At 49.9% G+C, this 62,654-nt stretch overlaps 4 protein-coding genes across 11 annotated transcripts; 1 reads left to right on the plus strand and 3 right to left on the minus strand.

Annotated features, from left to right (window-relative positions):
• The first annotated feature begins 12,088 nt into the window (after positions 1–12,088).
• Positions 12,089–39,286, plus strand: LOC134017169 (target of Nesh-SH3). 5 transcript variants are annotated; one of them, XM_062456524.1, is made up of 22 exons: positions 12,089–12,628; positions 20,278–20,457; positions 21,200–21,268; positions 21,440–21,572; positions 22,172–22,353; positions 22,550–22,590; positions 23,415–23,460; positions 24,020–24,091; positions 24,362–24,439; positions 27,229–27,906; positions 27,999–28,082; positions 28,582–28,776; positions 29,811–29,879; positions 32,187–32,261; positions 33,419–33,538; positions 33,990–34,079; positions 34,432–34,638; positions 35,294–35,399; positions 36,189–36,268; positions 37,317–37,505; positions 37,773–37,895; positions 38,124–39,286. In XM_062456524.1, the coding sequence occupies exons 1-22, from the start codon at positions 12,541–12,543 to the stop codon at positions 38,237–38,239; spliced, it is 3,021 nt and encodes a 1,006-aa protein (XP_062312508.1). In that variant the 5' UTR covers positions 12,089–12,540; the 3' UTR covers positions 38,240–39,286. The 5 variants fall into 5 exon arrangements, with proteins under 5 accessions (XP_062312508.1, XP_062312509.1, XP_062312510.1 ...); XM_062456525.1 differs by lacking the exon at positions 29,811–29,879; XM_062456526.1 differs by lacking the exon at positions 24,362–24,439.
• A 3,297-nt stretch (positions 39,287–42,583) lies between these two features.
• Positions 42,584–52,706, minus strand: tfg (trafficking from ER to golgi regulator). Of its 4 annotated transcripts, none has more exons than XM_062456535.1 (8): positions 52,547–52,706; positions 50,656–50,867; positions 50,429–50,512; positions 47,878–48,024; positions 47,617–47,784; positions 46,821–46,973; positions 43,155–43,247; positions 42,584–43,027 (listed from the first exon to the last, which is right to left on the minus strand). In XM_062456535.1, the coding sequence occupies exons 2-8, from the start codon at positions 50,837–50,839 to the stop codon at positions 42,636–42,638; spliced, it is 1,221 nt and encodes a 406-aa protein (XP_062312519.1). In that variant the 5' UTR covers positions 50,840–50,867; positions 52,547–52,706; the 3' UTR covers positions 42,584–42,635. The 4 variants fall into 4 exon arrangements, with proteins under 4 accessions (XP_062312519.1, XP_062312518.1, XP_062312521.1 ...); XM_062456534.1 differs by having other exon boundaries at positions 42,584–43,030; XM_062456537.1 differs by lacking the exon at positions 46,821–46,973.
• Positions 52,707–52,968: 262 nt separating this feature from the next.
• jagn1a (jagunal homolog 1a) lies at positions 52,969–54,763 on the minus strand. The gene is made up of 3 exons (XM_062456547.1): positions 54,662–54,763; positions 54,090–54,214; positions 52,969–53,870 (listed from the first exon to the last, which is right to left on the minus strand). Exons 2-3 carry the CDS (start codon positions 54,176–54,178, stop codon positions 53,408–53,410), a joined length of 552 nt encoding a protein of 183 aa, XP_062312531.1. The 5' UTR covers positions 54,179–54,214; positions 54,662–54,763; the 3' UTR covers positions 52,969–53,407.
• A 467-nt stretch (positions 54,764–55,230) lies between these two features.
• Positions 55,231–59,635, minus strand: col8a1a (collagen, type VIII, alpha 1a). Its single transcript, XM_062456568.1, has 2 exons — positions 58,938–59,635; positions 55,231–58,628 (listed from the first exon to the last, which is right to left on the minus strand). The coding sequence occupies exons 1-2, from the start codon at positions 59,245–59,247 to the stop codon at positions 56,689–56,691; spliced, it is 2,250 nt and encodes a 749-aa protein (XP_062312552.1). The 5' UTR covers positions 59,248–59,635; the 3' UTR covers positions 55,231–56,688.
• Positions 59,636–62,654: the final 3,019 nt, after the last annotated feature.

Raw genomic sequence — 62,654 nt, forward strand, 5'->3', positions numbered from 1 at the left:
CTGCCATTCATCTTTGAAAACAAAAAAGAGAGCTGGATGTCGCTATGGACATGGAATGGGCCTACATCAGCTGACAAACTGACACGCAAAAACAGTTTTCTCTTGCCATCTGGATTAAATACAAATAGGCCTATTGACTTTGTATTTGGATGCGTCTTTTTCCATCCTTCAAATTATCAAATATAGTGTAAATATCTCTCAATGTTGCGATAAATTAAGCACAGACATGCTCAAAGCCTTGGTTTACAGCCTGTCCTCTTCAGTTTGCAATGACTATGAGTGAATAGTAGTCAGATATGACTGACTGACTGACTGCTAGATTCTGGGTCAGTTGCTTTTGCATTTGGCTACAATATGCAACGGTGTTGGCCAAAAATTGTGCAAAAACGTTTTTGTTTACATCTGGGATCCCCCCCAAAAACTTGAGTTTCAGAATTTCAAATAGAACAAAATTCACGCTGCTCAAATTTGACTTTTGAAATTCCGATCAAAACTGATTTGCTTCCACGGGGCTTCTCATGAAAATAGTTTCTCTCCAAAGTGTGAAGAGACCTCTGGAGAGTCTCCAGAGCTTGGCTGAGCCTGAGGCCTAGCTAGCTACCAATCATCACACGCAGGAACAACTTGCTGGTTTGGCTCGGCTTCAGTCTCCTGGGCACATTAGATCATTCTTATACATCTGATACCCTGCTTTAGAAGAGGCTAAACTCTCGTTTCTTCCTCTCTTTCACCAAGATTCTTTTACTTTGTCCCATCTTGACCTTGGGATCTTTCTTCCTGTCTCTCTCTCTCTCTCTCTCTCTCTCTCTCTCTCTCTCTCTCTCTCTCTCTCTCTCTCCCCTGTCTCTCTCTCTCTCCCCCCTGTCTCTCTCTCCCCCCCCCCTCTCTCTCTCTCCCTCTCTCTCTCTCTCTCTCTCTCTCTCTCTCTCTCTCTCTCTGTTATCTCCCCCCTACTAAGGCAGTCTCCACCAGCCTGGCCTCTGGTCTCAGTGGGTCTCATGTTGCTGAAGAGGGAGCAGATTCATCAGTGACATCTGCCCGCGGCAGAAAGTTCTCTGATGAGACCTGACCTCGTCTCCTTATCTCCTCTGACCTTGTGTCCTCATCTCCTCTGACCTTGTCTCCTCATCTCCTCTGACCTCATCTCCTCATCTCCTCTGACCTTGTTTCCTCATCTCCTCTGACCTCGTCTCCTCATCTCCTCTGAGCTCGTCTCCTCATCTCCTGACCTTGTCTCCTCATCTCCTCTGACCTTGTCTCCTCATCTCCTCTGACCTTGTCTCCTCATCTCCTCTGACCTCGTCTCCTCATCTCCTCTGACCTTGTTTCCTCATCTCCTCTGACCTTGTCTCCTCATCTCCTCTGACCTCGTCTCCTCATCTCCTGACCTTGTCTCCTCATCTCCTCTGACCTTGTCTCCTCATCTCCTCTGACCTTGTCTCCTCATCTCCTCTGACCTTGTCTCCTCATCTCCTGACCTCGTCTCCTCATCTCCTCTGACCTTGTCTCCTCAACTCCTGACCTCGTCTCCTCATCTCCTCTGACCTCGTCTCCTCAACTCCTGACCTCGTCTCCTCATCTCCTCTGACCTCGTCTCCTCATCTCCTCTGACCTTGTCTCCTCATCTCCTCTGACCTTGTCTCCTCAGACCTATGGGCAGTCGTTGGCTCTCACAGTGCTGCATCTGCTGTAGCATCCATCTTAGTCACGGGGCTCGCACACATCACAGTCTTCTCGTTTCAGGAAGCAAGGAGCCCCTCGGCCAATCACTGATGTTCATTGGGCTGATATAGGTTGGTGTCTGTCCAATCTTGAGAGCTGTCTTTGACAAGCATGTGGTGACCAGATGGTCCTCAGTCCAAACAAATCCTCTAAACCCTAAAGCAGTGTGTGCATATGTAAAGGAATGACAAACTCTAACCTAAATCCGAACAAAACACAAACCTAATGTTTGTTCTGCATGGCTATCTGCTCATCTGTGCACTAATGCCCTTATCATATACATTTTGTATGTTTTGTCACAACATTTGTATGTTTACAGTAAGTTTATGTTTGCGTGCGTGTGCATGCTTGAAATACTTTAGCATTTGCATGTCTGAATACGGTACTGTAGGTGGAACGCATGCTCCAGACTCCACCTTGCTCTCCCAGCCTGGGTCCTGGTCTGGCTTTGCTACCCTGGGTCTGGTCCATGACCCTGGAGAGCCGCTTCCTGATTGCTCAGCTGAAAGCTGTGCTTGTTGGTAGGCTGTGTGCTAGCGTGCATCGAGCATCTTGGAGCACGCTGCCCAGACGCACTCTGCAGCACACCATCGGTCACTCACGTTACAAAGGGCTGGGAGGTGTGTGTGTGGTGTGTCAGTGTGTGTGTGTGTGTGTGTTTTCTAAGTAAGAGTATGTGCGTGCGTGTGTGGAGAGATTAAAGAATGTTTTGGAAAATGGAATTGGGCTTGGAGGGATTGTGGTTGTTTTGGTTGCCGTGGCAGCTGGACAGCTGGGCAGTTTCTTTCAGTTCTGTCACTCAGGGACCGTGTGCTCACAATTACAGCCGGACATCTCTTCTCTCCTTTCCTCTCCCCTGGCTGCTCCTCCCCACCTATGCTCCCCTCCCCTCTACTCTCCTCCTCTCTCCTTGCCCTCCTCTTTTTCCCCAAAAGGTGACACTAGAAACCTTGATCACGCAATCAAATCTCTGGCTCTCCTCTTCTTCCTACGGCGATTCTGCAACAACAACTTTAACCCTTGTGTTATCTTCGGGTCATTCTGACCCATCAGTCATTGTGACCCACCTTCGTATTGCGACAGATTTACCGCATACAAAGACAAAGTGAAGCATTTTCTTTTAACCGTTGGGCTGTCTCAGACCCCCCACATTGCAAAGGTTAAAAGAAAATTATTTTAATTTGTTTTTGTATTGGGTAAAATCGGGTAAACACAACGATGGTTCGTTATGAACCTTTGGGTCATGTGACCCGAAGGCAGCACGAGGGTTAACTTTGTTTTTCAACCATGTTCGCTCAGTCACCTAAACCTTTCCCACAGGTACACCTGCAACTCAACCTGGAGTTCTGGTGATGATTATCCTTGATTCCCCAATTCCCCTAAACGCAGGGCAATTACACGAAGGTTGGTTTCATTCAATGGCTTGTGTGTTTTGGACCAAAGTGAGGTTATAAACAGGAGAACAGCTTCAGTATCTGGCAGCTGATAGGAGAATGTCAGACATCTCCTCCCCTCTCTTTCCCCTCCCCTCCCCCTCCCCTCCCCTCCCCTCCCCCTCCCCTCCCCTCCCCTCCCCTCCCCTCCCCTCCCCTCCCCTCCCCTCCCCTCCCCTCCCCTCCCCTCCCCTCCCCTCCAGTGACTGAAAACTACAGCAGGTGCTACCTGAGTGGGTCTGTTTCAAACAGACCATTTTTTCAATAGCTGGAAACTATTTTAATGTAAAACACAGGGATAGGTAATAAAGCAGAAGAAGGGGGGATGGAGGGGGAGGAGGACAGGCCTTTTTCTATTGCCCCAATTAGCCGTCATGTATTTTTGTCAAGAATCATTCAGTGGTCGATCAGGGAGCTGTATTTTATTTCCAAAATACATCCCATCTCACCCACCCTAGCTCCACAGCTACTGCTGGCTGTGGAAAACTGGACAGACAGACAGACAGATAGACTGGTATCGGAATCACACTGCTCAGTTTAACTTGATTCAAAATGTCAGCTGCAAGAGTTGAGTAAGGATGACTTAACCCTTGTGTTATCTTCGGGTCGTTCTGACCCATCAGTCATTGTGACCCACCGTCGTATTGCGACAACTTTACCGCATACAAAAACAAAGTGAAGCATTTTCTTTTAACCGTTGGGCTGTCTCAGACCCCCCACATTGCGAAGGTTAAAAGAAAATTATTTTTATTTGTTTTTGTATTGGGTAAAATTGGGTAAACACAACGATGGTTCGTTATGAACCTTTGGGTCATGTGACCCGAAGGCAGCACGAGGGTTAATGACTTAAGTGTTCTCAGGCCTGGCCTCTGTCTTCTGCGTCTTCTATGAAGAATCGGCCCTGACTTTTGACACGGACCCCCCCTCCCTCCCCCAATACCCATCTTATGGCCACACAACTTCATATCCACCTCATGGATTTCCTGTATACAGTATTCACATGCTGAATTTAATTCAAAAAGTATATCTCCACTCATAATATCTATGTTAGCAAAGCCTAAGAGTGTTTTGATTTCTGTTCATGCTAATGGCTTAGCAGTGCAGTGCCTGGTAACATAGAACAGAGACTCTATAGTGATGTGGAGAAGGGGCAAGCCATTGGCTAGCTGCTAGTTATGTTGTCAGTTACGTGTAAATGACATACAACCTTCTGACACAAGCTGGTGATGATGTCTGGCTAGCGGGCTAATTCAATCTTCTGTTGTAAACACTGTCTTTAGAAGCTTTCTCTACTTCTGGCAGAAGGTTACGTTTTCCTTGGAGTGCAGAGTGTTAAGAAGTCTTTTCATTTGGTTAATCTTAAAACCTGCTTCACATTTCCTGACACAAAACACATTTTGGACACCGCTCATCATCTCTGGGTGGATTTATGGAACAGAATAAAAGAACATAATTTGTAAATTTATTTTTAACATTTGAACAAACATTTCCAATAGACAGCTTGCATGTAAAATCTTAACGAAAACATAAAACCCTTTTAAGCAAATTGCACATGAAGAACTGGTTACTTATCATGGAGTCATCCAGAGTCTTGACAACCAGCCATGATGTACCTCAGTTTAGTCTGAAACCCAAGTTTAAGAAGAACCATCTTAGATGATTAGCCGGTGCCGAGAATGATTAAAACATCCTCTTCACCATCTAAGATGGTCCCAGTTTCAGCTGGGATCCATGGAGGACCTGAAGCACATGTCTGCTTTCAGCTCAGTCACACAACCCTCTGTTGTTTACCCCCTCTGTTGTTTACCCGTTTGTCTCTCGTTCTTTGATTCTGGAGACGATGGTGATGAGTGGTGTGACATGCTGTCCCGCTAACCCTCCCCAGATGGTCCTGAGTGGCACTGCATCTGTGGATCCTGTCACCGGGGACGACACAGCCGCAGTGACACAGCGGAAACCAAGCCGAGCTGGTGGCAGGTTTACGTCAGTTCCCGGCGTGAGTGCGTTGCTGTGTGGAGGGTGCGGGGATGTCCTGGGTTGGTAGAGGTTTCAGCAGGCGGTCACCAGCGCTGCTGTGTGGAGGGTGTGGGAGAATGCAGGCTCAGGGTTTCTAGTGTTGATTAGACCAGTTTAGACTGGTGTCTGCTTTTGGAGATGGAGAGACGTAACCCTAATTAACCACATCGACCTCCCCTCCTCTCCCACTAAACTAACATGTCCCTGACCCCCCTCCTCCCTCTCTCCACCTCACCCCCCACCCCCACCTCACCCCCGCCCCCGCCTGTCTCTCCTGGCTTCTGGGGTCTGTTGTCTCAGGGTCAGGAAACCCTTGTGGAACTGTGATGATGTTCAGACGAGCTGGTTTGCTTGAGCGTTCGTCCACAGCTGTCATGTGGACTCACCTGGGACTGAGGCTTCGGCTTGCAGGGCCGAGAGGGAAGGCTTCCTGTCAGGAGAAACATCTCTGCATTCCAGACGAGAAACAGCAGCAACGACAATGCAGCGTCCAGATATCTCTCCCCCCCTTCCCCTCCCCGTACACGTGTTGATCAAAGGACAGAAGGGAGTTGAGGGAAAAGTGTGTGTCTGTGTGTGTGAGTGTGTTCATTCACATTCTCTCCGAGGCACTTGGAAACACATCACTTCCTGCTAGCACGTTGCCTTGACACATGTCGCTTGGCTGGGGATTCTCTTTAAACCTCTGCCCCCGGCCTCAGTCCCGGCCTCCGCCCCAGTCAGCCCCGGCCCCAGCCTTAGAGTCAGCCTCAACTTCAGCCCCTGCCTCCGTCAACCTCGGCTCCTACCCCAGCCACAGTGCCCCACTCAGCCCTGGCCTTTACCTCGGTCCCAGCCCCAGCCTCAAACCCTTCCAGAGTCCTGTCCCTACCTATACTCCTCCTGGGTCTCTCCCTTGAGGAGCGTCTCCCAGCCTCTCCTGCATTTCCTCCAAGCTCGTATTGGTGCTGGGTCGGAGTCTGGGGCTTTGACAATTAGTTATTATCTGGAACAATCTTTCTCTCTGTCTCTCTGTCTCTCTGTCTCTCTCTCTCTGTCTCTCTCTTGCTCTCTGTCTCTCTGTCTCTCTGTCTCTCTCTCTCTCTCTCTCTCTCTCTCTCTCTCTCTGTCTTTGTCTCCTGGTCCATCCTCAGTGTGTGGTAACAGGTTTCAGAGTGATTCAAGATGGTGGTTCATTCTCCACATCTTTGCTTCAGTTGAGAAAATAATGGCCCACGTCCCTTCACCACATCTTACAAGCACATTCTAAAAAAGAAACGTTTTGGAAAAACATACTTCAGTGCGGCTGCTTTTTGTCACTTGGAATTCCAAAGGGGCAAAACCGCAGATTTACCCCCAGAATCCCATAAAAAATCTTCATATTCTTTATATTGTTTCGATAGTCATAGTTATAACATTGTGTAATGTGTTTTGATTTCATCACGTTGTTTATTATGGAGAAGATGAATAGATATGGATTCCTCAAAAACACTTGCTTGTACATGTTTGTATATTTCACTCAACTTTTTCTCTCATGAAAACTCACTCTCTCTCTCTCTCTCTCTCTCTCTCTCTCTCTCTCTCTCTCTCTCTCTTTCTCTCTCTCTCTCTCTCTCTCTCTCTCTCTCTCTCTCTCTCTCTCTCTCTCTCTCTCTCTCTCTCTCTCTCTCTCCTCTCTCTCTCTCTCTCTCACTGTCTCACTCACTCACTCACTCACACACTCACGCACACCTGAGTGTTTTTGTCTCTGTCTCCTATCCATGCACTGTTGTGTAACAGCTGTAAAGCTCCTCACTGTACTGTTACACCGGTTTGAGCACATCCTTGTCTTGGAAACATCTTTCTCTGTTTTCCAGAAGGCATCATTCCATGTGTTCTGCTGTTTTTTTAAGGTTTTACAATACCTTTATCAGCTGTCTCTGCCACACTCTCTCTCTCTCACACACACATGCACACATGCATGTACGAGAACACACACACACACATGCATGTACGAGAACACACACACACACACATGCATGTACGAGAACACACACACACGTGTGTGCAAGCATATCTACACGGGCCATTTGAGACACACGCAGTTCACAGGACATGAGATGTCCTCTCCCTGAGTGTGTGTGTATTTAATCTACGCTTCTCACTGAAACCAAAGTGTCCGATATGAAATGCAGAGGTGAGTGAGTTGTCTGTCTGTGTGTGTGTGTGCTGCAGCTAGCTAGATGACTTTAAACACAGACAGTGTGTGTCTGCAAAGTGATTTCCCCCGGTCGTCGCGGGTTACGTAAAGGTATTGTTGTAGCTGTTTTAGCTGTTGTTGAGGCCCTGGCTGTTGGTTGGACTCCTCCTCCGCCCTGGCTGCACTCTTTGACTCCTCACAGTTTAATTACCAGATATCAATCACCTTTCATCGTATTCTCATCATATTTGTTATTCTTTATGATTTAGACGGGGTGGTTACTGTAAGACTGTGATGTTTACAACCATACACTTGGAGTTTTATTTCAGTGTGTGTACAATATGGGAGTGTGTGTTTGTCTCTATTTTTACAGTATGGACCTCCTGTGTGTGTGTGTGGGGATGTGTGTGGGGGTGTGTGTGTGATTTATCTACCTGGGATTTGTCTAGAATCTTCCCTCCCGGCAGTTCTCAGTGGTGGATGTGAGCTTCTCATGTAATTAGGTTATTTATCACTGTGAGGCTGTCTACTTTCAGCCGTGTGTGTGTCTGTGTGTGTGTGTGTGTGTGTGTACTGTGTAGCCTCAAGCAACCCACAATCAGAAACACATTGACTGTGGATTCTTAGGCACATCTTGAGAGTATTCTCCTCTCTTCTCCTCTCCTCTCTTCTCCTCTCCTCTCCTCTCCTCTCCTCTCTTCTCCTCTATCCTCCACTCCTCTACCCTCCCCTCCTCTCCTCTCCTCTACCCTCCTCTCCTCCCCTCCTCCTCTCCCTTTCTTCTTGTGAGTGATTTGTGCACAAGAGTCCGTTTCCCAATCAGAGCGTTGTGTGTCAGGAAGGGTGTGAAATGTCTAATTTCTGTCAGTCATCTCTTGCGTCAGAGCGCTTGTGATCAGGTCTCCTGAGGACCTAACGGGTTCCCTGGAAGGGTGTAACCAGGGCGACGCTGCGTGGGCCGGCGTGGGCCTGACTGGAAGTGACGAGCTGCGTTCAGGAACAAGCCTCTGGACGTGAGCGTTTCCAGTCACACAGATTAAGATGCTGATGAAGTATCGGAGTTGTGTGTCAGAATATTTCACCAGATGGGGAAGTTTACGCAGATGCTGGTCACCTGGTTAGTTGAGATTGGTGTGCGTGTGTGCGTGCACTTGCATGCTTGTTTATGTGCGTGCAACGATTCTGATTCAAATTGGAATGCGTCCAAACTCAGGCTTTAGGTCATCACTTAGTGACCTACCAATCAACATCATCATAGAATAGAGAGAAAATAATTCAGTAGCCACTGTTTGGACGGCACACATGATAAAATGACCATTACAGTATGTGTGTGTGTTCATGTGTACGGGTGGGTGGCTCAGAAATTTTTAGGAGCTGTGTAAATATTTGAAGGAACATTCCATACATCATATTTTCCACTGTGATGTGGAGCAATGCCTGGGCCTCATGTCCACTTATTTTTTTCCTTCTTCTCTTACACATGTTTCTGGCGGGAAAAAACTGACAGACAAGACACTGGACCTGCCGGTCACATGACACTATTCAGCCAGTGGAACAGGAGGTGAAATCATTGGCTCTGATTAGGTAGATTAGTTATTTTGCCCTAATGTTGTTGCCAAATGTTGAATATGATTGGATGTAGGTTTTTAGTCTCGGGATTTGCAACATTGGTATTTGGAGGTCTAGAATCCTGGAATTTTATAGAATTGTTGGAGGTCTCATTCTCGAATCCTGCCTTTCAGGTTTTTGTTCCAGAAGCATAGTTTGGCAACCACATTCTAGAATACTTGTTTGAATATACCATAATTGAATCTTTTTCCTCTGAAAGACTGATTCTAGAATCGTGGACTGATGGTTTGATTCTACTGTAGAATCCTAGTCTCATTCGAGAACTCTGATGACCCGGGTTCTAACAGTGGAACCTTCAAAGCCCTTCAGCAGCAGGCCTAATGAAACCGACCAGTGGAAAATCTAAATGGAAAAAATCAAAATTATTTTCCGTTCTCTTCAAATCACAATGCAAGTAGGGGAAGAAGCTCATCTGATCTGTCCACTCCCGCTGCAACTGGATCCAGTTTCCAACAGTTTACACCTATTGGCAAAATAATGACATCAGATAAGGAGACTAAACTATTTGGTACGGTCTCTATATACAGTATATAGTGTCAATCACCCATTACGTTGTAGGTGTGTGAGTGTGCATGCATACGACAGTGTGTGTGTGTGTGTGTGGTGTGTGTGTCTTGCTGCTCTGCCTCTCCTACCAGTCCAGTGCAGGTTTACGGCTGCGTGGCGAACGCTGGCGCTGGGGCCTGATGATGTGCTGAAAACCTGTAAAATGGAGGAAGGGAACAACCAATCGGTGATGACTTCAACAGAACCAGCACAACGTGTCTGACCTATATTGTTCTCCTCTCCCTCCCTCCCTCCCTCCCTCTCTCTCTCTCTCTCTCTCTCTCTCTCTCTCTCTCTCTCTCTCTCTCTCTCTCTCTCTCTCTCTCTCTCTCTCTCTCTCTCTCTCTCTCTCTCTCTCTCTCTCTCTCTCTCTCTCTCTCTCACTCACACTTACACACACACACACCTAGAGCAGAGGTTGAGGGCTGGAGAGACCAGGGGAGGAAAAAACGATAAAAAGAGAGAAATTACACATTAGAAAAGTGTAGGTGGAAGGGAGGACATTCCCTCTCAAGAGGAGCAAAAAACGAGGTTTACCAACAGACAGCTTAACCTACATCTGAGGCAGAGCCTCGAGGCGGGGGCTGAGGCGGGGGGTAAGGCAGCCGTCCTCCACTTCACCACCAGTCCTCAGGGCCGACTCTGCTTAACCCTTGTGCTGCCTTTGGGTCACATGACCCAAAGGCAGCACAAATGTTGTTCACAACGAACCATCGTTGTGTTTACCCAATTTGACCCAATACAAAAACAAATAAATAGCATTTTCTTTTAACCTTCGCAATGTGGGAGGTTTGAGACAGCCCAACGGTTAAAAGAAAAGGCTTCACTTTATTTTTGTATGTGGTAAAGTTGTCGCAATACAACGGTGGGTCACAATGACTGATGGGTCAGAATGACCCGAAGATAACTCAAGGGTGGTGGTGTTTTCTGTCTGGCATTGCAGTCTAATTGTCAGAACTCTGTCGAGAGCTTGAGGTTTCCTGAAACTGCCTGTCATGTCTGGCACCAGTCGTCTGGGGTCAAAGGTCAGGCGTGTCAAAGGTCAGTGGGGGGTCAGGGGTCGCTGTGAGGCTAGTGGGTTATCACAGATAGATGATTATCTTGATGCAAACCAGGGCTCTGTGAAAGCTTGTTCACTGGAGGTGTGGAGGGTTGTGAGATGAGGAATTCTCCCAACGCAGAATTAGGAGAAGGAGAAAGATGAGTAGAGAGGGGATGAGGGGAAGAGGAGGAGATGGATAGATGGATAGATAAAGGAGTGATCAATCAAGAGGAATGAGAAACAGTAAGGTAGACGGAACACAGACCGAGGAACTTGTTCTTTTTATTTCCTCTAAAAATAGATGTTTTGATCCAGGTTGTAAAAGAGATGAGAAAGACATACCATACCACACCTCTCGGTTTATAGTTGTTGGCTTAGCCAGGACGGAGAGCTGGTTGGCTCTGCTTCCTGTCTGACAGGCCACGCCCCCTCTGGCAGCTCGCCACTTCATGTCTCGTGTAGTGACATGTGGGATTGACTTTCCGGATGGGAGCTTGTTTGCAACACACACACATGAGTAGAGATGCACACACACATGCACACACACACACACGCCGACATACGCCCTGTCTCGGAGGCCTGGACTTGGCAGTCCAGAGCAGACTGGATGCTCGGCTGTTCAGACCTAGACTAACACATACACACACACATATACATGCACAGACTTGGGCTCGATAGCTGTAAACATTGATGGATGAGTGTGGAGTTCAAAGGCAGTTTTCTAACGCTGTACGACGCGCACGTGTTCGTGCTGTGGCGCCTTCTGCCAAAACATCCCATTCGGGACACGTGTGCGAGAGATGGTCTGTGAAGGAACCGCGTCACACGTGTTTTTAGTGTGCTCCAGCAGCTGGACCCAGTTCATGCTACGCTGTGTCAGGGTGATGCTGGCCAAGGGTCTCCTGATGTGAAACCTCAACCACTCCCGAGCCCTCTTCTCCAACTCGGACATGGAGGAAAAGAGTAGAGTAGATTAGAGTAGAAGAGTACGGAAGAATAGAGTAGGGTGGGGTCGAGCAGAGTAGAACACAGTAGAGTTAAGTTGAGTAGAACACAGTAGAGTTAAGTTGAGTAGAACACAGTAGAGTTAAGTTGAGTAGAACACAGTAGAGTTAAGTTGAGTAGAACACAGTAGAGTTAAGTTGAATAGAACACAGTAGAGTTAAGTTGAATAGAACACAGTAGAGTTAAGTGGAGTAGAGTGTGGCAGAGCAGAACGCGCCTCGAGGATGGAAATATAAAGAGGTAGGGTCACTGTGAAGAAAAGGAAAAAAGGAAAAGTGAAGAAAAGAGAGAGTCCACCCCGACCCACTTCTTCCCCAGAGAGAGAGAGAGAGAGAGAGAGAGAGAGAGAGAGAGAGAGAGAGAGAGAGAGAGAGAGAGAGAGAGAGAGAGAGAGAGAGAGAGAGAGAGGGAGAGAGGGAGAGAGGGAGAGAGGGAGAGAGGGAGAGGGAGAGTGGGTGTGTCTGTCTCGTCCGCCCCCTCCCCTTCGGAGGTATAGATGCTGCAGCTGCAACTGGCTGCAGCACACCAGCCTGTCCAGAGAGCTGTCCCAGTCCTGAGACCTTGAGCCTCAGAGAAGCAGACCAGACACCAGGTACCACCTCCAGCCTGCAGACCACAGCAGACCAGACCACCGTAAATAACCTGCAACAGCCAGTCAGTCAGCCAGTTAGTAAGTAAGTCAGTCTGGAAGAGCTGACCTTGCACTATCCTAGCCTACAGCTCTGTTCTCAAAGAGATCTAGATCCCCTTAAGTCAGTCCAGTGCTAATGCTCTCGTGTCGAGTAAGTCCTTAAATAGTTTTGTTCACCTCGTTGGAGAGATTCAGCTTCATCCAGGAGCCCAGTTCTGAGTCACCTTCTGCAGCTTCAGCCCTGCTTCAGAGAGGAGGTCCAGTTTACCAGAGAGAAGACTTTCTAGAAGATTTCCTGGTCAGCGTTGTGTTGCGTCATCCCAGCTCACCTGAGCCCCCGGTGGAGCGTTCCAGAGCCATGCAGCGCCTCGACACCTTCCTGGTTTTCTGCCTCCTCACAGGAACAGTCCTGACCAGCGGCCCCCCCACTCTCAGGAGGAGCAGAGGTAGGAGACTGACAGGCGTGTGTGTGTGTGTGTGTGTTCATCATCCTCTCCTGCATGGCACCCCTATGCACAACCTCTCCTGATGAGGTACGCATTAGGATTTCATGTTGTGATTAGCTCACTTCTTAAAACGTTAATATGTGCATTTTAGATAAAAAAAATAATCTATTTGTGTATATATTTAGGATTGTGTCATAAGATGCCATGTCAAGCGTCTTCTAAGAAGGAACAGTTTGTTGTGACTATGTGGCGTGCTCTGAGAACATGCGCGAAACTCTGAAACATGAGATCCAGACTGAGTCCGGAGTGTGAAATGGGTCGTAAGCAAGCAGAACTCCAACATTGTTTGCAACAAAATGTGTTTTGGGAAAGTCTCAAAATGGCAGGAGGCAGAGCGGTTAGGGAGTCGGGCTCGTAATCTGGAGGTTACTGGTTCGATTCCCGGCTGTGCAAAATGACATTGTGTCCTTGGGCAAGGCACTTCACCCTACTTGCCTCGGGGGGAATGTCCCTGTACTTACTGTAAGTCGCTCTGGATAAGAGCATCTGCTAAATGTAAATGTAAGGGCTTAGTGCTGTTTACTGTGCAAGAGACCAAGGTTAGTTTGATAATGTTTCTTTTTCTTTTATTGGCTTTAAAGTAACTTTTGCTTGCGCGGGCAGCTGCAATGTGATTGCAGCTGAGGTTGATATGCTGAGGTTGATATCTGGTAGCTAGTAGTAAACAAATTGCGAAGATGATTGGCAATGACGTTGGCGATGATTGTTACATCTATATGTTTCCCTGACCACCACATGCAGGATGAGCTCTATGTTATCCAGGAGGTTGGTTAACCAGTCGCTCCCCGGAAGTGAACTGCATAGCTGTGGAGAGTGTGTGGGTTCTGTGGACTGGAGTAGACTTGGAGAGATCTGTACTGTACCTTGGGTGTGTGTGAGAGGTGACTGTGGTCCATCCACAGCAGAGTCAGAGATCTTCTCTGTCCTGAACCTGAGAGCTGCTTTGCTTTCAATGCTGCATCCACTGATGTATGTCCACATGTGTGGAGATTTCACTGAAATGATGTGGAGAGGAGAGGGGAGGGGTGAGAGGAGAGGGGTGAGAGGAGAGGGGAGGGGTGAGAGGAGAGGAGAGGAGAGGGGAGGGGTGAGAGGAGAGGGGTGAGGAGAGGAGAGGGGAGGGGTGAGAGGAGAGGAGAGGGGTGAGAGGAGAGGGGTGAGAGGAGAGGAGAGGGGAGAGGAGAGGGGAGAGGGGAGGGGTGAGCGGAGTGTCACACTGGTGTGGAGAGAAGTCTTCCTGCCACAATATGAACCTGTATCCAGGACAAAGGTCAGAGGTTTACTCTAACTGTTATAACTTTCCCAGAAGGCTCTATTGTATAACAAGCAGGATAATGCTGCTATTGACTTTTATATTTGTATAATTGGCCCTTTTAAATGTTGTCAAAAAATTGTTTATTGGAAGGGAAATCCAGTGAAATGTTTCAGAGTTTGCATTATTCTGGCAACTTCTCTGTCTCCTCTCTCTCCATCTCTTTTTCTCTCACTTTCTTTTACAAACATGTCATAAAAGAGTCCATAAACTGCATCCCGTTCAAACCCCAGACCAGCCCTAGTTGTCTCAGGGACGTCCTCTGATTAGGATTCTCATGACAGATGTGGAAAGCAGCATTTTCCACCAGCCTCTGCCATATTCTCACTAGCACACATATCCACCCCCCCCCCCCCCCACACACAAGCAGACCTGGTGGAAACCTAGTAGGGCTGGCCTGAGGACAGCTGCCCGTCAGGCTGGCCTGAGGACAGCTGCTCTCTGTGGACCCAGTCAGGCTGGCCTGAGGACAGCTGCTCTCTGTGGACCCAGTCAGGCTGGCCTGAGGACAGCTGCTCTCTGTGGACCCAGTCAGGCTGGCCTGAGGACAGCTGCTCTCTGTGGAGTTACGACTCAGAGCTTGGCTCACCTGGATGCTGCCCTGGAAGAGCCACTGTTCCCTCGGCGCTTGTGCGTGTGTCGTGTTCCTGTCTCAGGAGGAGGGGTCGGGGTTCTCTGGGGCTGCGTCCCACAAAATGGAGATGTGATGTCACAAGTCACAGCAACTCATCTTAAAAAACAGCATGTATGCCTGTGTGCATCTGTGTGTGTGTGTACGTGTGTCAGAATCCTGCCATGGGTTTCCATCCGAACCAGGCCAACACTTAGACAAACTCACAGGGGGTCTCCCCCCCTCTCACACGGACGTGCTGGTCCAGGAGGAGGGCTGGAGGGCTGGAGCGAGGAGGGCTGGAGCGAGGAGGGATGGAGCGAGGAGGGATGGAGGGCTGGTGCGAGGAGGGTTGGAGGGATGGAGCGAGGAGGGCTGGAGCGAGGAGGGATGGAGGGCTGGTGCGAGGAGGGCTGGAGGGATGGAGCGAAGAGGGCTGGAGGGATGGAGCGAGGAGGGCTGGAGGGATGGAGCGAGGAGGGCTGGAGGGATGGAGCGAGGAGGGCTGGAGGGATGGAGCGAGGAGGGCTGGAGGGCTGGAGCGAGGAGGGATTTAGGGATGGAGCGAGGAGGGCTGGAGGGATGGAGCGAGGAGGGCTGGAGGGATGGAGCGAGGAGGGCTGGAGGGCTGGAGCGAGGAGGGCTGGAGGGCTGGAGCGAGGAGGGATTTAGGGCTGGAGCGAGGAGGGCTGGAGGGCTGGAGCGAGGAGGGCTGGAGGACTGGAGCGAGGAGGGCTGGAGGGATGGAGCAAGGAGGGCTGGAGGGCTGGAGCGAGGAGGGATGGAGGGCTGGAGCGAGGAGGGATGGAGGGCTGGAGCGAGGAGGGATGGAGGGCTGGAGCGAAGAGGGCTGGAGGGCTGGAGCGAGGAGGGCTGGAGGGCTGGAGCGAGGAGGGATGGAGCGAGGAGGGCTGGAGGGATGGACGGCTGGATCGAGGAGGGATGGAGGGATGGAGCGAGAAGGGCTACTGTTCCCTCGGCGCTTGTGCGTGTGTCGTGTTCCTGTCTCAGGAGGAGGGGTCGGGGTTCTCTGGGGCTGCGTCCCACAAAATGGAGATGTGATGTCACAAGTCACAGCAACTCATCTTAAAAAACAGCATGTATGCCTGTGTGCATCTGTGTGTGTGTGTACGTGTGTCAGAATCCTGCCATGGGTTTCCATCCGAACCAGGCCAACACTTAGACAAACTCACAGGGGGTCTCCCCCCCTCTCACACGGACGTGCTGGTCCAGGAGGAGGGCTGGAGGGCTGGAGCGAGGAGGGCTGGAGCGAGGAGGGATGGAGCGAGGAGGGATGGAGGGCTGGTGCGAGGAGGGCTGGAGGGATGGAGCGAGGAGGGCTGGAGCGAGGAGGGATGGAGGGCTGGTGCGAGGAGGGCTGGAGGGATGGAGCGAGGAGGGCTGGAGGGATGGAGCGAGGAGGGCTGGAGGGATGGAGCGAGGAGGGCTGGAGGGCTGGAGCGAGGAGGGATTTAGGGATGGAGCGAGGAGGGCTGGAGGGATGGAGCGAGGAGGGCTGGAGGGATGGAGCGAGGAGGGCTGGAGGGCTGGAGCGAGGAGGGATTTAGGGCTGGAGCGAGGAGGGCTGGAGGGCTGGAGCGAGGAGGGCTGGAGGACTGGAGCGAGGAGGGCTGGAGGGATGGAGCAAGGAGGGCTGGAGGGCTGGAGCGAGGAGGGATGGAGGGCTGGAGCGAGGAGGGATGGAGGGCTGGAGCGAGGAGGGATGGAGGGCTGGAGCGAAGAGGGCTGGAGGGCTGGAGCGAGGAGGGCTGGAGGGCTGGAGCGAGGAGGGATGGAGCGAGGAGGGCTGGAGGGATGGACGGCTGGATCGAGGAGGGATGGAGGGATGGAGCGAGAAGGGCTGGAGGGCTGGAGCGAGGAAGGATGGAGGGCTGGAGTGAGGAGGGCTGGAGGGCTGGAGTGAGGAGGGCTGGAGGGCTGGAGTGAGGAGGGCTGGAGGGATGGAGCAAGGAGGGCTGGAGAGAGGAGGGATGGAGGGATGGAGCGAGGAGGGATGGAGGGCTGGAGCGAGGAGGGCTGGACGGCTGGAACGAGGAGGGCTGGAGGGATGTCTGCAGGATAACAGAGGACAGGCGTGATGGATGGTGTGAAAAGAGATCAAGTGATGGGAAGGGGAAATGGGACGACTGGGGAGGAGGGGATGGAAGGCAGGAGGAAGAGAGGGAAAGATGGAGTTGTGCCACCGGAGAGGGGATGCAGCTGGAGTGTGGTAAGCCCATGGCATTAGCCCCTGACAGGGGAAGATAACATGTGGGAGCAGAGGGACCAGCGTGGAGCTGCTACAGGGGAGAGCGTGGGAGATTTCCCCCCCAGGCACGGCCCACACCAGCTGGGCTGCTCTGCAAGGCTGCTCCCCTGCTGAGAACCTGGTCCATGGCAAAGAGAACGGGCTCACAGAAAGCCAATCCCATTTATCTATTCGACAGTGGCTCTGTTGAATTGGATTCTCCCTCATCGAGCTGAATGTGTGACTGTGGGGGGGATAAGGAAATCCTTCCCTGCTAGACCTCTCCTTTCCTCTCCACCTCTTCGCTTCATCTGTCCATCTTCCCCAGAATGTAGAGGGTAACCCGTTACTGAGCGGCGCAGAATCAACTTAAGCCTCCACCACTCACACCTCAAGTGTGAGTGTGTGTGTGTGTGTGCGTGCTCATGTACTGCAAGTGTGTCATTGGAAGTATGCATGTAGCCTAATCAATTTATGATGCAGTTGTCCAATAAATCACGTCGATATGTCAGCTTTGTGGACAGGAGAGGAAGATAGTGGTCACATCCTCGGACAGCCAAGGAGATTTTCCACACTGCAGTTGAAAGACAAACATGTCTCTCATGGCAGAGCCAAGTCTTTGAGGCTTTCGCTGGGTATTAGGAGTGTGTTGCCTTGCTCCGAGTCAGTGGAAAGCCATGTGATGATTCAGCACTGATACCCTGAGAACTTGAAGGTCTCTCTAGCTGTTCCAGGGTTAGGGTTAGGGTTAGGGTCCTCCTCTCCTCCTCTCCTCTCCCCTCCCCTCCCCTCCTCTCCCCTACTCTTCCTTCCCTTCATCCAGTTTAGTGTTTCCACTCAGGCCATCCAATGGAAGGGAGTTTGTCTTCCACACATCAGCCCCAGAGGCTCCCCAATGCTCCCTCTCTTTCCTGCTCTGAGTCACTGGGACGAGGAGGTGCTGGCTGGCTGTTTCCAGGTGTTCTATATTGTTGTGTTCGGCTTTCTTTTTGCAGCTGGGAAATCGATTTTAGGGAAAGGGAGAAGCGTGAGTTCACACACACCAACAAGCACGCATGTTAACACACACATACACACACCTGTCACACACACACACATACTTTAACATAGACTTAGCCTCCGGCAGTCAAAGTAATAACACTCAGATGGCATTTACGAAACACATGATTTATTGTGTGTGTGTGCATAATTAACCCTTGTGTTATCTTCGGGTCATTCTGACCCATCAGTCGTTGTGACCCACCGTCGTATTGCGACATCTTTACCGCATACAAAAACAAAGTAAAGCATTTTCTTTTAACCGTTGGGCTGTCTCAGACCCCCCACATTGCGAAGGTTAAAAGAAAATTATTTTTATTTGTTTTTGTATTGGGTAAAATTGGGTAAACACAACGATGGTTCGTTATGAACCTTTGGGTCATGTGACCCGAAGGCAGCACAAGGGTTAATACATGAGTGTTGGACTCGGCTGAGAACAGACTGTGTGAAACATAGATCTCCTTATCAGTGTGTGAAGATGACATTTAAATTTGATAATGAAGAAATGTGCCCTTCCAGCCAGGCTTATGCCTCACTGTTGAACTGATCCTATCCAGGCTGAGCCTTCGTTGCCTGTAAAGACGTTCATCATACTGAAGGTGCAGTCCCAGGGATCCACAGCCGCGAGCTGTTCAGCTTCGCTGGTTGTTGTTTACAAACGACTTGGTTGTCAAGATCAGGTCCATAGGAGCCTGACAAAAATGATGAGCATGGTTCCTAGAATGGTCATGGGTAACTCTGTTACCTGTGTGTGTGTGTGTGTGTGTGTGTGTGTGTGTGTATGCAGGAGTCCTTGTGTGCACATGTTTGCGTGTGGCGTTCCAGACGGCCGGAAGTGGGCGCCGGTCTGGTGTTCACCACTGCGCTGCTCTATCTCCAGTCGTCATGGAGACGCACAACATTCGAGTCTCAACTTCTTGGAATTGCTGAGGCTGTTCTTGATTCATTTGAAATCACCACACATTCTTCTCCGAGCGCTCATGACCTCCATCCCTCATCGACATACCACAGTCAGCGACTCCAAATGATAACAGGCCACATCAGTCTTAACTAAGTCTAATCTAGTCGACTGGCACTGACGAGGTGGTCTTCCCTGTTGATGGATGATGGGGCTATTGACTCTCCTAATTTGTAACCTTACTCATTTTCTTCTGGAAAGGCTGATAAGGCTGATGGATCGTGATTTGTGAAGGCCATGTGGTTGGGCTTTGGTCCCGACAGGAATGAAGCCAATGCCTTGCTTGTTTTGGAGTTCATAAAAAGCTCTTGCTAGAAGCCAGAAGTTTCCTAACAGATTGTAGGCAACCCTCCCGTCCTTTTTTGTCATCCTCTTTTGTCATCCTCGAGCCAAGAACCCCTATTGTTGCTATCGGAAATATTGAGGGAGATACAAAACAAGAGCCTTTTTCATCAACAGAAACACACAGCTGGTGATGAATCCTGGGCTAGGACCCAAAAACCTTCCTTGGGTTTCCCCTCGTTCTGATATATCTTTCTCTGGGGACGGTTTCTTCTGGAGTCACTTTGTTATTCCACGTCCAGCGGTTTTACCTCAACGCTGTCGATCGCTGTTTATCAATAATGGATTTTTTGTTTTGTCTTTACAAAGTGGGAAATGTCATGTTTCCTGAATGCATAAATGTTGCCCAAAATAAAGAAACCTTTGAGTCTTGAAGATAATGTTTATCGTTTTTCCACTCCTGGAGGGTTTATCTGCTGCGGCGTGCGAAGCCCACCAGCTTTCTAATCTTTTAAATCCAAAACCTCATGTTTGTGTATGATTGTGTCTGTCTAACTCAGCAGGTGTTTACTGTACAAACCCTGTTATATCCATTTGAACTATTTCAGCCAAGAATTGTGAGCAGAGGTTTGTGTTGTAGTTGAGCGTGTATATTTGCGTTCTTGCATGCTTTCAGTTATAAAATAAATAGAGGCTTGAATTCTCATCCCCTCTGGAAGCTAAATTTCGGCAACGTAATGTGTGCCAATTTTGTTCCCACAAACACTGCATGCAAATGGAACAGTGTGTGTGACGCTTTTACATAATGTGTCATAAACAACAGCATAGTCTATTAAACAAGGTTCGGCACCCAAATAAGTACTCTATAAAGCAATGTTATTGGGTACTTTTTTAAAACGAATTATCCTTCTCTATACAATCACCATTATTCACAACATTGTAGTGTACTTGTGTGCGATAGAAAGATGGAGAGAGTCAAAACGGCCAGATGTTCAACAGTGACACCCTCAGGGACATTAGAGAGAAAGAGAGAGAGAGATGGAGAGAAAGAGAATATGTGAAAAAGAAGTGACTCAGCCATGCTAATGCCCCTCCCCCCTCCCCCCACCCTACCACCCCTCTTTACCCCCCCGCTCTGCAGTGAGGCGTCAGAACATGAAGGTGCGCATCAACGCCACGGGCGACACCATCGTCATGAAGTTTGTGCGTCCCAACGAGGACACCAAGCTGGAGGGCTACATCCTGGGCTACGGCAGCAGCATGTTCTCCAAGCAGTTCATCCAGCTGCCGGAGAACGGCCTGCCCTACGAGACTGAGATCGGTGAGCTTCCTGTGGGTGTGTGTGTGGGTGTGTGGGTGTGGGTGGGTGTGGGTGTGTGGGTGGGTGTGTATGTCTGTGTTACGAAGTGGAGATTTTTATATGAGTCTGTTTGTGTATTCATATGACTTCCAGCCTTGCGGGAAGAGATATTGGCCAGGTTTCCCAGATTCGTTAAGAAGCTCTTAACGCCAAGAGCTTCTTAGGAGCGTTCTAAGAGCGTTCTAGAGCGTTCTTAGAACGCTCTTAAGAAGCTCTTAGCGTTAAGAGCTTAACGAATCTGGGAAAACCGGCCATTGGTGTTGCAGCTGAACAATTTCCAGGGAGCTGTGGTGCACATGTTTTATTTTGTTGTTTTAGTCATGGCCTGAATCGACATTCTGTACACTGACAAAACCACACGTCTGGGGCTGAAAACTGCAGCTTTACTCTTCCACCAACCCTCCACCAACCGATCCCTCCAAATACTCCTTAACGACACCCCAGCCCTCTCAGCCGCCCTCACCAACCCTTCAACACCCGTGGCTCCCATCAACAATGCTCTGGTTGCTCTCTAATCTGACCCAGACACCCTTTCCTGCCACAACCCCCACCCAGCCTCAGCTCAGAAACCCCCCCCCCCCCCCCCTAACCCTAACCCTAACCCTAACCCTAACCCTAACCCCCCCCCCCCCCCCCCCCCATGAGCCGCACTGTTGACGTAAGGAGGGTGCTCACCCCTCTCCCCCCCCCTCCTCCTGCATAGACGCTGAACCCAAGTACCTGATTGCTGTCCAGCCCATCCCAGTCAACGATGTCAAGAAACAATGTTCTGGTAGGGGAGACAGTCCTTAAACTCTGTATATAAATCAATCAATCAATCTATCCAGCTATCCAACTATTCATTTATTTATCTATTTATCTATCCATCTATCCATTCATCCATCCATCCACATACCAGTTAATATGTAGTACAGTAATATAAGTGTGATGCTGGTCTCTCCAGGGAAGGTGAACCTGGAGAAGCCCCTGCACCTGGTGATAGGCTCTGTCACCCCCACCTCGGTGCTGTTGTCCTGGGGAACCATCCTGAAGACCCCCTACGAGGGCAACATCATGAGCGACTGTCTGGAGGATGGGTGAGTCCACTCACCGAAACACACACCGACACACACACATGCAGACACACACCAGTCCAAATGCACACTCGGAGGTATATACACACGCATACTATCACACAAGCACACACACACACACTCTCCTCCATCCAACCTTCAGAAAATCCCATATTCATTCACTGCAGAGAGAGTTGCTTTGGAAAAGCTTGATCGCAGAGTGCTTTCCTCTGACTCTCCAAAGCCCCATTTGGCTTCATAAACTCTTTAATGTCAGCCCCCACGGAACCCTGCTAAACTATGTAACCGGAGAACTGGTCGCCATGCTGTCGCCACGGCGACGGAGGAGTATCGCGCCTGTGCTTCCCATCTGCTGAGGAAACCTGCTGATGCTGCTCCTTTGTTGCCATGGCATCTTACTCAGTTCGTTCGGTTCCAACTGGAATCAAAATAAAAGTTTTGACTTTGAATGACTCATATCTGATGAAAATATGACTTTCAATCAAAGTTCATTTAGTCCCCTTTTAGTAACAAGAAACGACACAAAGTGCTTCACATATGCCCACACATCAGCATGAATGAACCGACCCGACGTCTAAGAGGGCTCTCCTGCTCTGTCACAGTCACTACACGGTGCGCTACCGCGAGAGGAACAGGAAGTGGACCTACCAGACCTGCCCCACCAGCGACACAGTCATCGACAAGCTCAAGCCCAACACAGCCTACGAGTTTGGGGTGAGGCCCAACTCTGAGGAGAGCAGTGGAGGATGGAGCAAGCCTGTCACTCACAGCACCAACATGGGAGGTACGTCACCTAAATGAGTCCCCCACTGGAGGTCACACATCTCACCCCCTTCTCCAGCATTGCTTTCCTCTGGCATAAATCAGCCGTGTAACTTCAGCTTTTTCTTGCTGAACTTTGGTACGGGCATAAGTAAATGTAAGTGATTGATCAAATGAGTTCCTTTGTACTGTTTGGTAAGGTGTTGCTTGTTTTGCAGAGAAAGCCATGCAGAAACCCTACAAGCCTGTGAAGCCAGTGGTATGTCTTTGAAACCATTTCTACATTTTGGTTGTGAAAATGACTTGGAATTTCATTGGAAACTGTCCGTCAATTACTTACATAGTGGCAAAGCAATGGTACAAAACAGGCTGTCAACAAACAGCAGAGAGTGAGTCCTACTGGTGGAGAGGCGAGCAGAGTTTTCTGAGTCTATAACGTGCAGACGAGAGACTGCAGAGGGGCCTTAGCTAGTGTGGTCTGGTTTAAGGACCGCTTGGAGAGCTTTCTTTCCACTCCGGGCCAGTATGGAAACATCTTGACTACAGCCAGACACAGAGCTGGCCAAGCCCAGACACCGGCCAAGATGGCGAGCGAAGCCAGGAAGAGAAAGAAGAGATGAGGAGAGTTGGAGAGAGCCGGGGACAGGAGAGACGAGGAGAGGGGCCGAGAGGAGAGGGGCTGAGAGGAGGATGGAGGGCAGAGAGTTCCTGGCTCGGGGTTCCTGGCTGTGCTCGTTGACTGTTGGGTCCGTTGCCTCACGTGCCTGCAGCCCTGAGCTCTCGTAAGCAGCCACAGCTGCCGAGCTCTGCCACCATGCTGGCACTTCCTGAGACGGGGAGGCTCAGAGCTGCTTCCCACCGGACAGCTTGGAGTCTCAACATGGAGCAGAGGACCCCACAGGGTTATGTAAGCAAGGAAGAAAGGGAGGGAGGGAGGGAGGGAGAGAGGAAGGGAGGGAGGGAGGGAGAGAGGAAAGGAGGGAGAGAGATGGAGAGGGAGGAAGAGACTTTCAAGATTTAAGCTATCAGTGTCAAATCTGTCTATCACGGCTGAAACTAACTCTCTCTCTCTCCTCCTCCCAGAAACCCATCATGGCCGGTCCTCATGTCTTCTTCCCCCCTCGCCACGGTAAGCCACCAGCGCCTCTCAACCTTGTCTGTGGTCAAACTCACTGAACCTCGCTTTTCATACATCGGCAGAGATTTTACACGACAACCGTGATTTATCGCTGGGAGCAGAAGTCTGTTTCAGCTCTTCATTGTGAACCCTTCTTTAGGGCTCGGCGCTGGAGGAATTTTAACTGGCTTTTGGATTTATCGCTCTGCAGACAGGACTGCATCAACTGTCAATCCTGCTTCATCAGCTCCCAAACGACGCTACCCTAACCCCGCTCTTTGCTCTAGGCGGAGAGACGAGATCAATCTTCTGTGTAACCATGGGAACTTGTGAAATACAGTGTATATTTACATTCATTTCTGACTCGCAACTCTTAGGACCGTTAAAGGACCTTCTAGTCTTCCTCCGCGTACACAGGTACACTCCACAGAGGCGTCGAGACACTGAATGGAACGTTACTTCCTGTTTCTTTCTCAGAACGCTCCAGCAAAGGAATGCAATAGCAGCCGCAGTTAGCTACTGCATTTGTTTGACGTTTGTCTCCCTCCCCCCCTCCCTCTGTCCTCCCCAGTTCTTCATAACAGGACCCAGGGCAGACAGCCCCCGCTCCTCCGACGTCCTCTGTCCCCCAGGACAAACATCGGTAAAGATGCCTTAAATGACCCTTGACCCGTCATGATCTTTGACATCTTTACCCAGACACAGGAAGTTTTTCCTGGTCAGTTCTCTCAATCAGGAAAAACATCTAGTTTGACCTCCAACCTCTTCTCTGTCTTCTCTTCTCAACATTTTCGTCTTCTTTTCCTCAGGATATCTTCATACTCTGACCATTTCACCTACCTCGCAGGGTTTAGGTGATATTGTTCTGGAAGACCTCTTTTGACATATCTCAATATCACGTTATGTTCCTCAGCTCCACCAAACGTCACTAGAACCCACTTGCTACCCACTCCCGGACCCACAATGCCTCTGGCCACCCACCAGCCAATCGGTAAACAGTGAGACAGAGTATTCCTAACGCTATAGGCTGTCAGCGTGGCTGTGTCCAATCACAGGCTGGAAGGTTTCTCAATCAGACCGTCCTTGTTTGTAATTGGCTGCATGAGCTCGATTGGCATGACATGAATGAGACCTTTGGAACCCAGAGATGTGATCAGACCATGTGGGCATGGGGCCCATGGAGGTAGGTTGCCATGCCAGCATGATTGGCAGGTTTGCAGATGGCTGAAGGTTCAACGTGTTCACATCCAGACCTGCAGGTTCACGGCATTCGGTTTTTACAATTCAGAGGGATTTCGTTCTATTGAGATTAAGTAGTAAAAAGTTGGTTTGCATCGCTGCCTTTTGAACAGGGCTCCAGTTTGACTGGCATAGTTAAATCGTGTGTAAAATATACTTACGTTATTCATCTAGGTCATGAATACTGCAGCTATTTCAACTGTATGTTTGAGTTACTGTAATAAAATGGGTAGGAGCATGAGAGGTCAGAGGGCAGATGAGAGGTCACAGGGTTTTGGAGGCTGGATGTGAACATGCCGTACCGGCCACATGCCTGCACCGTAGGAGGTTGACCTTTGACCTCCCACAGCGGGAAGCGTAGGTGAATCTTGTTCACGCCAATGCCTTTCACGTTAGTCACAACCTGAACAGTTTGGTGGCCAGCATCTTTCTCTTCCTCACTCTGTCTGTCTCAGCTCTTAGTCAATTGTTTCTTTAACCATTTATACCTGTATCCATCCATACACCCATCCATCCACCCTGTTGAGAATTCCTCACATTTCCAGTTTTCTGATTTCCTCCATCTCAGTGAATCTTCTTCTGTGATCCTCCCTTGTTCCTCAGATTGTGTGAGCTGATCTCTCCCTGCTCCTCCTCTCTCCCTGCTCCTCCTCTCTTCCTGCTCCTCCTCTCTCCCTGCTCCTCCTCTCTCCCTGCTCCTCCTCTCTCCCTGCTCCTCCTCTCTCCCTGCTCCTCCTCTCTCCCTGCTCCTCCTCTCTTCCTGCTCCTCCTCTCTCCCTGCTCCTCCTCTCTCCCTGCTCCTCCTCTCTTCCTGCTCCTCCTCTCTCCCTGCTCCTCCTCTCTCCCTGCTCCTCCTCTCTTCCTGCTCCTCCTCTCTTCCTGCTCCTCCTCTCTCCCTGCTCCTCCTCTCTTCCTGCTCCTCCTCTCTCCCTGCTCCTCCTCTCTCCCTGCTCCTCCTCTCTCCTGTCTACATGTGTCTGTCCTCCCAGGTGCTTGGCCAGCTCTCTGACACAGCAGTCTCAGTCAGCATGCACAGTCTGCACGTCACCCACAGCCATCTCTCTCTGTCTCTCTCTCTCTCTCTCTCTCTCTCTCTCTCTCTCTCTCTCTCTCTCTCTCTCTCTCTCTCTCTCTCTCTCTCTCTCTCTCTCTCTCTCTGTCTCTCTCTCTGTCTCTGTCTCTCTATGTCTATCTCTCTGTCTCTCTCTCTGTCTCTCTCTCTCTCTCTCTCTCTCTCTCTCTCTCTCTCTCTCTCTCTCTCTCTCTCTCTCTCTCTCTGTCTCTCTATGTCTCTTTCTATGTCTCTCTCTCTCTCTCTCTCTCTCTCTCTTTCTGTCTCTCTCTCTCACTCTCTGTCTCTGTCTCTCTCTCTCTCTCTCTCTCTCTCTCTCTCTCTCTCTCTCTCTCTCTGTCTCTCTCTGTCTCTCTCTCTGTCTCTCTCTCTGTCTCTCTCTTTCTGTCTCTCTCTCTCACTCTCTGTCTCTGTCTCTGTCTCTGTCTCTGTCTCTCTCTCTCTCTCTCTCTCTCTCTCTCTGCCTCTCTCTTCCTCTCTCTCTCTCTGTCTCTCTCTCTCTCCTACAGAACCGGAGACACACAGAACCTTCTTTTTACTGTCTCCTTACCCTACGTTCTCACCTGTACGCTATCCGCTATTTTCCTCCTCAGTCCTCAGTGTTTCACTCTAGGCCCCGCCACTTCAGGAGGTAGGCAGAAAACAGTATGTCCCCCGTAAAAAAATTACAATTGCATAATCTCCCTACCTGTACTCCAAATCTGTCTGTTATGTAACTGAACTCCACAGAACCCGGCCATGCTGCCCAGGCTGACAGGAGATGGCAGAAACATTACTCGGACATAAAATGAAGCATTACTGCCCGGTACACCCAGCTGATCTCTCTCTCTCTCTCTCTCTCTCTCTCTCTCTCTCTCTCTCTCTCTCTCTCTCTCTCTCTCTGTTAGCTGGGCAGGCAGTCTGAGGTAAGGTGAGGCACCTGATCAGATTGAACAATCAATCACTGATGGCCTCGTACTCGTTAAATTCCCACGCCAAAGATCAGTCAGGTCCCGTTAAAACCTCATGGCTCACAGCTCCCTCCTGGCCGGCCCCATCGATTTGAACGGCTGTCATTCCTCCACGTCGAGGCCCTGGTACCGCCGTCTGTGTAGTAACACGGTCGTTACAGTGGAAGCAGCTCCATATGGACTCCTGGCCTTTGAAATCAGAGCCTCTTATCTCAGGCTCGTGCCAGTTAGAGGCAATTCTTTGAACTGAGGGTTTTGGCCAAGGTAGGGCGGGTCAGGCCTAACATGAACAGCTGTGGACTTCTGCTGTTCTCACCTTGACGGTTCTTCATCATTCTCCCTGTATATTATCAGTCCCCTAATCTGCTGTCTGTTGGCTTCTGTCTCTGTCTTTCTTCTGTCTCTTATTTTCTACATTTAATTTCTGTTGGGTATTATAATCTACCTGTCTCTCTCGTAGACAATGTGATTCTTCTTCTGTGGTTTGAAGGTCTTCTTCCCTTCTCTTCTTCACTACAGGAAGTGTAGACCGGTCTAGATCTGCTCCCTCTTCCTCTGTGGAGGTCCCCCCAGCCTCCCACCAGCCCACACAAACCCCCATCATCCTGCCCACGCCCATCATCACACACCAGCGCCAGTCCAAGCCCAGAACCAGACCCCAGCCTCAGCCTAATCCCCAGCCCAAATCCCAGCCCAATCCCCAGCCCAAGCCCCAGCCCCAGCCCAATCCCCAGCCCAAGCCCCAGCCTCAACCACAACCCCAGCCTGAGGCCAGGCCCCGTCCCCAGCCTCAACCCCAGCCTGAGACCAGGCCCCAGCCTCAACCCCAGCTCCAGCCTGAGGCCAGGCCCCAGCCCCGGCCTCAACCCCAGCCTGAGACCAGGCCCCAGCCTCAACCCCAGCTCCAGCCTGAGGCCAGGCCCCAGCCCCGGCCTCAACCCCAGCCTGAGACCAGGCCCCAGCCCCAGCCTCAACCCCAGCCTGAGGCCAGACCCCAGCCTCAATCCCAGCCCCAGCCTGAGGCCAGACCCCAGCCTCAATCCCAGCCCCAGCCTGAGGCCAGGCCCCAGCCTCAACCCCAACCCCAACCCCAGTCTCAATCAGAGTCTCAATCTCACCCTCAGACCAAGCCTCACTTACGGTCCCAACCTCAGCCTCAACCAACTAGGGTCCTCCTGAAAGCAGGAGTCCCAACCGGTAAAGATGATATTCTCCCCTGTTATCTTACATCTCAATACTACAACTTCAACTCCATTATCTTTAGTAAAAGGAAATGCTTTTTCACACAGCTCCCAGCACACCTGTGGTGGTGGGCAAGCCTCTCCCAAGACCCGCCCTCGCCTCCGAAAGGGCCAATAGTAACAACCAGCAGGGTAACCATGACAATGTTATTATTGTGCCCAAACATCATCCAATCACCTCATTGGTCATCCATCCACATGAAAACTCCCATTGGTCATCTGAGCTGTCCATCAATCCCTGGATGACCTTCTGTTGTTGCCTCCCCATGCACCCTCATCATCTTATCCTCCGCAGGGCTGTGCATCCTCTCCTCCCACATTTCCCTGGAACACACCCCCTTCCCTTCCAAAACCTCCATCACTCCTCTTCGCCTCCACCACCAGGCTGCCCTCCCCATCTGCAGCTCAGACCTCCATCTGCAGCTTCCTCTCTCACTCCACACTTCTCCTCCTCCTTCCCGTGCCGTCTTCCATCCCTTCATTCCTCTGCTATCTCTCAACGCTCCCCATCCTCTCATCCAAATAGGATCTGGGATTGGACATCCACCTCCCTGTTATCTCTAACGACCTCCCCCACCCCCCCCCCCCCCCTCCCGCTCCACCCCTCCTCCTTCTCTCTCTGCCCATATAGGTACACGTCACCCGAGGCCCTCGACGAACTCCGTGCCTCGCTCCCCCTCGGGATCGTCTGTCCCTGTGGCGAGCAGGAACGCCACCTCGCTGCCTCGCAGGCGGGTGTCTCTCTCCTCCAGCCCTAACGTGGCCCGGCCCCTCTCTCCACCCAGGGGTGCTGCCAACAACCCTCTCTCCTCCAGCTCTCCTGGGGGTAACGGAGCACTACTCCTCCTTCATCCTCACTCTCTCTCCTCAGCAATACTACCTCAGAGCAATGGAGCAATGTCTGAACACACACACACACATACACACACACTAGCAGACAGGTGGCCCAGAGTTTTACTGTAATTTACAGCAGGCTACATAACGTGAAACGCCTTCCAACATTGTCGCAGTTTATCTCAAAGAATACGTGTCCAGAAAGAATCGTAACGCGAGTGTGAGGGTCTGTCACCGTCCAGAACCCTGGATTCTCCCGCACTGTCAAGACTCCTCTGTGCTCTCTCCAAGGAGCAGCCGTTCCCTCCCTCTCCCCCTCGTGCGTCCGTCTGTCTGTCACGCTCTTCCACATGTGTGCTCTGGGAAGCGCTTCTCGTTGGCGTGCGTGTCACGCTTCGGCCTCGAGGAACAGCGCCGGTGCCACCAGGGGTCAGGGTCGTTAAACGTGATTTACGTTCCCGCAGGCGGGGGCCCGAGGGACGGCTGGCTGCCCGGTGCTCTGGACGTACACCGGCCAGGACACACACCGCATCTACACCGGCCGTGCCAAGCCAAACAGCGGGCAGGGCCAGATACACCACCACAGCCTGCCACACACACAGACATACTCTCACACACACATACTCGGTGAAAGACAGAAAGAAAGAAAAATGAAAGGGAAAGACAGAATAACAGAAAAGTTGTAAAAGGGATTAACAACATGAAGAAGATAGACAGCTTTTGAGTCACGCCAGGCTTGTCTGTATATCTTCGGTTTGCATGCCCAAGAGGGTTTAAACTGTTGCAAACAACAGACCTGTGTACTCCTGGAAGTTTTCAAACTGAATTTATGTTCTCGATATCGACACGTTTAGTCTCTCGCTGAAGGTACTCAAGTCTCCTTTTGGAGACGTGAATGAAAGATCCACTCTGAACTTGGTTTACAACCAGCCTCCCTCTCTGTCATCCTGTCATGTTCTTAGCGTGTTCTTGACGTGTTAACGAGGCATGCCGGCGTGTTTAACGAGTCCTCTCCTCCCTCTACAGCTGACGGGGAACGTCATAAGGGCCTGGGTCTGCCTAAGCCAGTGGTGTGGTCCAGACATAGACCTTTGGGTAACAGAGACCTTTCCCTCCCAGTGTCCATCCCACTAACCTGTCTCCACGCCCATTCATGTTCTGTGATTTGGCAGCCCGAACTGTCCATCACTTTAATTGTCCAACCCCGGTCCGTGTCTGTCGTTGTGGGCGGGGTCAACTTGCTTGTGTCCTTGTCATGGTGTTTGGTTGAGAGCACGACTGAGATTGTCTTTCTGCCAAGCAGGATTCACAGCCAATTAGGATCTGCCAATTGCATCTGAGGTTGTGATTGGCCCGAAGGCCAGTGTGTCCCTCCCCCTGGTCTGTAGGAGAGGCCCTGGTTCAGTCTCAGTCACAGCTGGTGTGTGTTAATCCTGGAAACTAGGACAGTTCCAGAGGTCTTCAAGGAGCCGCAAGGCTGACTGGAAGCAACTCTACTGCATAGAGAATGTTCCCTTTGTTTCTGTTTGTCCCTGCACACACACACACACACACAGACACACACACACTTGCACACTGCCCTCACATGTTACGCTAAACACCAAACCTACCTCAAACATAAAGGTAACTACCAATGGAACACTCTAAATCAGATGCACCACGTGATTTGACAGAGTAAGCCTATCGTTGACTAACATCAATCAAGTTCACTATCCCGGCCATCTAGGTGATGTCATGTCATGGTGTGTCTTGTCTTGGATTTGTCTGTGTCCTGTTTGTCCCACGGACCTCCTCAAGCAAAGCCTGCCTTGTCTTCTTCCATGCTGAAGGTTTCTCCTTGTGTTTCCCATCATGCTGCTGATCCTTTCATGCTGTGTGTGTTGACTGCCCCCCCCCCTCTGTTTGTCCTTGTGTTTGTCTTTGAACGTTAGCGCAGATCCCAGAGCTGTCCTTTTAGCAGGGAGAAGATGGAGAGGTTAGAGTCGTTAGCTGATCCGACCCGCCATCGGTTCCCTTCGCTCCTGCCACCAGGAGGACTGTGATGATATTGAGCCGTGCAGTGTGTTTCTTGGCTGGCCCGCTGAGGCTCTGTGTTTTGACTGGAGAGTTTTTCTCTGTGTCTCGCCGGTGCAGCGTGGACAGGGATGTAGATCGGCGTTCAGGCGGCTGCCGGGGGCTTCTACCTCAGAAGGGAACTGAGCTACGGATGGTCCTTCAGAGCAAGAGAGCCGTGCAACGAATTCAAGCGAAAACCGGATCCTGTTTGTGATGGCATTCTGAAGCGGGGTCCTATGAGACCGTAAAGTTGTTGAAGACTATGTTAAATGGACTCGCTAATGAGAAAACATGACACCATATCCTGGCTTTAAAGCATGGTAGAAACCTGAGGAGGATATTTTTGGTCTTATTTGTCCTTGTTACATTATTTTTGAGAATCCCCACCGTTAGCCTCACAGCTTGCGAAAGATTTTACATCCTGTCGCTAACGTAGAAAGGTCAGTTTGACAGTAAAACTGAGTTGATTCTCTTGATTCTACCCAGGTCCTGTTTTTTTAACGGTAGCCTTTCTGGAAGGAGAACAATAGAGTATTTGTTAAGAATTTGGCACAGTTGGTCCACAGCATTAATTGAGACCAGGTTTCTAACTTTTTCCTTGAGAAGATATAAGAACTTGTGTAAAAACATTATACGGTCTTTTACTCTCGTCTTAGAATCCTTGTGTGGTTTTCTTTAGTTTTATCCCTTCAATGTTATTCTTCTGGTTGATTTTTTACAGGATTTGGTTGTGGTCTTATGTTTCGAAGGTTATTAGAAGTTGACGTGGTCTGTGTTAGTCATTGAGCCGGCCTGTTTGCAGCAGGGGGGACCCTCAGGAGACATATCAACATTTTAAGATCCAATCTTCCTGGCTTTTACAGTTTCTTAACTCCTACTCCAGTTGGAACCGCGCCAAATTTTCTCTGCGACGTCGTCAATCCTACCTGTTACTGTCCCTCATTAAGCATCCTCCATGTGTCTGTTTCACATCTTGATAGGAAAAGGTCAGAGTGAAGACTGAGATTATTTTTATTATTATTATTTTTCAAAGGCAGTGCAGGTGGCAGGTGAGTCCTTCGGTGATGATTGGGTGAAAGGGGAGAGTCGGGGAGAGAGAAGGAGGTCAACTTTGTAGTCGTTCCACTCTGACAGTCTTTGTTTACGGTAAAGGGTGGGAGGACGAGAGAGAGGGAGAGACAGAAACGCTGGGCTTTGCAGGGGACCTCTTCTCATCTTCTCCACAGTTACAGCCGCTCATTCACTCCACCTTCATCCTCAGTCAGCAATGTCGGTGCTTTCAGTTTTACCGCGGCGTGCGCCATTACATTTGTAGTCTCTAACCATGCACTGGACTCTCTTTCCCAGGCACCCCTGCAGTTCTACGGCCCTCTCCTCCTGTCAACAAGAGCACCAACCTGGTGGGAACACCAGGGGACAAGGGTGAGGGCTCCAGCCACCAGAGACTACTGACATCCGCACTGTTCAGATCTGCACTGACTTCTCCTTTAGGCTCTGCAGATGTGTCACTGAATGACTCAGTGCTGAACATCACTGCACCACAGCTAAACTGCACTGAGTTTCACGTTCTCCTGGAAAACAGATTGGCTAACTCACAACTACTTTGCCATAGTAGACAACTATTTGGAGAATGTTTGTGCTGTTAGTAGTTAGTAGTAGTTACTTTGTTGAGTTTATAAATGGCAGATTCGGAAGTGTTGACATTTCAGAGTTGTTAACTCTACAGGTTCCAGATGGTCTCATTTGTTATCAACGTGTTACTACGAACACTCTCCTTCATTTCAGCTAGATGTTCTGCCAGATGCTCTTGTTTCCTGCAGTTCAAACAGCTTCATCTGCACTTGCGTGTCTGTGTACGTTTATACGTGTTTCCGGTGGGAATGTCTGTGAGAGACAGAATGAGAATGCAAGCCTACGTTTGTCTGTGCATACCCAGTCTAACACGTTTTTCAGAAATGCCATAGTTACGAAGCAGTCTAACTCTGAATTTTCAGCTGGCAGAAGAAAACCCTCGCAGATATTAATGTCTGCTGCTGTAACTGTTGACTGTCAAAACTTGGAGGTCACCTGACTAATAACCTCCTTCTGATACCCCTTCCCCTCCTCCTCCCCCTGCTCCTCCTCTCCCTGCTCCTCCTGCTCTACCTTCCCCTGCTCCTCCTCTCCCTGCTCCTCCTCCCCCTGCTCCTCCTCTCCCTGCTCCTCCTCTCCTTGCTCCTCCTGCTCCTCCTCTCCCTGCTCCTCCTCTCCCTGCTCCTCCTCTCCCTGCTCCTCCTCTCCTTGCTCCTCCTGCTCCTCCTCTCCCTGCTCCTCCTCTCCCTGCTCCTCCTGCTCCTCCTCCCCCTGCTCCTCCTCTCCCTGCTCCTCCTCTCCCTGCTCCTCCTCTCCCTGCTCTACCTTCCCCTGCTCCTCCTCTCCCTGCTCCTCCTGCTCTACCTTCCCCTGCTCCTCCTCTCCCTGCTCCTCCTCTCCCTGCTCCTCCTCTCCCTGCTCCTCCTCCCCCTGCTCTCCCCGCTCCTCCTTCCCCTGCTCCTCCTCTCCCCTGCTCCTCTTCCTCCTGCTCCTCCTCCTTCATTCAGACAAACCCATGGACCTGAAGCAAGGAGACAAGGCCTCCATCTTGAAGCCGTTCCCTGTGACAGTCAAGACTCCCAAACAGGAACGCAGACAGACGACCACGCTGGCTCCTGTCTTTAACGGTAGGACCGAGGTGGTAAACTGGTGTGACTGTGGTCTCAGCGTGACAGATGAGTCAGCACACCTGAATGTGTGTGTCTGTGTGCGTGTGCACCTGTGCGTGTGTGTGTGTGTGTGTGTATGTGGGTATTTGTACATGCATTAGTGCTATTTTCACATTATGAATAGGTATTTACAAGCCCTGGCAGTAAGTGAGGCTGTGTGTGTGTGTGTGTCTGTGTGTGTGTGTGTTTGGCATTAGTGAGAGAGAGAGAGCAGCAGGTGTTGCCTGGTGACACACACAAATACACCTTGCCATAGTTATTCACTCACACACCCATTCCCCCCCCCCCCCCCACACACACAAACACAATAACTACTTACTGCATTCACCACAAGACATGGACACATGACCCAAATAGAAAATAAACCTGAAGTTTTCATCCCTTTCTCCTTCTGTCCGTCTCTCTGAAGGCAGCCGTTTCGATATGTGGGACAACTCCTCTGTGTTCAGCTCCCACCCTGCCTCCGAGGTGGATGCCATGGGCAAGAAGCGCTTCGTTGGTGGGTCAGCACAGTCTCACTCCAGTACACTCACAATGGAAGTCAGACTCCACACACCTCCACACACACCGACACACCTCCACACACCTCCACACACACCGACACTCCTCCAGGCTCACATACACCCACACCTCCACACTCTCACACACACACACCTCCACACTCACATACACCTCCACACACCCACACCTCCACATACACCTCCACACACCCACACCTCCACACACACCCACTTCCACACACACACACCTCCACACATCCACACCTACACACTCTCTCACACACACACACACACATACGCACACACACACACACACCTCTAAGTGACCTGCGTCTGTGTCCCGGCCCGCAGCTCCCCACGTGATCTACAAGACGGACAAGAAGCCAGACGAGCCGTGCTCCATCACCAACTCCCTCAGCTTCTTCCCCGAGGAGGAGGGTGGGGGGCAGAACGTGACGGGGCCCCCCCGCACGTCCCCCTCCAACCTGACCGTGGTCACCGTGGAGGGGTGCCCCTCCTTCGTCATCCTGGACTGGGAGAAGACCAACGACACCACGGGTGAGAGGCCGTCTCCTCCTGAGAGGACCCATACGAACGTGTCCGATTAAATGTTGCCTGAGCTAAATCGGATGTTGCGCAAGCACAAATGAATGTGTCCGATCTGTTCATCGTGAGTCGAATTTCCATGTAACTAATTGTAAAAAACATTGAAACTAAACGGTTCTAGTGGTTTGCTTTACATTTGGAATCATAGGATTATTGAAATTGTTTGCATGGATTTTTTTTTCAAACATATGTGCTCTTAACTCGTTCCACACTATGCAAGATTAAAGCTTGCGGTCGAGAAAGGGTTAATTTCGTCTGCGCGAGGACCTCATTATACGCTAGGACCATCTGGTCTGCATCACGTTTTATGACCTGACAATATTAACATGTGGCGAGACTGAGGTGGGGACCTCATGTTGCTTGACGCCTGCAGGCCTTCCTAGTGAGCACCATCCTCATCCTCACTGTCCTGACTTCAGGTTGAACACTTGTCTCATTAAGACTCTCCACACAATTATAAAGAGACGTTTGTTCATTTAATATCTCATCTGTATGATATTAGCGAAACTGTAAAAGCTCAAAGTGTTCGTAAAACGAAGACAGAATATGAGAGCTGCTTGTTTAATTAAATTTGACGAGTGTGCGTGTGTTTCCTGTTCCTGTTTAGAGTATGAGGTCATTTCAACAACCAGCGGACCTAATGGAGAGGAGGTATCCATCCTGACCACCAACCAGACACACACCGCAGTGGAGAACCTTAAACCAGAGAGCAGGTATGTCTCTAACCCCCAGCCAATCAGGTCGGGTCCATCTTCTGGGAGCCAGTTACTTACCATCAGACCAAAAATCCATCAAGTCTGTTAGAGAATAGAATTGCCAGGTCTGTGCTGACCATCAAACTGTTGTTTCAATCGGGACTTGCTGCACACGCACATTGTCCCGCTCGGGGGCGGAGTTTGAGCCCGGTCGAGGCCAACATTCTCAGCTGCTATAGTGTAGTTGTGAGTATGGATTCTGAGGTGGAGCAGGGATGGATGGGTTTAACAGCGTTTTAATCTGCCTCTGGCTGACATCTACTCTGAGTGTCCACATCTGGAATGTACCCAGGGCAGAACCAGAACTGAACGGGTCCGCTGGCCCTTGCTTAGACCCACTAGAACATCTGTGTGTGAGTGTGTGTGTGTGTGTGCGCACGTGAGAGAGTGAGAGCACTGGCCTGAACTCAAGGCTGTCTAGAGAATAAAACTATCAAGTGTCACAGGCTCATAGTTCTGGAGAGCGGAGACGGATAAACCTGAGCTCCACAAAAGTTATGATTATGGCGAACAAGAGTGACTCGGGCCCTCCATCACACCCTTCTCGTGTGGACGTGGAATCTTCAGTTAACTACCTGTGGATTAAAATGACATTCCTCTTTCCCTCTGGGAAAGCCATCACCACTGCAATAGGAACTGACAGTATTAAAACAGGGAGAATGTGGATTTTAGAGGGACTGTGGTACGTCTGTTGAAAAGAGTCCATGTCGATTTTTGTTTCTTATTCAACTTTCTCCTTTCTTTCAGTTATGAGTTCACAGTGAAGCCCAAGAATGAGTTGGGAGCTGGGCCAACCAGCGACCCTGTCTCCTTTAGCACGGAATCAGGTCAGTATCAATACACACACACCCTCTCACACACGCCACACACACTCACACCACACACACACAAACAAAATGTCACAAGGTACTGGACTGGAGGGCCAAAATGACACCACTTGAGTGAGTTTAGTTTGGGATACAACAAGATGGTAAAAAAAAAAAGACGATTACCACACACAGCTGCAGTCTTTACCAGGCTGAGCTAATCACATTCAAGTAAGAATTACATATTCCTGCTATCTTTATAAGCTACATCTTCACCACAACTTTTGAACCAACCTAATTAGTTGAGAATAAACTAAGATTCTGTTTAATTATCACTGGCGCATTAGCTAGCGGTAGTAACCCTTTTTTCAAATGGTTTTATGTTTCACAAGTAATGTGTTGCCCATAAGGGATCCCTGATTACACGCTAACACAAATGTGTTGATGATTAGTGCCTTGTTTATAGCAGCACTTACTTTTACAACAAAGTGTGTAGCTAATTAGCCGTCAACTATTAGCATAGCTTAACATATCAGAGGTGTGTAATTAGCTGTAATTAGGCTAATGATTTCATGATGCTCCCCTGAAGTAACTATTGGCTATCACTTGAGCTTGACAGATTACTCTGTGTGTGTGTCTGTGCGTGTGTGTGTGGGGGGGCCAGCCTGTCAGAAACAGTCAGTTTCTCTTTCCTCAGGGTCCCGATCACAATGCAGGCCTTGCACCAAGATGGTGCAACTACAGAATACACATGTTATGGTTCCATCCACAACGAGAGAAGAAACACAAAGAACTCATTTGAGAAAATGTCAACACTCCAATTAAAAGTCCACAGAGAGTAATTAGCTTGGTTGTGTTGGGGCTCAAAATAAGTTATGTTGTCATGTAGCAAGGATGTGGCCAGGAGCTCCCAGTCCTCTCAGGACCAAATTATGTAGCTGTTCGCGATAAGACAACACAACTATATTTGACTGCCAATCCATCTGGCAGCTATTCCCAAAGCTGCATCCTGCATATACCTGCTGTCTCGTTGATCGGAATCTAATATTTGTTTGCGTCCCGTGTGCAGCGGACCCCCGGGTGAGCGAGAACGTTTCAGGGAAAGACGCCATTTGGACTCAGTTCCCCTTTAAGTCAGACGCCTACTCCGAGTGCAACGGGAAGCAGTACGTCAAGAGAACCTGGTACCGCAAGTTTGTCGGCATTCAGCTGTGCAACTCCCTCCGCTACAAGATTTACCTGAGCGACTCGCTCACTGGTGAGTACCTGCCTGGAGTACCTGCCTGGCCTTGGGGCCTGGAGTACCTGCCTGGCCTTGGGGCCTGGAGTACCTGCCTGGCCTTGGGGCCTGGAGTACCTGCCTGGCCTTGGGGCCTGGAGTACCTGCCTGGCCTTGGGGCTTGGAATACCTAGCAACTGAAAGCAAACACTTTTAAAGTCAAAGTTTAGTCAAACGTTCCTGTATTTGAGTATGGTGGTACTGTTGCCTCAGCCCCTTGACCCCTGACCTTCGTCCACTCTGCAGGGAAGTTCTACAACATCGGGGACCAGACAGGGCATGGGGAGGACCACTGCCAGTTTGTAGATTCCTTCCTGGATGGACGGACAGGGACTCAGTTACTGGCTGATCAGCTCCCTCACAGATCAGGTGCGCTGCTTAGCAATCCCCCTCCCTCACAGATCAGGTGTGCTGCTTAGCAACTAGAGCTGGACACCAGTATTACCCCTCTCCCTCACAGAAAATCTTTCCCGAAATAGGATACCATGGTCAAACACTTTGGCACAATGTGCTTCTCTGTTGAATATCGAAAGATGTTAAGTTACTAAAACAATAGAATTTCAATGTCTCAAGGTTCCTTGTCCGGTTGTGTTCCAGGGTTCTACAGGGCTATGCGCCAGGAACCCGTCAACTTTGGAGAGATGGGAGGAAACTCCCATATCACCTACGTGGGCTGGTACGAGTGTGGCACCCCCATCCCCGGGAAGTGGTGAGGGCTGTCCGAGATGATGCCTGACTGGAAAATCAGCTTACCTGGGCGGAAGGAGGACTGGAGGGGGGCCCTCGGAGATGTGGGTCTCTCCCTCTTGTAACCTTTGACAACCGTAGACAAATCACCGTCTGTCTGTCGAGGCTGGGTTCCCCCCCCCCCCCCATGTATAAATATGTACAGAACCAATCAGCATCATGGAACTATATTGAGAACTTTCGTAATAATATCTCCACCGGTCTCACTTCACTATCAAACACGACGTCCGAGGGCAGGGAGATGAAGAAGCGTGTGTGATTTCAAAGTGAATCAAGACGTTAATTATGAACACAGAAAAAAAGAACATGCTAGGAAGCGGGCTCCCTGAAATGTATTAGCTTGTATGATGTTATTTATCAAGGCTGTGCTATTAAACGCTCCCTGGGTGGGTCACTCTGCCAGTATGGTTTTAGAATGACAGCGGAAGCCTGAAAGCCTGAATCTACTTTCCTCCACTCAAACTCACACACGTTCTGTAGACCAAAGCACACACACAAGATGCTTCAGGGTTTCTGCAGGTTTCAGTAAGTCAAATTTAAGACCTTTTTAAGACATTTTAAGACCATAAAGATTGAAATTTAAGACCTACAACGACGCATGACCAAAACATATTCTAATCAAAGAAATTCTGCAAAAAATATTTTTAATGGAATGAATTCAGACATTGAAAAGGCATTAATTTAATTTACAGATAAAGCGATCACATTAGTAACCTAATTTAATTACTAAGTACTAGGGGTGGGGGAAAAATCGATTCACATATGAATCGCAATTCAGTCTTCTAGCGATTCACAGAGATTCACAATAAAAAAAAAATATATGTAAGCATATATGAATCGCAATTTGATAAAAAATCTTTTACAAAATTAATCGATTTTTTATTGAATCGTGACCCCAAGAATCGAATTGTAAGGTACCAAAAGATTCCCACCCTTAATAGACGGTAAGCTGTACATTTCTGTTTAATATTTAACCGTGTTGCAGAAATAAATAAGTCTATTGTAGAAAAGTCTACTTATCGTCACTGTATTTTATTAATAAGTCGAAAAGCAAAAATTGAGTTTTAAGAAAATCTTTCAGCCAGATTTGAACACAAGACCCTTCACACAGTAACCCACATCCTTAACCACTGAGCTATCAGGGATCATTACAATCTCCACTCAACATTTAAATTTGACATTTAACTATCTAGTTGTAACAACCTGCAGAGTTGGGGTGTCAGAAAACCAGAAGAAAGTAGGGCTCGCCTTTTAGCTCACTGGGTTAGTGTGGGGCAGTACTGCAACAGCCTGGGTTCAAATCCTAATTTAAAATTGTTAATTTTAACGTAAAAGTTACATTGTGGTCATGTAACTTTTAAGTTAAGTTTTGTGGGACTTCACCTTCACATAGTTTCATAAATATCGTCTCTCTCCTCTCGCCAAACGCTTGTTAATCTCAGGAAGATTCTCTTCAGTTTAGTTTGGTTAGAAACAGAGTGCAAATTATACAATGATAATCGGGGAGGGGTCAGGTTCTTCTCCAGGGCGTAAAGTAATATTTACGATTACAGGTAAAAACGATATATAAATGTATCGACCCCCCTGACCTGTTGTTTTTATTTATTTTGGGGGGGTCCATGTCTTAGGGGGGTCAAACCCCCCCAAGCCCCCCCGTAATTCGAACCCTGGACTCTAGAGCTCCGCTTTGTAGGCTACAACTCAATAATTTTTTGCTACTTTGTAAAAACTTTCTGCGGCCAGCGTTTCTGGAAATGAACGAGGGTAAAAACTTTTTTCTGACTAAATGAAATAAAAGACCTCGGATGAAAATCTGGCCGTTTTAAAATACTTTTTAACCCTCGTGCTGCCTTCGGGTCACATGACCCAAAGGTTCATAACGAACCATCATTGTGTTTACCCAATTTTACCCAATACAAAAACAAATAAAAATACTTTTCTTTTAACCTTCGCAATGTGGGGGGTCTGAGACAGCCCGACGGTTAAAAGAAAATGCTTCACTTTGTTTTTGTATGCGGTAAAGTTGTCGCAATACGACGGTGGGTCACAATGACTGATGGGTCAGAACGACCCGAGGAGAACACAAGGGTTAAGATCCCGCTGGAACCCTGATGCTTGTTTGACACAACACACAATACTTTACACACTGTTCCCTCCATATCGATCCTAAGGGGTTAGCAATTGCTATTTGCACAGCATCAACTCATATTTCTATGTATAATGATGTGACTGAACAATTTCTCTAAGGAATTAAGCAAAAAAACGAAATCGCCTTATATTTGGTATTTACATATAATTCCTTGTTTGTGGGACCATATCGATATGTGTTTAATGATAATTACAGGGAGACAAACTGACACTGACGTAGCAGACCTGAGGGATCCAAGGTTTCACTTGGAACCGACAGAATCCAGTGATGATTTGAATATCTCCACCAAGATCACATTTACTGCAGTGAAGGGAAATGGCCTTAAAATGAATCTTCCTCTACAACTTTAAGATGGAGTAGCTGTGTGTGTTTTCAACAACCTTAAAAGTTATGTTTGATCTGGTGACAGGTTTGGGACAGACCTATTCTTTTTAGATCCTAGAATTGAGAAAAGATGAAATATCGATGTATATAAATGCCGTTTGACATGGAAGCCAGTTGCCAGGGGAGGGGACATTTGTACAGTTGCTACATATGACTGCAGTTGACATTTTTTGTTGTTGATTTGGACAATGTACAATCATTTCTGTATCTATTTTCAAAAAATAAATCTTAAGTATGGTTACTTTCTTTTTGTTTTTTACTACCGCTTTGACTCTCATTTGTTTGTGGTAGATACATTAGTATTACAATACTGTACTAGGGCCACACACACGCACACACACACACGAGGGTTCCATTGTGTTCAAACCTGAACCTCTTTTTCAGCCATTTATTCTCACTCAGGAAGACAGGATGACAGAGGAGAGCAAGCACAGACTTCCATTACACACGTCCCAGCCAAGCAAAACTCCCGCTTAGGAAAACAAGCAAGAATACCAACATTACCATGCTTTTCCAAGTCCTGGCCGAGACAGATTCAGACAGACAGACAGAGACAGAGAGACAGAGACTTTGACTTTAAAGATCTTTATTGGGCAGTCAAAACTGCCAGCTAACCAACAGTTACACCACAACAGCCATTTTTCTCTTACTCTCATTCAAACAAAAGAGAGAGGTGGTGTTGGGGTCTCTGGAAAGCCAAGCTTGAAAAAGGGAGGGTCTAATATAGGCTGAATCAGTTGGTTAGCCAGCAAACTTTGGAGAAGAATAAATCTGTCTCAGATTTTAAACAAATCAAACAAAGAAAAATGAATTCAAAGAGGGTCTCAAAGCCTTTATTAGGTTTCAGAGAGGAAAACAAAAAATGTTACAGATTTATACATAACTAATGTCACTTCAAGGTGGAATCTCTGATTGATATATTAGAAAAAAACAGTGAAAAGATAGATGAGAAAAGAATGAGAAAGGATGCATGGTAAGCCAAACAGGAGATTATTCTAAGAGGCTAGACATTGGTAGGATCCTTCACAAAGCTTAAAGAACTACACCTCCCATGAACCATCACTTCAACTAGTGTTCTCAATAAAGGGCCGGGTCAACGACACATCTTAATACCAACATGGCGGTGGGCAGTGATCAAAACAAAACACCAAACAGGTAGCAGTTTTACTTTAAGTTTATATATTTTTGCCAATCATCAGGCCTCTGAGATGCATCTATAGACACTCGCCTGCAAAACCACACCCAAACGATCAGTTAGATTCATAAAGACATCAACTTCATGTCTACCACCCGGCATGACATAAATGCAGACATGATAGGTGATGTTGGACTAACAAAACAAAACGGGGTTACCATGAAACAAACAAACAAACAAACATTAACATTTAGAACTAAGGACAGTCTGCTTTGGTCTCTCACAGTGGGTGCATACAGACTGGTACCATGGTCACCATGACAAAAGACATGAGGGGGGGGGGGGGAGGTGGGGGGTGTAGGTACAGAAGGGGCCAGAACAAAACACAAACGATGACAGCAGTGTGTTGGAGAGAGAGACAACATAACAAAGACAATAAGCAGACTGTGGGGTATGTGTGTGTGTGTGTGCTCGTTTCTCAGATTCAGACTTGATAACTTGGGACAGCGGAGAGGGGGGTGTGTGTGCGGTCGTGTGTGTGTGGGGAGAGGGGAAGACCATGTTTACCGAGCCCAGTCCAAACCAAACTGTAGGGGGGCGTTGGGGACTGGGATGGGGGGAGGGGTCGGGTGTGTGTGTATATGTGTGTGTGTGTGTGTGTAAGGGTCGGTCACGGACACTTCTCCTCCCCTCTTTACCGGTACCCGGGGCCAGGCTGGGTGTAGCCCTGGCCGTAGGGGGGGCGGTTGCGGGCGTACGGGTTGGACGCCCCTGGGGGTGGGGTGGCGTTGGTGCCGGGGGGCGGGGTGTACCCGGGGCGGGGCTGGTACGCCGGGCCGGGCTGGGAGCTGGGGGGCAGGGTGTAGTTAGCCGGCTGGGTAGCTTGGGAGGTGTAGTTTTGGGGAGGGAAGGCCCCAGGGGGGTACTGCTGGGCTCCCTGGGGGGCTTGGGGCTGCTGCTGGGCCCCCTGGAAGCTGGGGGCGGGGGCCTGGCCCGGGGCGGGGGCCTGGGCGGCGGGGGCTGGGTAGTTCTGGAACTGCTGCTGGGGCTGGCCGGGCTGGGGGGCTCCGGGCTGGGGGCTGTACCCTGCTGGAGGGGGGGGGGACACACACAGAGAGAAAGAAGGGTATCATTCCTGAATTCAGACTGTCAGCGGACAGTAATGAGAACAAAAGTGTAAGTGTGTGTGTGCGACTGCACGTGTGTGTGTTACCAGGGTACTGCTGCATGCTGTACTGCTGCTGGGGGGCAGTTGGCTGCTGGGGGGGGTAACCACCTGGAGCCTGGTACTGCTGGTACACCTGACCTGGGGGGGGGAGAGGGGAGAGAGAGAGAGATTGTATGAGTGCACTGTTACATCAAACAGAAGCTGAGAGGGATGGTCTACCTCTCCGGGGTAGACAGATAAATGACATTCTCTTTTTAAAATGAGAAGATGACTGCATGGAGACAGAGACACACACACACACACACACAAACACACACGCACACGTCTGTACAGAATGAAAGAACGAGTGTGCATGACGCTAGCTGCTACGGTCGCTAGTGTGCGTTGGGTTCCATCGACTCTTTGGGATTAGACAGACAGACACAACTCTCTACGGTACATTACACCCCGCTGCATGGCTCCAAGCTAAACACTGCTGGCCGCGGAGACCAGAGAGCTGACACACTCTCTCACACACACACACACACACTGTCTGTCATAACAAATGCTGTGTGTGTGTGTTGGAAGATTGTCCAAACAGGCCTTGTCTGGGGCCGTAGACAGTCACTTCCCTCTGTGTTTTTACTAGCCATGAGCTCACTGATGTTGGGGCACACGAGCGTTTGAGCGTGGGTGTGTCGGAGTGCGTGCAAGATCAGAGCTGGCTCAGTCTGATTGCTGGTATGGACAGGAAGGAATCTATGAAGGGTCTTAGGAGGAACGATGGCTGGCTATTGGTTCGCCTGAGGTTTTGGAATGAGTGTCAATCAGTCTGGGATTTCAGCAAACAAGCTGAGAGGCGTCTTCCACCTTCGCCCTCTCTTCCTCCTCTCTCTCAGTCCCTGGTCACGTAATCTTGTGTGTGTGTGTGTGTGTGTGTGTGTGTGGGGGGGACTACTTGGAGCACAGGGGTTGTGAAAGCAGATAGCCATCACTACACTAATGCCATGCTATGCCAGGCCAGGCCAGGCCAGGCCAAGGTAAGCCCATTTGTGTGTCCAGGCTGTTCTTCTGAAATGCCCTGAGCACAGACATAGCAACACCACACACAAACAAACAAACAGAGGCACATGCATAAAAACTGACAAAACATGTATATATGCACACACACACACACACACTTCTAGTCCAAACAGCTGGAGCCCAAATGTGCCAAAACTCTTGAGGGAAAAATCTCATAAAACGTAGAGGAAAATAAAATAACTCTGTCGTACAATGGCCTGGTAGACTAATGAAGACCTGCTACACTACATATGGAGGCCCAGCCAGCCGTCCAACCAGCCAGAAACACACACACATCTACCTTAAGTCTGCATCACTACACTGTGATACTCTTAGTTCTCCATTAATCTAAATCATGCCTTTGTATTCCATTCTCATTTCCTATTGGTGCTCCCTGCCTGGGCTTGTTTGGGTTGGGTGACATGACTGCGAGAGGGAACTGGAGATGTTCCAACTATAATGCTGCCAGTCAGGATGATGGAGGGATAGATGGAGGGTTGGAGAGATTGGTGGGTTTGGGAAAGATCTCAAAGTTAAAGCTCCTTGCTGTATTGGTGCTCTGTAATGAGCCCTACAGTCCATGCCTGTACACTCAAATCCAGATGTACTGAGCGTGTGTGTGTGAGTGTGTGTGTGAGTGTGTGTGTGTGTGAAAAGAGAGATTATATAGCTGCCATGCTTCTGGGTTCGTCCCAGCAGAGAGCAGGAGACACAGTAACTCTGTCCGCCTGTACCGGTCCAGACCAGGCCAGAGCAGGCCAGACCAGACCAGACCAGAGCAGGCCAGACCAGAGCAGGCCAGACCAGACCAGAGCAGGCCAGACCAGACCAGACCAGAGCAGGCCAGACCAGACCAGAGCAGACCAGGCCAGACCACACCTTGTGCCCAGCCCAGCAGCTGCAGCCCGGCATACAGGGATGAATGAAGGGAGGAAGACAAACTGATCCTCCTGAGATAGTGCAGGGTTGGAGCTACTACAGAGACAGGCCCAGGTCGTGACAGGCCCAGGTCGTGACAGGCCCAGGTCGTGACCACATTACACTGCCTGGACCGGCTGGTTCGGAGAGATACAAACATTCTAGAAGGGTCTCCTGTCCCCTCATAAGTATTTCAGTCTTCTCCCTTAACAGCTCTGTCCATGACTGAATGCACAAGACAAGAGAGAGACCAGAGAGAGAGACCAGTCTGTCTGTCTGTCAGCAGTACTCAGGGCCAATCCATTCCTGGGAATCCCCTCCGCTCCAAAAGGAGAAACTCAGTCGACCTTTGGGGAACGCAACATTAACATGGACATAACATTCACTACCCCCGCCCCCCTCACCCCGCCCCTGCTGAAGACAGCCCTGCAGGGCGCCAGGAACAGGGGAAATACACACAGACAGACAGATAGAGAGGGAGGGAGGGGGGGGGGGGTAGGGAAGAAGAGTGTGATGAACGGAGAGAGGGGGCTCGTTTGTTTTCATTCCTCCACGCTCCCTCGTTCATTCATCTCCACACCGGCTCAGAGAGGACAAGTGTTTCTCCATGCTGCCTGGCTGGAGACAGGAGGGGGGGGGGGGGGGTGAGACCAGGGGGGGGTCTGTCTGGTCAGCAGTCACAGAGCAGACAACATGCTTCCACACATCTGGGGGAGCTTGTTGTGGAGCGACACGTCGGAGCGTCCGTCTCCGTGGGTAACACTGTAGCCGTGACAACACGGCTGCATGCGTTCCTACGGTAACCGCTTTAGTCACAGATATGGATGGAGGAGGGAGAGGGTAGGATCGAGAAAAAAAAACATGTGATAGAAAGATAGTAAAAAGATGAGTGAAAGGCCCGGCCCATATTTAGCACTCTGGATGAAGTAGTATTCACGCCGCGCTGGTCTACATGGTAATCCTTACAAGATGGTGACCGCCTGCTGGGTCCCAAGAAACCATCAGCTTTCATAACAACTCAAAAAGAACATTTTGCTCACAACAGCAGCACGGTCAATTTCTGAGGCCTGCTCTGTAACTCTATATACCACGCTTCACATAAAACCAGATTATTATTGTGACAGTGACTCAGTGTCCCTGGGTCTGTTAATAGTGTGAGACGGAGAGCGGGGGGGGGGGGGGGGGGGGGTGGAGAACAACATGGCTGTTTGACCAGGACTGCTGTGGTCAAACGTTCCACAACAACAAGAGCAGAACTGACAGCACAACCCTGGCCTAGGACTAGTTACCCTGGCCTAGGACTAGTTACCCTGGCCTAAGACTAGTTACCCTGGCCTAGGACTAGTTACCCTGGCCTAGGACTAGTTACCCTGGCCTAGGACTAGTTACCCTGGCCTAGGACTAGTTACCCTGGCCTAGGACTAGTTACCCTAATCAGATAAAGCCCTTTGAGTTTGAGAAACCTCATTCCAATCTCTCTGATAGGAGAAAGTCCCACACGCACGCACACACACACACACAGGAAACAGACTTTAGAGGTCCCTGTAGACTGGAGGCACTTATGACAGTTAGCTGGAAGTGCTAAACCTCCCACACTGCTAACTCCTGCTCCACACACAGTCGTAAAACACACACTACACTCCCTACACATCCTGCCTGGATACTAATCAACTAATGTCAATGTACACAAGAGCCAAGCCCCCCTTCTGGCCACAAACGCGGGTTCGTGTGTGTGTGTGTGTGTGTGCGTACCATCCATGGTGGCGGGGGGTCCTTGCGGCTGCTGCACCCCAGGGTACGGGGCCTGGGCCTGGGGGGCCAGGCCTGGCTGGTGGGCCGCAGACGAGGACGAGGCGATACTGTCTGGAGTCCCTGAGCGCTCTTCAGCAGCAACACCAGGGGGCACTGAGGGGAGCGGTCAGGGGGTCAATACACGCACAGAGAGGGGGGGGGGGGGCACTGAGGAGAGCGGTCAGGACACGCACAGAGAGGGGAGGAGTAACTGAGGGGAGCGGTCAGGATCACGCACAGAGGAGGGCGTGGTGCATGGAACGATCACATGACTTGATGGGTGAATGGAAGAACAGACTGAAGGATGGAAGGATGGAAAGATAGATCCATAGAAGGACGGAAGGATGGATGGATTGACAGATGGATGGATGGACACACGCATGGATGATAGACGGACGGAACTGCCGATCCACAGAAGGACGGAGGGCTGAAGGGCTGGACGGACAGGCCAGGCAGGTGGAAGGAGAGGAGGGCTGAAGGGATGGACGGACAGGCCAGGCAGGAGGAAGGACGGAGGGCTGAAGGGCTGGACGGACAGGCCAGGCAGGTGGAAGGACGGAGGGCTGAAGGGATGGACGGACAGGCCAGGCAGGTGGAAGGAGAGGAGGGCTGAAGGGATGGACGGACAGGCCAGGCAGGTGGAAGGACGGAGGGCTGAAGGGATGGACGGACAGGCCAGGCAGGTGGAAGGACGGAGGGCTGAAGGGATGGACGGACAGGCCAGGCAGGTGGAAGGAGAGGAGGGCGAGGGACGTACCTGGGAGCTGGTCCTCGCTCAGGCCGAAGGAGGAGATGACGCTCTTGCTGACCTCGTCCTGGTTCTTCAGGGGGTCGAAGGCAGACATGCTGGCAGCGCTGACGGGCGTGGCCTGCTTCACGGCCGGGTCGGTCGCCAGGGCCTTCCCCTCCCGCCCCTCCGCTCCATCTGCAGGAGAGAGGAGTCGCTGTAGCACACAGACAGGTCTAGTGTGGCAGCGTCAGAGACTATCCTGCTCTCTGTGTGTGTGTGTGTGTGTACCGCTGGGGGGGGCGCTGGCCACCAGGCTGTGCTCTGACGAGGGCTCCAGGCTGTCCAGCAGACTATTGACTTTGTTCCTCAGCTCAATCAGCTCCCTCCTCAGATACTTGACCTGGCTGGACTCCAGGGGACGAGGCTGGCCGTTAACTGCAGACACGGAGGTGAGGGGGAAGAAACAGGAAAGGAGAGAAGGAAAGAACAAGAGAGAAAGAGGGACACCGACATTAGTTGGATTCAAACATACTCCAGCATTTAGTGAACATACGACTGCAGCCTGAAGAGTTGAGGACAGTGGAAACCGTGGCTCCATCTCTGCCGCCTGCTAGCTGCAGCTCCATCTTTGCCCCCTGCTAGCTGCAGCTCCATCTCTGCCCCCTGCTAGCTGCAGCTCCATCTCTGCCCCCTGCTAGCGGCAGCTCCATCTCTGCCCCCTGATAGCTGCAGCTCCATCTCTGCCCCCTGCTAGCTGCAGCTCCATCTCCACTCCCTGCTAGCTGCAGCTCCATCTCCACTCCCTGCTAGCTGCAGCTCCATCTCCACTCCCTGCTAGCTGCAGCTCCATCTCCACTCCCTGCTAGCTGCAGCTCCATCTCTGCCCCCTGCTAGCAGGGAGCTCCCCACTCTGCTGGACACGGACACAGCCATGACGGACGTCTGGCTGTCCTGACCCCTCCTATCCACAACATACCAACCCCCACCATGAGGTTGGCTAGCCTGGGAGGTTGGTTAGTGGTTGTAAACAGCATGGTTGTGGTTAAGGGAATTAAAGGAAGGTTCTAGGGGCTGGGTTGGTCACGGTGCAAGGACGTGTGGTGTTCCGGATTGATCCGGTTAAAGGTCATGGAGGGGAGAAGGTGAGCGGTCCAGACCGGATCAAACTGGACCGAACCAGATCAGTTTAATGGAATGAGAAAATCAGACGTGCTGGGGTGCCAGTAATGGACCGTGGTGTTCAGCTCTACAGCCACAGAAAACATGGGAACCCAACAAACCAGACACTGAGTCAGGAATCTCTCTGGACATACACACACACATTTAGAGTCCAGTGGGTCAGTATCCCTGCAGGTGTTTTCCACTGTTTTATCTTCCCTAGTCTGTCAGCGTCTCAGCAATCAGGAATGTTGCGGTTGAAGCACAGAAACCCACATGTCTCTCTCACACACACACCAAACTCACATACATATATATATATATTACAGTCCCATTCTTTGTTATTTATTATGTGCATACTGTGTTTATGTGGTGCACCTGATTCAGACAAGGCTCTGGGAACAGAGCCACACACACACACACACACACACACACACACACACACACACACACACACACACACACACACACACACACACACGGAGAGTTGGGAGGCAGGCCTAACCCTTAACATTGAATCCACCTCTAATAAATGGGGTAAAAAATGACTGCATGGTCACGTGCATAGGTCCTCGCAACAGAATCCTCTCTCTCCATGACACGGCTGTCATGTTGATATAAGACAACCAAACCAGCCGAAGGGACCTTGCCACTTGGCAAGATGAAAGTGTGTGTATGTGTGTGTAGGAGTATTCGTGTGCGAGTGTGCCCATGAATTCTGTCAAATAAGAGTGTGGCTCTTATTTGACACGCTGACAGGCCGGAGTGACAGGCCGGCTTTGCTGGCCTCAGAGGTGAGAACAGATACAGCGCTATCGCGTGGTTTATGAACAGGCTGACTGAGTAACGTCATGCCAGACAGGACAGCTAAATATTTGATGATGATAATGATGGTTGTGACCATGTTTCACGGTGTTGCCGACCTTGGCTAACTGGCGATGGAAGGATTAACTGAGGACATGAAGTACCCAGTTAGGGAAACACAGGCTTAGCTCACCCTCCAGTGGCCAGATGCTACACACAAAGCTGCACACTGCTGAGAGAGAGAGAGAGAGAGAGAGAGAGAGAGAGAGAGAGAGAGAGAGAGAGAGAGAGAGAGAGAGAGAGAGAGAGAGAGAGAGAGAGAGAGAGAGAGAGAGAGAGCGAGAGAGAGAGCGAGAGAGAGAGAGAGAGAGAGAGAGAGAGAGAGAGAGAGAGAGAGAGAGAGAGAGAGAGAGAGAGAGAGAGAGAGAGAGAGAGAGAGAGAGAGAGAGAAGGAGGGACAAAGGAGGGACAAAGGAGGGACAAAGGAGGGACAAAGGAGGGACACAGGAGGGACACAGGAGGGACACAGGAGGGACACAGGAGGGACACAGGAGGGACACAGGAGGGACACAGGAGGGACACAGGAGGGAGAGAGGGGGGGCAGCGGGTGGGAGGGATATTGAGGGAGGGGGGTGAGATTGAGAGAGGGAAGGAGAAAAGGTGTTAAGCTGATATCTAAGCAGCATGAGAGCCCCTGCAGTCTGCACAAGGCAGAGCATGGAGCCAGACCGCCCTCTAGCGTTGCACTGATCCGGCTGGAAGGGGGAAGAGGAGGAGGGGGAAGAGGAGGAGGGGGAAGAGGAGGAGGGGGAAGAATAACCGGTGCCCTATAGAAGAGTTCATCAAAAGTTTCTGCCGGTGACGGGAGTGCTCTTACCAAACAAGGTGAGTTTGAGTATTCTACTGCACTGGATGGCGAAAGACAGGTCCGAGCTGTCGAAAATAGTGATGAGGTCATCGTCTGCGGGAAGAGAACAGAAGAAACGTCAACAAACAGGTGACGCAGTTACTCCCCCTCCTCCAACACAAGCCCTTGAAGCCCTCTCAGCCCAGTCCTTGTATTTGACCCGGACTCGTCTGGGCCTGGTCCCATAAACCTCTTACCCTCGTCCTTGTACTTGATGGCGACCTCGTCGCTGCTCTGAAGCTTGCCGCGGAACACGCGCTGCATCATCAGAACCAGCTCGTCGTACGTGATGTCCTCGTTGTGGATAGGGATGCGTCTGATGTCATCGCCCAGCTGGGCTTTGATGATCAGCTTCCCGCTGAGGTCCAACTGTCCGTTCATGGTGCCCAGCCCTCTGCTTCTCCCACCGCTGGGGATGAGAGGGAGGATAAAACAAATACGCTTTGTTTTTTGTGATCACAAACAAACTTTGGAAGGGGGGGGGGCATTAAATAAGTAAAAAAAAAAAAAAAATGGTGTTATTCTGGCATCCAATCTTGTCTTTTTTAATAAGGCTGAATCTGGATGGTGTGGTCTGGAGTCACTTCTCTGCTTGGCAGTAGAATACAGTAAAGTGTACATCTCCACTCTGCTTCCAAAGTCTAAGGTACATACTACAGGCTGAGCTGGCATAGGCCTCTAGCTTGAACAAGGCCTGGGTCTTAACGTCTTTCCCAGACTTTGGTCACTGTAAAACGAGCCTCTGGATAAGAGCGTATGTAAGGCAATTGTGTTGAATGGGCTCTTTATTATTAAGTAATCAATCAATGATGATGGAATATAGAACATGGTAGGTAGGTAATTTGTCGCACGGCCAAGTAGCTCAATTCACGGCTCCTTGTATGCTTATGAAGTCACGGATTGGCCGTACAGGTCAAATACATTCCTTCGCAGTTATCAGTTGAGTAATTAAATCAATTGCTTATCAATCACTTGTTTAGTTAGGATTAAATCTCTATAGAAGAGTTTGTCATTGTCTGCTACCGTTGTCATGACATCGGATAGAGAAAGCCACCTCCCACACCAACTTGTAGCTAGCTAGGTAGAGAATTAATTATGTGTTATATTCACTGTTGTGGAAGACACCCGTCATTCAGTAGCGCGGTCTCAACACAAAACAAGTTTACACTTATCAACTTTGACACACCCTTTTTTGCCAAAACTAGCAAAGCCTGAATTTGCCGGTTAGACTGTCGCTAAGATTAACAAATGACTACATTTACAGACATCAGCAAGCTAGACATAAATGGAAGAGCTACAGTCTTTGAGCCTTTTTACTGATTTCGTAAGCTGGCTGGCGAGTTAGCGAGTTAGCAGTAGCTAACGCGTTAGCTAGTGGATAAACTTTAAACTTTGCTAAGCTAATGACCAGGCATTAGCGTAGCTAACCCTAGCCAAGTATGAATTGCTAGCTAACTAGACTACTAGTACGTGTCCAGATTTTAACAACGACGTAGTAGGCTAGCTTACATTTTCAACCTTAAAAATGCAGTTCAACCCCTGTTATAGATTGCCGAATTGATTTGTCGCTAATGTTTATTATAGCTTGCTACAGCTCTAGCAAGATAGCTGGTAAACGTAGCTTATGTAGCTGGCTAGCTAATTATATTAGCAAGCTAGGCCATTTTCCTGTGTCACTGACGGGATATAGAATCATGCCTAATAAAGACCCGATTGTACTCCCAATGCAAAATGGAATGATGGAATCCTGCAAAATAATACTCTCCTTGCCCTACTTCATTCTGACCGGCTGCTGAAAATCCAAGTTTACCACCAGACATTGCATAGACTACCATCATGTATTATTTTTCTATGATTTGAGCAACAAACAAACAATATGATACTTACATTTTAAACCAACGTGCCTGCATAAGGTTTATAACGACGAAAGCTCTTACCTGTAGCTAGCTAGGATAGCGAAAATGCTAACACACATTACTATGCTAGCAATGCTGGTAGCATCTGTATCGATCAGATCAGCGGCTAATATCACTTAGCCAGCAGCTCCCTTGGTTTGAGCATCGAAACTAGAAGGTCGGCAATTCTCACCTGAACAAGACGACTTAATCCCGTTTATTCGGTGTTTTTGACAGGAGGACCGTGTCAACCGAAAGCTGTTAACCGGGATGGCTGGCACTGACAGATCCCAAGCTTCACATCAGGAAGTCTACTTGCTTGTCAACGTCAAACCGTACGTGGCATACAGCGGTGCGCAGACGCACTGCCTCTGCCTCCCTCGGCCAAATTGGGCTGAGCGCTGAACTTTCGTCAGGACAAGGCCCGAACAAGCTCGGTTGTCGAGTGCATTTGCTTCATGTTAAATTTGTATAGTATTGTGTCGTTGAGTTATATGAACTGGGTGTGTATGTGCACTGTATACAGTGAGACTGTATACATAGTAAAATATGTGAATGGAGAGTGAATGGCCCATGTGAATTTGTGAATGGATACAGAAAAATACCTGGACCAGATAGCTTTTTAATTTTAATGTTGATTATAGGTTTCAAATATGCACTGGTAACAAAACATGTACAGACAGTTGTATTGAGTGCAAATGTCACAGCCAACTAAATAAATAATGGATCAACAGCATAGGATGAGAGTACTGTCGGTCCAGACCCCTTCATTACAGTAAGACACAGTGTTCTCCTGCTATTGAAACATGGCACATCTTATCAATCTGTGTTTTCTGGCTCTGAAGTGGCCGATCTATTCCTGTCAACCTAAACCATCATGGCAATATAAATGTGTGTTGTGTCCCGACATAAGGTATATCATAATTTACAAAATATATAAATACATGAATTCATAAATAGCCCAACTTAATACTCATAAACCGAGAGAAAAAGGAGAAAGATAAATAAAAACTGTTTTTCACCAGTCATAAATCACAATCTTGACGTTTCCTGACTATTTCTTCTTCTTCTCCTGTGTGGAGTTGAACCACGCGTCCAGAAGCTTCTTGCAGTAGTAGATCTGCCAGGCATGCACCTGCACGGCGATCACCATCACCAGGTACATAACCGTCACCGCCGAGTACCCGAAGATAAACCGGTACGCTTTGCCATGCCGATACAGTTGCTGGGCGACAGGAAACATCTCCATGGCGCCGTAGATAAGTGGAGCCACAGAGAACAGCCCAGAGCTGATCATGGAGATGACGAGATAGCTGATGTTGTTCCTGGGCAGTGATAGGCTGCTGAAGAGCAGGGGGAGGAGACTCAGCAGGTAAGGGTACTCCCATTGGTAGGGTGTGGCAACCGTGTCATGTGACACGAGGCTCAGGTGGCTGACTGTCACCTGGGCAGCAATCATGAGCCAGGTAATGAGATGGACGAAATTCAGCTTACGCACTTCTGACTTTAGACTGGCGCTAGAACACAAAACAATATAGGGGGCGTTCGGTTGACAGAGATGCAGGCCATCGATACATAGACAATATACACGTCAAACACACAGGGGAATAAACCAACTGGATAAAGATGGATCAAGCAGAGCGATAGACACGCAAGATAAACAGACGGACAGACCAAATGACGGACAGAAACCCCTTTGGGGGAGACAGAGAAGGCAGACAGACGTCCTTATTCACCTCATCTGGTAGTGCGAGGACACCTTCTCCCTGTGTTTGAAGTCGCTCCCATCAGTGCCAGCAGCTCGTGGGCCAACACGAGATGTCATGTTGTACACAAACTGCTCTGACAGACACGCAAAAGCCTGGCAACATCAGAATATGTATTTGTGGTACAGAAAATAGATACGTTAGGTAATTGACTACACAGTAAATATTTTACAACAGCTGTTGGATGACACCAATAACGCTAGAAAATCCTGGTTTGGAAAGCTTTTCCCCTGATACTTCACATAGATCAAACGTAGTGCTACAAATTCTGGCAATATTTTTCGAGGTTCTCGCAACTACGATCTAGACACTCGCTAGATACTCGATAGCTACAAGCTACTCAAAAGTAGGGGGATGGAGTTTCTTTGTGCTACGCCAGATGTCACTCTGATGCTAGGCTCCTAGGTGACAGCTAGCTGGCTACTAGTACTTGGACCTAGCCATCAAACTGCTCGTTTAAATCTCAGCTTTGCCCTCAACAATAATTTCCCTATATTTAGCCATGTGCATTTGTCTTTTAAATAACTATTCAGTACACTTACCGTTTACTTTTCCAAGACTAGCGAAAAGATAACCCCGGACTGATAATCAGCTCGGCACAGCATAGAGAGTGAAAGCTGAACAAGTGCAGCGCCCGGCTGGACATGGTCTGCGCACGTGCAGAGCATCCCATGGTCGCCTTCCACATCCAATCAACATCTTCCGCGCAGCTTCCCCTCTCTGGTCGCTGGTCCTCGTATAAACATGTTACAAGCCTATATCACGATGTTCTAACCAATTATGAATGTGAACGGAAGTCTCTGTTGTTAACTTTATAATATGTAAGGAAAATGTAATATCGACTCATCTAAAATCCCCTAAAAGACATTTTTGATAGATCGTCGTGACATTCTCAAATGTGTAGATAAATCTACTAAAGGGTTATAACTCAATATCTGAGATAAATTATGGATGGAATTGTGTTGCTACATAATTCATTGTCTCAGTACCAAGATCAATAATCTTAAAATGTATTTATTATTTAAGAAGCTAAGTGGACCATTGAAATTTCACACAGCACACTATTTTATATGATTACTTCTGTTTTGTTGGCAGGCCCTATTCAATAAAACACAACTGTCTTTCTTAATTAAATCATCTTTATTTAAAAAAAAAACAACATCAACAGTAATAACAGTATAATATTAAAACAGTTTTCTTTTGGTTATACTAACAGTTTATCACCATGGTCCCATATGAAAAAAAAAACAAAGTAATCAAAATAATAAATTACAGAGACAATTGTTGTTCTAAGACTTTTGTCATGTGAAACTCCATTTCACATGTTTTGTGCTAGGGGTGAGGAGCAAAGGGGAAAATGCAATCTCAGCCTATTTCTACTGATGTTACTGTTCTTATAATAGTTTTACAATGACGGGTCCAGAAAGGAGGAGTCCTGATTTAGAATTAGGCCAAAATATACACCAGAAAATGCATTGTGCTCATCTTAGCTAATAATACACTGAGGAATCATTCTATCCAAAAGTCCAGACTTTAATTTTTTTTTTTTTATTGAAGTAAGAACGTAAGAATGATTAAAATCCTGTTACGTCAGTGGGGGTGATGTAATCAGTATCAAATATCAATCTCTCCCTATAAGCTGTACAAATCTCTGAAAAAAAGGGTCTGTGCTCTCTAAAGCAATTTTTCTTTTCTTGGCCAACAACAACGCTACTGCTTCCTTCAGATGTTGACAAACATTAAGACATGGGTCTGTTCATAGACAGCAGTGGTTTTCATATTTCTGGGTCAAACAGTCTGTCTGTTAAGAGTTTCTCCATACCACAAAAGGCATTTTACAACACTCCTGTACCCATGTCACTGTAAATTACGTCCATTGCATCTGCCAAAATCTTCTTAAACATCACAAATGGTGTTTGTATATAATAGTCAGAAAATAATGAGGAAAAAAACATACAAGTACAAAATAAGAGGGAACTAATCTTTTGGAATCTTGAACAATCAAGATCAATTGTCTATCGCTGCATCGTGACTGATACAATTTCTCGTGACATTTTATTTTCTTAAAACGTATTTTCCTTTCATGTTTTAAATCCAATTTACATTCTTTGCCACAAAATCAGTTTAGGGCAGCTGCCAGTTTGCTTAAGAACATTAAGGGGCAGGGAAAGCCTTGGCATTCTGTGACAAACACCAAACAATAAGTGATATTTTCACATAAACTATTTGCAATTTCCAATTCACTCTTTAAAACAAGCTTTTAATCCAAGCAGATATTATTAACTTCCATTTTTCAGTCTTCAGATGGCTATAAAGTAACTGTATATCACATCCACACTCCTCTTTCAGATTACTCCGTCAGAAACCTTCCCTCTCATGTCCATCTCTACAACAATGTACCGCAGACCTCAACAGATACTTCATGTTTCATTGAAAACAACTCACATCGAAGTATCCCATGATCAACCTTTTCAACACGTGCCATCTCACCACACACTCCTACGCTCTCAACCACCCGTTCCCACGTCTCTCCTCAGTTTCTCCCCCATCCCCCTCTTGTTCCAGGTTTCTACATGGGGTACAACAAATACCCAGAGAAAGATGAGTGGACGTACTCGCCGGCGTACAGTCCAGCGGCCTGGTCTGAAGGCAGCTGGAGGAACACAGTGTCCCCTGGCTGCAGGGGCAACACAGCGCTGCCTGAGGCCTGGTCCAGGAAACCCTTCTTGTACTCGTCGTACGTGTACATGACCGGCTCATTGTTCCTCATCAGAGCCACCCACACGTTGGCTCCTTTGCAGTGGATGTGGTAGGCAAAGTAGTAGATCCCGGGCATGTCGCAGGTGAAGACGCCAGTCTGGGGGTTGTAGTTCTGACGACCGTTGTACAGGAGCTTGTCGAAGACGATTGGACTGCCCACGGGTGGGAAGGGTGTGGTCACCAGAGCGGTGAATGCCGGCATCTCCAGACCGTTGGCGCCCATGATTTCTCCGGCGCCATTCCCACCGTATTTGCCTTTCTTGCCGTAGCCTCCGGCCTTCACGCCATCCAGCCCATGACCCATCTCAGGGAGGACTCCGCTCATGTCGGGGGTCAGGGAAGGGGCTCCAGGTGGGCCTGGTGGTCCAGGAGGGCCTGCCTGACCTGGTTGTCCTGGAGGTCCTCCTGGACCTGCTTTCCCTGGAGGTCCGACAGGACCAGGAACACCTGGGCTGCCCTCGCCTACGTTGCCAGGCTGACCCGGGGAGCCACCGTCTCCTTTGGGCCCAGGAAGACCAGGTGGTCCGATAGGCCCGCCAGCACCTCCCATTCCTGGGATACCTTTAGGACCTTGGGGACCCACCTCACCTGGAAGTCCTCCGTCTCCCTTCAGTCCCGGCAGGCCCTGAGCTCCAGGGAGACCTGGGAGCCCTTTGTGTCCACCTTCTCCTTTAGGCCCTGAGAGTCCAGGTGGGCCTCTGGGTCCGGGCTCCCCTCCTTCTCCTGGGAGGCCGTTCTCACCAGGCAGGCCAGGAGGTCCGGGCTCACCCAGACCTCCGTCAAGCCCCTTCGGTCCTCCCTCTCCAGCCTCCCCTTTGGGTCCAGGGCCACCAACTCCCCCAGGGGGACCCATAGGCCCGGGGCCACCAGGTGGTCCATTAGTTCCAGGGGGTCCAAGCATTCCGGGCAAACCACCGTGCCCTTTGTCTCCTTTCGGCCCTGGTCCTCCAGGCTGCCCTCCCATCCCTTTATCACCCTTTGGTCCGGGGAACCCCGGCTTACCGAAGCCAGGCAGACCTGGCTTCCCAGGCAGACCAGGCGGTCCTGGGTGGCCCTTCCCTCCTGGTAAGCCTGCCTGTCCCGGGAGGCCGCTCTGGCCTGGTTTCCCCTGGCCGGGCAGACCTGGTGGGCCGACATCTCCCCCTTCTCCTGGTGGCCCTGCTGGTCCTGGTTCACCAGGGCCACCGGGCTTCCCCGGGCCTCCTGGTGGACCTGGCACCCCATTCATCCCTGGCCTGCCCACTCCTGGCACCCCTCCTTGGCCTGGAAGTCCAGGGGGCCCCGGTAGGCCCTTATGTCCTGGCTGTCCTGGCTGACCGATCCCCTTGTCTCCTTTAGATCCTGGTAACCCCGGTAGTCCTGGGAGGCCCTTGTGCCCTGGTTCCCCTCGGGGGCCCGGCTGGCCTGGGAGACCCTGACCCCCAGGCTTACCCATCCCTGGCAGGCCTGGAGGACCAGGGGGCCCCTGAGGCCCTGGCTGTCCTATCTCTCCCTCGGGACCATTAGGGCCCAGCTCCCCGGGCAGCCCTTGCTCACCTAAGCCGCCTGGCTTTCCGGGTACACCTGGGAGCCCTGGTTTGCCCACTCCAGGGAACCCTGGTGGGCCTTGTGGGCCAGGGTTACCAGGGAGTCCTGGCTCTCCGTTTCCTGCAGGCCCAGGGGGGCCAGCGGGGCCCTCTGGTCCTGCTGGTCCAGACGGTCCTGGCTCACCTGCTGGGTACCCTTCTGCTCCACTGGGAATGGTCAGACCTAGAGGACATACGACTCATAAATAACAAGTTGATCTACAGACATGGGTTCTTACATCAGATAACTGCTAATGTAGTGCCCAGATCATCAGGATTTAGTTTTGTTGTTTAGGTGCCGGGGGAATGCTTTTCCCCCACACAAGCGTTCTTTCTGAGAAACACTGACGAATGTATTTACTTTCCATGTCCTAATTCATTGATTGCTAGAAACCATGAATGGGCATCTGTGAGAAAACATAGCTAAAATGTGAGTTCTAACACTGAATCACTGGCTATTGCTGATCAGATCTTTATGTGAGCCCTGTCTCACCTTTATCCTGTCCTCCGCCATTCATGCCACCCTTGCGAGGGTTTTCCTTGCCCATGTGCATGGGCATCTGGGGCAGTTCTTTCCTGTACTGCGGGTACTGCATGTGGTGCATGTCCTTGCCCAGGTACTGCTGCTGAGGGAGGCCCTCCTTGCCCATGCCCATGTGGGCCAGGTGTGGGAGGGGCTGGTGGTGTTGGGGGTGTGGCTTGTGGCCGTAGTACGCCCCTCCGAACACCAGAGGGAGCACTGTCAGCTGCAACAGCGCGAGGAGGATAGGGGTGGAGGAGAGGGAGAAGGGAGGGAATGCCATGGCCTAAAAAAAGAAAAAAAAAGAAAAAAGACATGATTAGGACAGAAAATAAGAGAGATGGTTACTATTACCATGGTAACTTGTCAGCCTGAGCTGTGCCACAATCAAGCACTTCATCACACAAGTTCAGGTAACAGTTATATTAATATATGTGTCAGTTTTCTTTCTTCATTGTAGGATCCTTTAGGTAATTTACTCTCTCAGGTAATAAATCTTCCCCTCAGATGTCACTCCTTCAGCTGTTTACTCTGTCTCCCCCTGCTGGTCAGACCAAATATTACAGTACAGTCGTTTGAAAGCAGGGATTAAATTATTTCCTTTTAATTGTTCGTGTCTGAGAAAGTCAATCATCTAATGTCAGCCTTCAAGAAAAATATTTTATCTATACTGACCTGGCCAAAACATCCCAGAACGACCCGCAATGATATTTATTATTTATTCACAACGATTACATTTAAACATGTTGATTTGGGATGGGAATGTGTGCTGGTTCAGAGAGGATGTGTGTGCTGTCGGCTTCTCATGCAGACCAGTGATGTGTTCTCCTCAACATCTCTGTGTGTTCTGAGGTCATTTACTGCTGGTTTGTTCTGCTATGTTTAACTTGACTCTAAACCCAACACTGTCTAAGGGAAGAAAAAAATTGACATTTTTCAAACTGAGCAGCCGACAGTAAGTCGGTGACAGTCAGGCCTGGCTGATCCAGAACACGGCAGGAAGACCCTCCTGCCACAAGGGGGAGCCACAATCTCATCACACACTGCCAAGCTGCAAAACTCAAAGTTTCCTTCAGAAGCATACTTCCTGTTACAAAACTGTAACCGACTCTCCAGGTTAGTTACCACATCTGTCATGGCAACCAGTTGATACGCCTGCACAGGGAGGATCAGTTCATGAATTGGAATTGAATGACACCATGAATTTGGTGTTTCAACACCCATTGACACTTCCCTGCTGTGTGACTATGTTAAGCCTGTGTTCTGCACCTCTCTTTCACCAACCTTCTCTGGAGGAGGGGATCTCTCACTGAATTGCTCCTCCCAATGTGTCTTAAATTTTTTCTCCTCTAGTGAGTTTTTCTGGGAGTTTTTCCTTGTCTTCCTTGAGGGTTTAGGTTGGTTGAGGGGCAGTTCTATGGGCGTATGTGAAGCCTTCAGTGACATTGCTTGTAAAAAGGGCTATACAAATACATCTTGATTTGATTTTTGATGACGAATGTTGCAGTGATGAACCTGGATGTCTCTCAACCCTGCCTCATTCTCCAGCCCCAGATTCAGTCTCCAGCCCCAGCTCCAGTGCTCCCCAGTCCAGGCCCTCTACACCATACCCTGGGTTTAGCTCACTGCTAGAAGAGTGTCTCTGATTGACCTTTGACCTTTTCTCAGGCAGCTGGTGATTCTAGCACAGCCGTGCCACCCTCTACCCTGCCGTGGGAGCCGGCCCTCTCCAGCCTTTGAAGGGGGCCCGGAGGGTTTCCGTGGCGATGGGAGCCAGACGTGCAAAGGAGGCGTGAGGAATGCCGCGAGCAGCGTTTTTCCCCAACAGCAGCTTCCCATTTCCGCCACATCCCTGTTCTCTGTCCCAGCTGGACATAGGATGGAGCTGGAAATAGAATAGAGCTGGAAATAGAATCCTTGATCCATAACCTGGGGGAGGAGGGAGTCTGAGGGGGCGAGGGGGGGGGGGCGGGCGGGGGCAGGGGGTGGAGGAGAGGAGAGGGGTGGAGGGAGACAGTCCTGTCAGTCTGGGACGGTGACTGTGACTTCACACTCCTCTGACGAGAATTAATCTCCTCTCTGTTTCTCTGTCTTTGTATAATAGTAGACACATGCAGCAGAACAACATCTATCAATATCAGCTAATCTTCTTTTGCTTTCGCGTGACAAATTACTTTCAGGTGGAGATCAAAGCTTGATTTGTTTTTATTTGAAACCTGTGAAACACAAACTCCTAATCAGCAAGGGACAGTGTTAGTTAACCAAAATAAAATGTACTTTTAAAACCTTAGAGCCACAAGACAAAACCCAACTGTGGACATTTTCAACAAAAACGTGAAGAGGAACTAAAGGAAAGATTAAGGTGGAAGGATAGGTACACTACCTTTATCGTGACGGTTGGTAAAACTCTCACACGCACTTCTGCCACCAAATTGTTAATTGAGAGTGTCAACAAATGCTTTTTTCCCCCCAAAAGGAGTTTGGAGGTTTTGTGGGCTGGGAGGTACGTGTCACTGCCTGGCTAATGGCATACCATATGTGGCAGGCTCTCCCCCAGCCCCGGCCCCAGCCCCAGCCCAGCTCTCCCCCAGCCCCAGCCCCGGCCCCAGCCCCAGCCCCGGCCCCAGCTCTCCCCCAGCCCCAGCCCCGGCCCCGGCCCCAGCCCCAGCTCTCCCCCAGCCCCAGCCCCGGCCCCAGCTCTCCCCCAGCCCCGGCCCCAGCCCCAGCTCTCCCCCAGCCCCAGCCCCGGCCCCGGCCCAGCCCCAGATCAGCTCTCCCCCAGTCCCAGCCCCGGCCCCGGCCCCGGCCCCAGCCCCAGCCCAGCTCTCCCCCAGTCCCAGCCCCGGCCCCGCCCCAGCCCCAGCCCAGCTCTCCCCCAGCCCCGGCCCCGGCCCCGGCCCCAGCCCCAGCCCAGCTCTCCCCCAGTCCCAGCCCCGGCCCCGGCCCCAGCCCCAGCCCAGCTCTCCCCCAGCCCCGGCCCAGCCCCAGCCCCAGCCAGCTCTCCCCCAGTCCCAGCCCCGCCCCGGCCCCGCCCAGCTCTCCCCCAGTCCCAGCCCCGGCCCCAGCCCCAGCCCCAGCCCAGCTCTCCCCCAGTCCCAGCCCCGGACCCGGCCCCGGCCCCAGCCCAGCTCTCCCCCAGTCCCATACCATATGTGGCAGGCTGGGCTCTGTCCTCTAAACAAAGGAGCAACTGTACAGAGACTGGTAGAAGATAGTCAGAGAACACTAGTTAATGTACAGTATGTGCTATTTTCAATTCATGCTGTAAATGTGAATGTAAGTGTGTGTGTGTGTTTGTGTGTGTGTGTGTGAGACAGAGAGAGAAACATGAGAAACACAATTCTGTTCATCGACAGACAGGCAAGAGCACAACATCGTCGTGACAACAACAAGCCTGTCAGGGTTTTTGCTCCATACAAAGAAAACTACAGTTCCCACATCACAGTGCTTTATATCAGGTGGAGACACATCTCAAGACATGCAGCACAGAACCCCCTCAGGTCTGGTTGGCATCACTTCCCTGTTTCACTACCCTGTTGGCTGCACCATAAATGTTGCAATAGGTTGTCATCAGACAGGATGGCACTAGCCAGAACCCACAACCACCTGGGCTTGCTCTGTTTATGAGGCCCAAAATGAACACCCTGACTTACATACACACTCACTCACTCACACACACACGGACTCACT

Source organism: Osmerus eperlanus, chromosome 3, assembly GCF_963692335.1.
Source record: "Osmerus eperlanus chromosome 3, fOsmEpe2.1, whole genome shotgun sequence".
Lineage (NCBI taxonomy): Eukaryota > Metazoa > Chordata > Actinopteri > Osmeriformes > Osmeridae > Osmerus > Osmerus eperlanus.

What these genes read in the sequence shown, in the direction of transcription:
- LOC134017169 (XM_062456524.1), top strand. Translation starts at nt 12,541, where the DNA reads ATGCAGCGCCTCGACACCTTCCTGGTTTTCTGCCTCCTCACAGGAACA. An exon ending in ACAAGCCTGTGAAGCCAGTG is followed by an intron (nt 22,591 to 23,414) that starts GTATGTCTTTGA and finishes TCCTCCTCCCAG; the next exon opens with AAACCCATCATGGCCGGTCC. An exon ending in GTCCAGACATAGACCTTTGG is followed by an intron (nt 29,880 to 32,186) that starts GTAACAGAGACC and finishes TCTCTTTCCCAG; the next exon opens with GCACCCCTGCAGTTCTACGG.
- tfg (XM_062456534.1), bottom strand. Translation starts at nt 50,839, where the DNA reads ATGAACGGACAGTTGGACCTCAGCGGGAAGCTGATCATCAAAGCCCAG. An exon ending in GGCCAGCGCCCCCCCCAGCG is followed by an intron (nt 47,785 to 47,877) that starts GTACACACACAC and finishes TCTCTCCTGCAG; the next exon opens with ATGGAGCGGAGGGGCGGGAG. An exon ending in CAGCATGCAGCAGTACCCTG is followed by an intron (nt 43,031 to 43,154) that starts GTAACACACACA and finishes CCCCCCCTCCAG; the next exon opens with CAGGGTACAGCCCCCAGCCC.
- jagn1a (XM_062456547.1), bottom strand. Translation starts at nt 54,178, where the DNA reads ATGACATCTCGTGTTGGCCCACGAGCTGCTGGCACTGATGGGAGCGAC. An exon ending in TCCTCGCACTACCAGATGAG is followed by an intron (nt 53,871 to 54,089) that starts GTGAATAAGGAC and finishes TTTGTGTTCTAG; the next exon opens with CGCCAGTCTAAAGTCAGAAG.
- col8a1a (XM_062456568.1), bottom strand. Translation starts at nt 59,247, where the DNA reads ATGGCATTCCCTCCCTTCTCCCTCTCCTCCACCCCTATCCTCCTCGCG. An exon ending in TGGCGGAGGACAGGATAAAG is followed by an intron (nt 58,629 to 58,937) that starts GTGAGACAGGGC and finishes TATGTCCTCTAG; the next exon opens with GTCTGACCATTCCCAGTGGA.